At 35.5% G+C, this 72,089-nt stretch overlaps 1 long non-coding RNA gene across 1 annotated transcript; it reads right to left on the bottom strand.

Annotated features, from left to right (window-relative positions):
* Window positions 1-36,833: 36,833 nt before the first annotated feature.
* Window positions 36,834-52,484, bottom strand: LOC139045437 (uncharacterized). Its single transcript, XR_011503752.1, has 3 exons — window positions 52,165-52,484; window positions 50,304-50,453; window positions 36,834-36,969 (listed from the first exon to the last, which is right to left on the bottom strand). It is a non-coding gene; the product is annotated as an uncharacterized lncRNA (long non-coding RNA).
* Window positions 52,485-72,089: the final 19,605 nt, after the last annotated feature.

Here is a 72,089-nt window from a genome sequence, read left to right as displayed (position 1 = left end):
ATGATAATAAAATAGTCATAAAGGAAAAACATATTTGACCACATAAATATTAAATTTTATAAAATGAAAATGCCAATATTAAAGTCAAAATAAACGAAAACATGCAAAACATATGCAACGCATATAACAAATGAATAATTTTCTTAACACTGTGTATAAATTAATTCACTACTCTAGCAAAGGTAGTAGAATCTTCTCACACATATTCAGATTTTTATATAGTTTTGGACATTCATAATAATTCAGAGATTTGTCAAAAGAATTTCATCTCATGTTTTGATGAGGAAATAAGATTCAAAGATGTTTAAGGACTTTTCAGGGTTATAGAGACAGTAAGTGACAAACCTGGGTTTCAAATTCCCATCTTCAAGTTATACAGTGTCTTTCACACCAGCTTTCTTGAATTTTAATGTGAGTTGAATGATTTGGGGATCTTGTTAAAACTCAGATTCTGATTTACCAGGCCCAGAGTGGGGCCTTAGATTCTGCATTTCTTATGCGCTCTCAGCTGGTGCTGATGCTGCTGCCCCCGTGAACCAGACTTGGAGCAGCAAGATTGTTCAGCACCCACCATGTGCCATGAACTTGGCTGGGACATTTGGAAGTACAAAGATAAACGATGTGCTGTTTTTGTCCTCAAAGAGCTTAAAGTCTAGAAGGAAATTAAAAACAATAATAAAGAGCTGTAATATGATTCAACATTCTGCTGATGATATTAAATATGTGAGTCCCCCAAAAATAACAACACATTTTTTGGTAACAAGGTTAAGCCCTTAACAGCTTTGCCTTGCATACTTCCCTAGAGTAGAATCAGCATAAGCTCATTCTATATGAATAGGAAATACATGTGTAAATGTGATCATTGGGTGTACGTGTTTATGTATTGAAAACTTTTGTTGTAAACTATCTTCACTGCTCAGTGGTGCCATTCTGTAAACATTGATGTATTTAAGGCTTTTAATTCTTAATAAACAATGCAATCTGCTACATTATAAGATGTGGCTGATTTGCATAAGTTTATCATTATCTGTTGAGGACTCAACCTCATTTTCAAATGTTTGAACAAGCTCATATTATAATAAGCACACATCAAAAAATTTAATCTTCTGGTAATAGATTTTCCCAATAAACAGATTTCAGCTATAATCACAGGATATTACGGATATCCTGCCATTTCTATCTTCCAGATTTTAGTCTAATTTTGTGAAGCTCATTACTAAAAGTGGATGGTTCCCTGATCTGCACCATGAAGTTTTCTTAATTTAGTAGATATCTTATCTCACATCCTGTGTGCGTAATATCTGGTTATAAAGTGATCTAAGCAGCCTAACATTGTAATTACTAAAAAGCTTTAGTCATTCTCATAAAACCAAGCAAACTATTTTATTATATAATTTTTATTAATAATAACTAGCAGATACAGCTGGTTTTTCTCTCAGTCTGTAGATAATTTGGGAAATAACATATCAAGAAGGAGAAAATGAAAATGGGAAAAATATGAACTCTTTGATGAAACTAAATAATTTCAGCATAGGATAAAATGTGAGAAGTATTGCTCAGAAGATATTTAGAAAAATAATTTTATGGATAACATAAATTCATTTTATCAACATCACAGATGATATAGTGGTATTTTTATAAAACAATATGTACATTTTTAAAAAGTTTTAACTAACAGTTGTAAACAAATTGCTTGCATTAAACATAACTGGAAGTTCACAGTCTTTGAGAAGTGTTTGAAACACACCAGATAATTTAGATGAGGAAGTGGAAGAAGTTCAAAGTTCAACACAAACCTGTGAAATATATAATATGCCAGTTAATAAATGACATTGCCATATCTTGAAACTTAATGAACTAAATAAATGTTAACTAGAGGCAACTTTCTGAGAGAGTATTTTAATTATATTCAACGTGGAAATAACATAGGCTCCCCATGGGTTATGTTATCCTTTATCAACTAAAAGTACCACAAAATATGGGAAATTCAAAGTAGGTCTATAAATAATCAGATGACAATGATTTTGAATAAAATCAGCATAAAACAGTTAAAATGTGGTCCTGTTTGCTTTCATATTTTACTTACTCCAACCCATACTTCATATTAATTCCGTAAAATTTGTTCATAAACATAATAGCACATTGCCTTGTTTATAGTAGTTTTTAAATGAATATCTGTAGAATAAGTAAATGAAGGAATATCATAGTTAATCAAGTGTAATTACTGAGTGTCTCTGATGTGTCAGAACAATGTCAGATGGTTGAGATGTCCTGAACATGACAGATAAGGTCCCTGTCCTCTTGGAGTTTACATAGTAATCAAATAATTTCACGTGGTAAAGGTGAAAACAAATAAACAAGGTCAAGATACTAGACGAATGTATAGTATTGAGAGGTAAGGAGTTGGGAGGACAACTACTTAATCTTGGGCCTAGAAGAGTAATTTTTCAATTGAGAACTGAAAAAAAAAATAGGAAGCAGTAGGTGAGTGATCAGATGTTCTGGGCAGAGAAAACTGTGTGAAATGGTAGGTCCTCGAGTGAGAGAGTATGCTGATTTTAGGGAAACTCAGGAAATCCAGCATGAAAGTCAAGAGAGAGAGATCTACCCAAAGCAGGAGCCATGGGCGGGGACAGATCAAACACGCTCCAAGTAATGGGAAAGCTTCAAAGGATTCAGAGCAGGCAATGACATGGCCAGAGCTCTGTGTTTAAAAGACCCTCTGCCAGAGGTGAAGAGAGTGGAAGAGAGGTGGACAAAAGCAACATGAGGAGACTTAGACAATTTAAGTCATAGTTATGATGAGAAAAGAGGACAGCATGTGGAGAATGTAGCTGTAGAGATGGAGATAAATGTGCCATTTGGAGAGAAAAGGTAAAGTAGCAAAGATTACTTGTAATTTTATAGGTGGATAATGGGGCAATTCATTGAAATTAGAACCACTGCAGAAGGAATAGACTTGGAAGGAAGATCACAAGTTGGGTTTTGAGTTCTTAGGGTTTGAGATGAATGTGAAACATGCAAGTGTAGATTTCAAGAAGATGAGGCATCCACTTCAGTCTGGAGTACTAAGACCGGAAGAAAATATAACAGTGGATGTATCTGGGGCATTGAACAAACAGGCATAGAAGAGGTTATGAGGGTGCAGAGAGAAAGAATGTGGAGTGAGCACAGAAGGGGTCTAGGACAGAGTCCTGATGATCTGTCACATTCACACACTTGCTTTAAGGGCAGAGAAGGAGTAGGCAAAGATGCCATAAAATCTTACCTTAGGTACCAGGTAAACTGAGAAACCTAAGAGAACTCTCAGAATCCTGCACTGAGCAGAGTCACTGCATATGATTGTACAGTTTAAGCATTGCACCATGGCCTCCACCTCGACTCACCAAGCCCAGGCCTTTAGTTAGGGGGTCTTTCAGCCAAAGAAATGTACTTTTTGCTATGTGTCTACAGGGAGCACTTTTTGCCATTTACACCAAGATGCTGTGTGCTAGTCACCGTCATTGATCTAGTTTTGCTTTCTCAAGGCTAAGAAAAGCCTGTGCTATATGCATGAGTGAGACAGGCAGCTAATTCCCACAATTAGAGATAACTCTAAAATGTCACAAAAATTTTTAAAATGAAAATACACCAGGGAAAAATATAAGTGAACTTTGCCCGACTTTCATAATTAAATTTGGGTTAAAATATCAGGTACTTTTTAAAGCAATATTCAGTAGATACGGGAGGATTGAGGAGATCACAGGATACAGTTAGAGGAAACGGCTAATGGTACAACTGCAAAAAAAGAAAAGGTGCCTAAAAAGGAAATTTTCAACATTTCTGATGGGCTTTACTTTGAGCTCTCATGCATAGTTTACACGCTATCCAGCCAGTAAAGCAGTCCTAGGTCGTGAGTGTCAGAATGAAGCTTGTGGTCATTTCATCCAAAGTTTTCTATCCTCAATTATACCGCAGACAGGTTAAGGTTCTTCTCTCTCAACCTACAGCTGCAGAAGTGAGAGAAACTGTGGAGAAGAGAGAAAGAGGGAATCCAGCATATTTTCACCTCAGAAGTTGACACAGGAGGGCACAGGCATGCTGTTCTGCAACTGGTCATTAGGAAACGTGGACTCATCTTGAACTAAGAGCCCACGTGTGACTTCACATAAAATTATATCGCAAGCTCACGGCAGAACCAAGCACTGTCGTCCAATTTAATCATCTGAAAAATGGGATGATAATATCTCACTAACTTTTCCTTCAGAGTCAATAGATTTAAAAAATTAAAAAAATAAAAAACAGAATTTGAACAGTACTTTGGTTCAGAAAGAGGACAATAAACCTGAAGGCCTTTGTAGTCATGTTATAAATATTTAATGGTCCTCCAGATTAAAACCCTACTGATAACTTTTGCAATTACCTAAATCATTATGTTGTAATATGTAAATTTACCAATTTAAAAGGGAGCATTACTAATTATTTCCAACTACTTGTATTCTAACTTATCACAGGGAATATTGAGTCTCTCACTTACAGATACCCAAAAAGGAAATCAGTGCCATGGTGGCAAGATGTGTGAAGAAACGGAGCAGGAAGGACGTTACGTGTGTTACAACATAACCGATTTCCATATGTTCCTCCAGAATTCCGTCCCCAAACACAAGGAAAACACGCTCAGGGAATTTCTTTTGAATAATTTCTAAACTTTTTGCTTTCTTCATAAAGTACTTTCATCAGAAGATGGCAGTAAAATCTCATGATCCATAATGTTTACAAGTCTTTTCCAACAGTTCATCAAATTGTTTGGAATATTTATAAAAATCTATTTTATTCTTACTTAAACTGCTAATCTGTTGAAATGCTGTTTGGTATGAATATTGCATCAGAACACTGATTTTTGAAGGCGGTGGGATGAGAGACACTTTATAATTTGAGCAGGTCCTCAGCAAAAATAAACTTTATTTGATCCTTTAAATTAGTGGAATGGATGTATAACATTTCTAAGTTGATTTTTTATTTTCTTAGAGAAGTACTTTGAAAAATTACTGCAATGGAGATTCTTTTAAAGACAAATTCATTTGAAAATATGTAAACATATTTATACACGAAATTAGGCCCAATAACTACTCAAATTATTTTCTATGAAGAGCAAGTAAAACAATACACATTTTCTATTCTTTGCCGAGGGGAGACCCAGGGCTGGTCCCAGCGCCAGGAACAACAGATGACACACGTTCCATGCCGATCATGCAAATCAAGTCACACTGCTGCTAAAGAAGACCGACGAGTTAAGCCCAAATTTATTTATGTTTTTTTGGTGAGGAAGATTGGCCCTGAGCTAACATCCATGCCAATCTTCCTCTATTTCGTACATGGGACGCAGCCATAGCATGGCTTGGTGAGCGGTGTGTAGATCTGTGCCCAGCATCCAAACCCATGAACCCCGGGCCGCCGAAGCAGAATGCACGAACTTAACCACTATGCCACTGGGCCGGCCCCTGTATTTGATTTTCTTAGTAAAAAAAGGAAAAAAATGAAATTCTGTGGTGAATGCAAATATTGTTTGTTTTTTAAATGATGTAGTCATTACTTCAAATTGATCTATTTTAACAGCTTCTTTTCTAATGATATTTAATATGCTATCAATGTGCTACACTTGAGCATAAAAAAAAATTTGGCCTTGATAGTAATAGTGAAAGTATACAATGAAGAAATAGGTAAGAATGCATAGTAATAGTGAAAGTATACAATGAAGAAATAGGTAAGAATGCATAGTGAAAATTCCTATACCCCAAGCTATGGGATTTGAACATCATACCTCATAATCTCATATTCTGGAAAGTTAGATTATGTTTTTAATGTGTATATATCTGTTGCCTACTATCATCCATACATAGCTGTTGTATATTGGTTATTTACATATTGTCTATACATATCAATTGTATACCAGTTACTTTCATATCATCTCTCAGCCCTTCCCCTCACTCTTCTGAATCTGCTGATATGGGGCCTGGAAGTCTGAAAACCACATCTTCAGACTTCCTTTCTAGTGGGCTTCCTGTTAGAATCTGACCACAGAGGCATTGGCAAACGGCTAGACGATGGCAGAGGGGAAAGGGGACTGGTCTGGTGTTCCCAGGCTCCAGCTTCTTTCTGCTGTTCCAGCATCAACCCAGCTAACCATGCCTGCTCTGGTCATCTTTGTGGTTTGAGGAGCAGCCATGCAGTGCCACGCCCTCCATGGGTCTGCGCACCAGCCTCAAAGTGGCTCCCCCCAGGATCCAAACACCAGCTGCACATGCCTCATGCAAAGGTGCGAGAAGTTCTCACCTTCTCTTCTTCAGCTCTGGTGATTTCAGCTGTTTCCTATTATTAAAGCTGACTTTCCTCCATTTACTGCGCTGTTGTGTTCTGTTTCCAACATCTATGTAATAAATTCTCTGTGTTAAATTCCGTCTGTTCGAAATACATATCATGGTTTCTGTTTCCCTGAATGGATCCCTGTTACCTAATAGGAGACTACAATTAAAACCCAGCAAGACAGTGAGTTGTAAGAAGAAAGGATTGTCCCTAGTCTTCCTGTCTGCTTGCATTGCTGCTTGGCTCAGGTTCATTATCTTTAAAACCATCCACAAAGTTTTTTTTACCACAAGGAAAATTCCATTAGAGAGAATAATACTACAAATAATGTGCCCATATAATATTGTTTTTCACTTGTATGATAAGCTCACAGTACATACTCTAAAATTCATATTCTGTGTGAGAAATGCTTTCTGTTTGAAAAAGCTGTTTTAAGAGAAGCAGTTGTTTTCATGTTCCGTGGATGTCTGAATGCATGCAGGATCACAGTCGGGGACTGGTTTGGAGTTCAGGCATTGTAAATGATTTCTGATTCCTGGAAAAAAACCCAGCTCATTCCTTAGAATCCAGTTAGTGAAGCAAGAATCACATCTGTGGGAAGCGACAAAAACAGACTGTAGTACGAGTAAGTAGGTGACACTTATGGGCTAAAATGATTTTGTAGAGTGATTTCATAGCAAAAACATCAACAGATGAGCATATTAGGAGGTGCAAAATTTGGAAATCGTGAGGCAAACTGTCTGCATTATAGAGGCATGTCAGACACTATAAAAAACATTAAGAGAAATACTTGAGAACTGGACCCTAATCCACTTAAAGAAACTAAGAGCAAGGCCAAGTCCTAGGAATAGGGGGAGCTAAACAGTTTAGCACACAGTTTATAAAGCTGTTGACCAAGTAATTGGGGCCAAGGCTATAGGAGGCATTTGGTCCTCAGAACATAAAGAAAGCTGTTTCTCAAAAGGCTGCACAAATTTAGGTGTGATAAGACGCTGAGCCACAGAATGGGGGCTTCACACTGACTATATGATTATATTCATCCTCAGATCTGGAGGTAGGACCTGCAGAAATGGAGCAATTTGCTCCAGTTTTCAGGAGAAGTGGAGGTTAGGAAGTAAGTTGAGGAAAAAGGGATTTATATTTTAATAAGTCAAACTAAACGAAAAAAAAAAACGTCCTGGGATGTTATGGTACAAAGAAGTTCAAGGATGAGCATCACTTTTCTTTTATCCAACTCAGAACTATGAATATTGTGCATTCTTTTGTGATTTATTCTCCCAAAATTTTGTTTACATAAATTATAAACAATTAACTAGAGCAATACCACATTAGCAAAAACATTTTCTTTTTCTTTTATGGTTACATTTCAAGTGCTGTTTTTTTTTTTTTAAATGAATGGCATCTAAAAGAATAATGGGACATATAGATATGGGAGGAATTCAAACAATTGTAGGAAATAAATGATCAAATGTTAGAGTTTTATACCCCTAGTTTTATGCTTTTTAAAGGAATTTTAATACCATGGGAAATTAATTTTGCTAGAACAAATTGAATGTATTTTATGCATATTGAAGATAATTTCGTTTTTAAACAGATTGTTCTTGTTAAATTAAAAAGAAGTCATTTAAATTTCAAAGAGAAAAAGGAAAATTTTTTAAAAGAGAAAAGATTGCACTGCTTTTTCAATTAAAAAATATATTTCATTATAAATGATTTAAGTGTTATTTCAGATGTAGTCACAGTAACGTGTTATTTCAGTGGCCACATGTTGAGGTAATATACAAAAATTATAACTAGGTCTTCCTCTGACACACAAAGTAGCCTGACACAGAACAACCAATTAGTAAGATGGCAACAGAGATTACCGAAATTTTGCAACTGTGTCTGGTTTTACATAGATTTTTAAAAATTTTACACAGATTTAAAAAATTCCGGGGCTGGTCCCGTGGCCGAGTGGTTAAGTTCGCGCGCTTTGCTTCAGTGGGCCAGGGTTTTGCCAGTTCGAATCCTGGGCACGGACATGGCACCGCTCATCAGGCAATGCTGAGGCGGGGTCCCACATGTCACAACTAGAAGGACCCACAACTAAAAATATACGACTATGTACCAGGGGGCTTTGGGGAGAAAATGGAAAAATTAAATAAATAAATAAATAAATAAATAAAATTCCAATAAGCCTTGTTTCTAAAGTCACACTTCCTTCAGGAAAAAACAATAAACACATGAGTTAAAATAAGGCATTTTTGAATACACAGCCCTAACCTCCTTGCTGCGTTACATGTTCAGTGACTCCATGAATATGTCTAAAAATATCTTCAGTTCTAGCAATTGGGTCCCCTAACATCAATTTCCTGCTCATCAGGAATATCCTCTTGGTTTATAGCTTCTATCTCTGTGCACACAGAGGGAGCTGATAAATGGGAATGTTGCCTCACTTCTCAGAGTGACAGTGGACAAGGGGGCTGAGTAATCAGGTGGGGAAGCCGCAGATGTTGAGGTCACCAGGTGGAGACTGAACGCCCTGATGGTTTGCTCCATCCTGGGCCTGGGCACAGATACTAGATGGCATCTCGCAAGTTTTTACAGAACTTAAGATTTTATCTCAGTATCATTTTTTGTTTTGCTGGAATAAATCTTCTTTTCAAAAATATTTTGTCTTTCAGAAACTGCCTATGTTAAGCAAACTTGTGAATGCTAGCTCCTCTGAAAAATTTCTTAATTTATTGAATTTGGCTGTGTATAAAATTGTGTTTAGAATTAATTTTCCATGTAACTTTACAGGCATTGTTCAATTTCCTTCCAGCATTCTGTATTATTAGAGATGGATTCGCTTTGCGTCCTTTTAAGGGTGAAGCGTGTTTGTCTCTCACATCATATACTGAGATCATGATCAAGTATCTCTTTGTTTCAATTCTTTCAACAAGCATGCTCAAGTTTTCAGAGCCTCTCTGTGTCTCTGGATAGCTTTAAGATTATTAATAAGAATTTAAAACATATCCTCTTTTCTAAATTATCACCTTTTATTTCACTTTCAGTAATCCTAATTGTTTATTTTGGTTTTCTTTTTTTGTGTTGTGTATGTGTTTCAAATGTCTAGTGATTTCTGCTTCTTTTATTTTTAATAAATAAAAGAAGGTGGGTAGCTGGTATGAGTATTTTTAATAAGGTGGGTAGCTGGTATGAGTATTTTTAATAAGGTGGGCAGCTGGTATGAGTATTTTTAATAAGGTGGGCAGCTGGTATGAGTATTTTTAATAAGGTGGGCAGCTGGTATGAGTATTTTTAATAAGGTGGTAGCTGGTATGAGTATTTTTAATAAGGTGGGTAGCTGGTATGAGTATTTTCTGCTGTTCTAGAAGTAGTTCTGTTTCTAAACTAGGCCATCCTCCTGATCGAAGAAGGTCTGATACGCAGCACTGCGCTTGTTGCTGAGGTGCTCCCGCTGGCTGTGGACCAACCCCCACCCCCGCCATCACACAGGCACACACATGTTCGTATACGTTTCCTATTCCTTCTGCCCTGCTTTATTTTCTCCATACCATTTACCCATACATACATTATGCACTGTCCATGTGCGTGTTTATTGGTGTTCCCTGCCTTCCTCCTCCAGCATGTACGCTTCATGATTCCTGGGAGTTTAGTCTGTTCAATTCACTTCTGTATCCCATTATCTGGAAGACTATCTGAACAAATACTCATGGAAAGAACGAATAAATGAATGGCCAGTAGCCAGGCACCCTCATCCTCTGTGCAGGAATATGGACAGGAAATCTATGAAATGTCAATATCCAAAGGTGTCCCTGATCGTTCCAGGCAGCCTTTGCAATTGTCAAGGCCAAACAGAGCAACTGATTTTACCTGGAAGTAAATTCCATGGGCAAGTGGACAGGGATGTCAAGCAGCAGAGCTAATCCTCAGACACTCCCTAGAGAAAAATTGCTGAGGTTCCTGTCTCACATTCTTACCCCACCCTCCGTCCTTGCTGATTCCTAATCTGTAGCCACTTCAGGTCTCTGCAGAAAGATCAGCTCTCGTCTCTGCCTCAAGTCCCTTCTGAGACTGTGGCTTCTGTTCATTGTTGTTCTTGGAAATTCACCATGATCTCTATTTTCTGTTCACCTTTCTCCTATTCTGCTTGCTGTTTTTGTTTGTTTGCTTTGGTCATTCTTCTCTTTAAGGATCTTTAAGGGGTAGAGAAGACCAGTCCATATGTTCTGTCCCCGGTGTGACCTGCAGGGCCCAGTGCTTGCTGGTTGCTTGAGTGCTTAGGTCTTAGCTCTTCCAGGTAGTTTAAGGGAGAAAACTGTATACACAGGCACGAAGTATGGCTTCTTCAGTAAGCTGTTACAACACAAGGAGGGATAAAGGACCCTACCTGAATCATTGAAATAAGAATTGAATTAACGTGCTCTTTCTCATACATTAGCTGGACTCAGGATTTAACTACCAACACACATAGCTGTATGAGTAATGGACTTGTAGATCCAGGGAGTTTTATGTTAAGGTAGAATGATATACTGGGTCTGGGGATATTCAGGAGAGACACTATTTCACAAATGCTGGCCTGCTTTTGAAGATATTTGAGGTAATTTAAAAATCATATTCAATTATAAAATATTTTCCATTATCAAGCCCTCTAGGTAAAAAAGAGGTTTAGAGAAAGAAAAGGAGGTAAGATTATATTCGAAAAGAGCCCCACATTTTGTTTTCTTCATGCGTCTAATTTAACAAGAAGGAGAAATGATGTAGTCCTAATTTCCTTCGGACACCACTCAGAGCAGGGCATAAGGAAAATCATTATTCAAGTCATAAAAATTGCATTTATGCTGGCCTGTCTTTTTTAAAATAGAGGCTTCTAAAAGAATTCTGTTTCCCTCGATCACACCCCAGTTCCTTTCTTTTACCATGCCAATAAAGAAGTCCAGAGGTGATAGTATCTTTTTTGACAGACGTCTTGCTGTCTCATATTTAACATTTTTTTATTTTGAGGAGTTTGTTTTCCAATCTATCACTCAGGAGGAGGCCAGGATGATCTAGAGAGTGATTTCAAGTAAGTCTCTAAGCTTTCAGATGGATATTATAAGAAAATACTTGACTCATTCCTAATAATGAAAAAAAATAGAAGTCATTTATTGCATTTACAACATGCTAATGATGATAATTTCATTATCCTAAAGAAATATGTTAGTGGTTATTATACACATTGCCTAGATGAGGAAACTAACATTTAGAGGGGCTAAGTAATTTTTGAAATGTCACATACCTTATAAGTGGAAGATCTGGAATTTGAACACTGCTGGGTCCAAAGTAATTGCTCTACGTTATTAGTGTATCTTCAGTTTCCTAAAGGACACGTACTCACTGTCTCAATGTATGAGAAGTTATGTTATCTCTCAATATAGTCATGTGTTCCTTAATGACAGGGATACATTCTGAGAATTGTGTCCTTGGACGATTTCACTACAGAGTGTATTTACGCAAACCCAGGTGGTGTACCCACTACACATGTAGGCTTTATGGTACTAATCTTATGGGACCATCATCTTACATGCAGTCCGTGGTTGACGGAAACATTGTTAGGAGGTGCAGGACTGTATATGAGAGAACCACTGAGAGAACTACGACATATGAGAAAGTTAATCCATTCAGTTGTATGTCCTGATAGAGACCCTAGAGGTGATATTGACAAAAGTTTTCAACAGTTCTCTTTTCAAATGTTGCTATTGTAAATTTAAGTATTGTTACAAGCTATGATGTTTCCATATCTTATGAAAAAAATAAAACTTTTTTCTGTTAGTGTATTTGCTAATCAGCTATACTGATTGTTCTTTCAAAGATCTAGCAAAGATTCCTTTAATTAAAATTGAGGACCAGGTATTTCAAAGTCAGACCTTTCCATAATGATTATCGAGTGTCACTTATAACCTTTGTACACTAATCAGTTAACAATATTTTCATTATAAAAGATATTTATGACATTTTCGCTGCAGTTTCAAATTTAGTTCTAGAAAGCCTCTTGCTAATTCTAAAGCTATGCATTTTATTTTTTATGAAAAATAAAAATAACCTATGAATTTGCCTCTTTTTCTCAATGATCACAGTGACAGGCATCTGAGAATGTCGTTACAGTGATCTCTGAGCTCCCTTTTCCTCCACCTCTTCCTTCCTTGAATCTTTAATTGGTTGGCTTTCTCAATGCTCGCTGCATAAGCCATGGCATATCTCTCCAAGACGCATATAGTAGTGGGAAGAATATTAGGCCAGGAATGAGAAGATAGGCTTTAAATTCAGACACTGCCTCATATTAATGGGGTATGTAAAATGGTAATTTAAAAAAATCATGTCACAGGATTGTTCGGAGGATTAAAAGAGATAAAAATGTTGAGCCTAGCATATAGGAGACATTAAATAAGTGGAAGTTTTCTTGTTGTCTTAATTGTGTGGCCTTAATTAGCAAATAGCCATTACAAAAGCATTCCATGTTTATCAAACACAACAAACAAAGGCAACAACAAAGAGCAAAAGATTTTCCTTTAAATCTTAAACTGTGCTGCAACATGTAGAATCTTCATTTTATGTAAATAATATTCCTATCAAAACGTTTATGACAGTGACTCAAAGTCAGATTCACTGAAACCTTGAAATGATCCTAGAAAATGGTAACATTAATTGCAATTAACACCTTGAGCACATTAATACCACGAGCTCATTAGACTTAAAAATATTTTCCAAGTTTATATTCTGGCTCTGCTTTCTCAATCTCCTATTTGCATCTCATCCCTTCCAATCTGACTTCTGCCAGAAACATACCACTGAAACCTTAACTCCAGGTTTACTACTAACCTCATGGTCACTAAATCCAGGGAACACTTTTGAGTTACTACGTCATTTAACTTAAACGTTGGAAGAGCCAATCTGATACAGGCCTTGCTGTGGAATGAATTGTGTCCTCTCAAGATTCGAATGTTTAAGCCCTAACCCAAACGTGGTGAGATTTGGCTACAGGGCTCATGTGAGGTGATGAGGTTTAGATGAGGTCATGAGAGTGGGGCCCTCCTGATGGGATTAGTGTCCTTGTAAGAAGAGACACTAGAGAGCTATTCTCTTCCTCTCCCTCTCTCTGCCCCCTCAACCCCCTCCTCGCCTGCCAGCCATATGAGAACAAGAAGGCAGCTGCCTGCAGTCCAGGAAGAGAGGCCTCACCAAACCCAACTATTGCTTGCACCCTGATCCCCCACTTTTCGCCTCCAGAACTCTGAGAAGATAAGTTTCTGTTGTTTAAGCTGCCCAGTCTGTGGCATTTTCTTATGATCTGAGTGTCTCTGCTTGTTCCTGACAGCAAAGCAAGGCTCTGGCCTCTCTATTCTGGAAATTTGTGGTGTGTTGGCAGCACGCAACCTTGAGGGATGAGAAAATTTCCCCTCTGTGACAAAGAACAGGCTTGCTTATCATTTTCTGTACAACAGCCTATTCCGCAAACTTCACGTCCCTCAGCTGCAATGCAGAACCGCTGCGTGTGCAGCATCCTCTGGGCCTGCTGGGTCATCACGATGGGACTTGGGGGAAAGGAACAGATGCACACGCTGATGCTAGGAGCATATTATCTTGCCTAGCAGCATACTTGTACCATCTCTCGAGCTCTGTATCATGGACTTAACTCTCATATCGATACGTTTTCCACTCTGAAACTTGATGCTCCACTCTCCTTTGTCAAACACACGCAGGATCTAGTCCCACCCTTACTCTCCTGGCAACTGCTAAAATGTGTTCCCTAGGTCCAGCAGCTACTTCCTTGTCTAATCCCTTTCTTCCTTCAGCAGAGCCAGCATTTCCACAGGGAATCTGCAAAACAGCTATGAAGTAAGTGAATTTAGCAGAGTCACAGAATACAGGTTAATATACAAAAACTAATTGTAATCTAACATACAGAGGGTCAGTAAACTTTTTTGACAAAGGACCAGATAGTATATATTTTAGGTTTAGTAGGTCTTACATCTCTTTCACATACTCACCTCTGCAGTTGTGTCATGAAAGTGGCCATAGGCAATATGTAAATGAATGAGAGTGGCCATGCTCTATAAAACATATTTACAAGACATGCCAAGGGCCAGATATTGCCCGTGGGCTGTAGCTGGACAACAAACCTTGTTATAAACCATGAAAATCGATTAGAAGACTTGGTATTATATCTGGTCAATTATTTGGGTCTGCTTTAATTTCTCGTATCCGTGTTCCGTAGTTTTCAGCAGAGATATCGCACATCTTTTGCTAAATTTATTCCTAAAAATTTAATGGTTGCTGATAGTAGTATAAGTGGAATTATTTTCCTAAATTCACTTTCTAATTTTTTCAGCTGCTGGTTTATAGAAATATTACTGATTTCTGTATATTAACCTTGTATATGCAAACTTGCTAAGTTCTTTTATTAGTTCAAGTATTTTTTTAAATCTCTAATGATTTTCTGTGTAAATAATATGTAATTTGCAACTAGGAAGTTTTACTTTTTTAAAATCTGATTTCTATGACCTTCTTCTCCTTCCCTAGTTGTAAAGTCTAAAACCCCAAGTATAACATTGAGTGAAATGTTCAGGGTGCACATTCTTGCTTTTTTGTTTTAATATTGGGGAAAGTGATATATATTTAAACACTCAGTATGATATTAATTGTAGGATTTTTGTAGATATCTTTTATCAGATTGAAGAAAGCTCATCTATTTCTAGGTCGCTGCAAATATTTACATGAATGTTTCTTACTTTTATCAAATAGCTTTTCTGTGTCTAAAGAAGTGATCGCAAGTTTTCTCTCCGTTATTCTGTTAGTATCGTAGAAGGCATTGATTGATTTTTTTAACGTTAAATTAACTTTATATTCTTTGTATAAACCCAAAATAGTTAAAATATATTGTCTTTTGTATAAGTTGCTGGTTTTGCTTAATATTTTGTTAGGGATTTTTGTGTCTATGTTCATGAGGGATATTGGTCTGTGAATTTATGTAATTTTTTGCAATATCCTTGTATGATTTTGGTATCAAAGTAATGCCAGACTCATAAGATGATTTGGGATTGCTCCCACATGTTCTGTTTTCTTAAAGAGTTGGTTTAGATATATACCCAGAAGTGAGATTGCTGGATCATACGGTAATTCTTTTATTTTTTAAACTCTTTGAGGAATCATCATACTGTTTTCCATAGTAGCTGCACCATTTTACATTCCCATTAACAGTATACAAGGTTTCCAATTTCTTCACATCCTTGCCAACACTTATCTTTTTTTTTTAATAAGTAATAGCCATCCTAACAGGGATGAGGTGATATCTTATTGTGGTTTTGATTTGAATTTCTCTGATGTTTAGTGATGTGGAGCATTTTTTCATATACCTATTGTCCATTTGTATGTCTTCTTTGGAGAAATATCTATTCAAGGCTTTTGCTCCATGTTCACTGTGGAATTATTCCCAGTAGCCAAGACATGGAAACCATACTGTGTAATTCCGCTTATATGAGGGGCTAAAATAGTCAAACTCAGAAAGAGAATAGAATGGTGGTTCTCAGGGGCTGCGTGGAGAGGGGCAAACAAGGAGTTGCTGTTCAATGGGTATAAAATTTCAGTGATGCAAAATGAATAAGTTCTAGAGACTGGCTCTACAACATTGTGCCTATGGTTAACAATACTGTGCTGTGCACTTAAAAATTTAAGAGGGTAGATCTCACGCTAAATGTTCTTACGACAATTTAGAAAAAGTTTTTATTGATTTGGTATTATTTCTTCCTTATATGTTTGGTGTATTTGGCAATGAAGCAATATAGGACTGGAGGTTTTTTCTTTTTCTATGCAAAGACATGTAATTAAAAATTCAATTTCTGTAGTAAATAAACTATTCATGACATCTAGTTCTTTGGAGTAAAATTTGTTAGCTTTTATCTTTTAATAAGTTTGTCCATTTCATGTGTCATCAGATGTATTGCCATAAAGTTGTTCAGAATAATCTCTTATTTACCTTTTAAAGTCTGCAGGATTTGATATTATAAGTTTAATTTCTAATATTGGTGATTTGTTCTATATCTCTTTTTTCCGGATTTTTCTAGGTAGGAATTTATCAATTTCTTAATCTACTCTTATCTTTATTATTTCCTTTTTTTATTAGTGTGTCTTAAACTTTTTCTTTTTTATTCTTAGTTGCTTAAGGTGAAACCTTGCTTAGGTCACTGAGTTTTAGACCTTACTTTATTTCTAACATGTATTTAAAGGTAACGCTGTACGTTTTGATCTATATAGTCCTATAAATTTTAAAGATAGTAAAAAAGAAAATTCGTCTTTTGTATTTCCCCTTATGTGTGTATACATCCATAGATAATTCACTGCATTAATATTTGAGGATTGGAAATTTTCTATGATAGATAAGCCTCTCGAATCTTCAAATTTTAATCTTTAACCATATTTTGGAAGGTTTTTTGGCCTCAAAAAATTTTTGTCACTTCTTTTTCCTTTCCCTGTAATACATCAATTTCTTGTATTTAAGGCCTTTTGAAATTATCCCACAAGTCCCTGAGGCTCTGTTTTACCTTTTAAATCATGTTTCTCTTTGCTCCTCGGATTTGATCATTTCAATTACTCCATCTTATTTCATTGACACTTTTTCTTCCCTCTCCATTCTGCAATTAAATTAAAATTACTCAGCATATTTTTTGTTACAAATTATAATTTCATTGTAAAATTTTGTCTCGTTATTTTATTGCATTACCAATTCTTTGCTGATATTTCTCCTTTTTGAATTATGAGCTTATATTCCTTTGCTTCACTGACCAGAATTGTTATAGCTGCTTTAAAGTCATTGTCTGATCATTCCAACATCTGTGTCATCTGGAGGTTGACATGCATTGTTTTCTTTCCTTGAAAATAGGTCATATCTTCTAGCCACTCAATATAGTGAATAATTTTGGATTGTATTCTGGATGTTTTGAACGTCATATTGTATAGATTCTGCATATTATTATATTCTTCCAGAGTTTTACCAGGCAGCTAACTTACTTAGGCTCAAGTGCATACTTTGATGGTAAATGCTCAGTTCACAATTCATATATTTTTATACAAACTATAATCAGTTGGCCCCCTACCTGCTTGGTTGAATGTTTTGCCAAGGACTTGTGTTTTATATTTAAATGTATATATATTTACATATTTTTTATATTTTATATTTATATTTTATTTATATATTTTATATTTTATATAAAATATAATTTTTATATATACATATATATGTGTGTGTGTATATATATATATTTAAAGGTTCCCCTTCTCTGGCTTTCTCCTTTCCTCTCTCTTCAGTTGCCCAGATTTTTCTGGGGTCTTCTCACTCTTTTCTTTGTCCAGAAAGGTGGAAGGTTTTCCAGCAGCGTTTAAGCTCCCAGTGCCACCACGACCTACAAAAATAGACTTGTTCCAAATTTCATTTCCACTTTACAATCTGCCTACTTTTGTTCAAATCCAGAGACCTCAGGTAGTTTTTACTTAAATTTTTTTTTTCCAGAATTTATAACTATTATTTGTATAAGAATCAGTGTGTTAGAAACTCACTCCTCTATTTCAGAAGCAGAAATTCACAGATTTATAATTTATAGCATAAGAATTTAGATCTTTCATTTTATCCCAAGAAGTATTCTCTGACCTTGTGTGGAAAAATCAGATTGAATTACTAAGACTTTGAAACTTATAGACCCTTTACCATTGAAATTTATAGTTTACTCTAATGTTGTCCCAATGCTAGAAAATAAAATGGATTGGATGATTTCTTTAACTCAACTTTTCATTTTGAGATAATTGAGACTAACACATAATTGTAAGAAATAATACTGAGATACCATGTATTCTTTACCCTGTTTCTACCAATGATAATATCTTTCAAAATTATAGTATACCATCAAAACTGAGAAATTGACAGTGACACAATCCACCAATCTTCTTCATTTCCCAGTTTTAAATGTACTCATTTATGTGTATATTTAGTCTTAACTAATTTAAGTAAGTTCAAGTACTCAGCACTACAGTCAAGTAGTGAATATATGCTATAACCACCAAGTCCTATGCTATAGTATACTATAACCACAAAGATCCTTTCTGTTGCCATTTGACGACCTCACCCACCTTTCCCCTAAACCCTGATAACCACTAATCTGTTCTCGATTTCTATCATTTTTGTCATTTCAAGAATGTTATCATAGGGGTTGGCCCCGAGGCCAAGTGGTTAAGTTCACGTGCTCCGCTTTGGCAGCCCAGGGTTTCGCTGGTTCAGATCCTGGGCGCGGACATGGCACCACTCATCAGGCCACATTGAGGTGGTGTCCCACATGCCACAACTAGAAGGACCCACAACTAAAACATTCAACTATATACTGGGGAGATTTGGGGAGAAAAAGCAGAAAAACAAAAAAAGAAGATTGGCAACAGTTGTTAGCTCAGGTGCCAATCTTTAAAAAAAAAAAAAATAGAATGTTATCATATAGCATGTAATTACACAAAATCTTGTACTATGTTAATTTTTGGGATTGGCATTTTTCACTCATCATAATTCCCTTGAAATTCATCTAAGTTATTGTGTTTACCAATATTTTATTTCTTTTTATTGTATACTAGTATTCCATGTTGTGCATATATCATTGATTGTTTAACCATTCATCCCTGGAAGGACATCTGGGCTGTTTCCAATTTTGGTTGCTACAAATAAAACTTATGAGCATTCGTGTACAGGTTTGAGTAAACATAAATTTTCATTTCTCTGGGATAAATGACCAAGATTTTACTTGTTGGGTTACATGGTAATTGCATGTGAATTTAGAAGAAACTGTCAAACTATTTTTCCAAGTAGCCGTACAAATTTACATTCCCACTAGCAGTATATTATTTCCTGTTTTCTGCATTCTCATAGCATTTGATGATGTCACTACTTTTCATATTAGCAATTTTGTTACCTATGTAGTGATATCTCATGGCAGTTTTAATTTTCATTTCCCTGATATCTAATGATGTTGAATACTTATTTGTGTTTATTTGCCATCTTTGCATCCTCTTAGGTGAAATGGCTGTTCATTTCTTTAGCCCATTTTCTAATTGAATTGTTTCTTTATTTAATTTTGAGTTTTGCGAGTTCTGTATATATTCTAGATACTAGTCCTTCTCAGACATGTCATTTGAAAATATCTTTTCCCAGTCTGTACTTGTCTTTTCATCATCTTAAAAGGGTCTTCTTCAGAGCAAAAGTTTCTAATTTTGATGATATCTAATTGAACAATTTTTCCTTTTATGTGTCTAAAAACCCTGCTTCACATTAGAGCCTTAAGACTTTCTCATGTTTTTTAAAGTTTTTGTTTTAGTTTTACATTTAATATTTAAATCTATGATCCACTTTGAGTTAATTTTTGTACAAGGTGTGAGACGTAGGTCAAGGTTGCCCCGCCCATGGATGTCCAGTTGCTTTAGGATCATTTGTTGAAAAGGCTATCCTTCTTCCAATAAATTGCTTTTGCATCTTTGTAAAAAATCAATTGGACATATTTTCTGGGTCAGTTTCTGGGTTCTGGATTCTGTTCCATTGATTTGTGGTGTTCATCCCTGTGCCCAAACCATACTTTCTTTATTACTATAGCTATCCAGTAGGACTTAATCTTGGGCAGAGTGATTCTTTCCACTTTATTCTTCTATTTCAAGATCATTTTGGCTATTTGAGGCCTGTCTCTTTCCATCTAAATTTTAGAATATGCATGTTGATGTCTACAGAAAACTTTTTTAAGATTTTGATAGGAATTTCATTAAATGCATAGGTCAATTTGGGGAAAATTAAAACCTTCTTATGTTGAATCTTCCAGTCCATGAACATAGTACGTCTCTCTATTTATTTGAATATTCTTTAATTTCTTTCATAAGCGATTTTATCTTTAGTACATAGATTCTGTACATTTTTTTTAAGTTTCTACCTAGTTATTTCACTGTCTTTGGACAGGTTATAAATAGTATTGTCTTTAATTTCAGTCTTAATGTGTCTATTGTTGGATGCTTTTTAAAATTAAATAAGAAATGTATTTAAATATATGGTAGAATATAAGTTTTGCATACAAGAGGAGTGACCCCATAGTGCTGGGACTTCAAATTTCTCTTCAAATGTAGTCAATGTTATATTAGCCAAAACATTAAAATCTTTTTAAAGTTTTGAAATTACATTGAGTATATGCTTCAATGCAGAAAAAACATTTTAAATTAAACAATTTTCTTGTATCCTCAGTTTTTATTAAGACAATTTCTAATACATTGGGTGGGATTTTTTTTTGCTTTTTTATTGAAGTAAAATTAACATACAATATTATATTAGTTTCAGGTGTACCATATAGTGATTTGATATTTTCATACATTATGAAATGATCATTATGCTATCTAGTTACCACCTGTCACCATACAGCATTATTACAATATTATTGACTATGCTGTACATTACATCCCCGTGACTTATTTATTTTATAACTGGATCTGGGAGTGATTTATAGAAATAAGGGTTACAGGAAAAAGAGCTGGCAAGTGAGGCAATAAACAATGTTGTATTTTAAACATTTTTAATTTGAGTATTTTAGATCTGTGTTTGGAACGAGATTAAATCAATTGCCCTGATTACTTGGTTAATTTAATTATTTACGGGATAGATAAGGTACTTTTCAATTATTATTGGAAATTAGGGTAGAGTTGGAAACTTGTTTTTCTGCATCTTTATGAGGTAGGAATGTAATCATTAAGCATTAGTGTCATAGTGAAATGGTCCACTAGGGTTTGTGGTTCTAGTTTGCCAGAAGACGCTCATTTGTTTTAGGAGGCATCCCCTTCTAGCTGCACTCAGAAGAGAAGAGTGGATTTAAAAGGGCAATTGTGTTCTCTCTCTTTCCCCATTTTTCTATCACCCATTCTCTGAATGCACAGCTGCTCGATGAATTGAAGACGTGTGAACATGACAAATCACATGCAAGGTGAAAGATTCTGCAGTGAAATTATAGCCATATCATGCATGTTTTTGACAATTTTGCTCAAGAAAGTCACTTATTAGAAATAAAATATTTCTTTAGTCATAGCTGCAGTAATTTCTGTAATTTAATGTCATTTGTCTAATAATGTAACATTTTAAATACATAACCAGAGTCAACTCTCCAGACTCCAACCTGAACAATATTTATTTTTGAAAAGTTATTGAAATGAAAACCAACACCTCTTCTGCCTTAGTTTCTCCAGTTTTAAGTTTGATCTCTCATATAATACATAACTTGTCAGTGGAATAATTAATGACTAGAAGTCTATATAATTTTTAAAAATAGAGAAAACAATTATCTTTCACTAATTTAGTATTTTCCAACTACACACACATATATACACACACCTACATACATACATATATATAATTTTAAAGAACTTTTAATTACTCTTTTAGTTCTTATTCTACCACTTGAAACAGCTTTGCTTTTCTTTTGGAGAGACTATTGAGGCCTAAGCTGCTTCCTTCAGCAGTGAATACCTGTAAGAGACCAGTGTGCCGTAGAATCACTTCCATTAACTGAAGTGCTGCGTATCAGTGCCTCAGGCTGGAGACGCGCCGCAGGGTTCTTGCTCCTGGTAAATGAAGCATGTGTTCCGGAGCACTGTGCATATCACTGCATAGGAGTCTAGGGAAAAATAAAGGGCTGATCGTCTTAATATCTAGTCTAGAAAGAAGAAGCGAACCAGATGTAAGCTTCAGCAGATAGAAACATACCCAAGATATTTTTGAAAAGGATGCGGGGACTTTTATAAGTTGGAATGTTAAACAGTATAATTAACTGAGATAGGGTCAGATGATCTCATTTCAGTGAATAACTCTTTGGCCAAACACTATTTATTTTCTTAACAAATAGTTTTCCTGGTACACTTGCTTTTTTAGGTCATTGGAGAGGCAACCAAAGAAGATGATTAAATATTAGAGTAGATATTGGTTTTAATTTTTTCTAAAAATCCTTCTTGTATTAATGTATGCAAATGTACTTAGAGGTTTCATTTTGTCTTTAGAACATGGACTCGAAAAGTAAACTGTGCTTTTACTTAAAACACTCTAGTGCTTCTGTGCTGTTACTAATAGCTTTGTTGTTCTAATATAATTCTCTAGGTGCTCCTCTCTCCCTTCGTAATCTGCCTTTCATTAATTGAAGCAGATAGTCTTATGATTTGGATTCAGAGGTATATGAGGTGTGAAAATATATTCATATGTATCTGCTAATGAGACTGATGTTATCACGAACACAACAGGTTTTATGCATCTCAGTATGTGTTTAACTTCAGAATAGTCATTTCAGGTGAACTCTACAACTTTTATCCATTCCATTCTTGTTAGAATTTCTTTTTGAGATAATTCTTTGGAATTGGCTTGGGGCTGGTTGAATATTCTTTGAAATACCTATATACAGCATGTTTTAAAAAAATTAGGGTAGATTTATCTTTTACAAGAAGTCAAAAGGCTTTCAAAGGGAGAGCTAGTCCATAGGGTACTTGAACAATTGGGTATTTCTAGTCTGCATTCACTGGTCACTAAATCCTCTTTGTCAGCACAAGTGTGAGAGGCTGGGGGGGCAACTAATGCAGCGGCTACCTCCACCCAAGTCGACCCTGGGGATGCCACCAGCTCATGACGTCCACCAGCTCCTGAGGCCGTGTTGTTCTGTTGCTTTATTCCATGCAGTGATGCCTACAGGCAGGGGAGATGTAGTTTACTACTGGTTTTCACCATTATGATAGCAGGAAAAAATAACCGGCAGAGCGCTTGAGAGGATTTTCGGCTCTGCTACTTATGAATACGTTTTATTCACAATTCCAAACCATCTTTCTGTGTTCTCAGGCATTTTTATTCCTCTGCATAATGCTTGCTAAACTCCATTCAGTTTCCTCCTACTTTCTCGTGTTGGAAAGTGTGTCAGAAATGTGCCTTATTATTTTAATGCCTGAATTTCTATGGGTTTTGCTGACCAAAACTTTATCTGAATCATGGCCAATTAATTAAGTGAATTTTAAATTCTTTCTACACAAATTCTAAAACTTACTTGACCACAAAAAAGCTTCTATGATGCTAACAAAATTGTCTTTAAAAACGCATTTCAGGGGCTGGGCCAGTGGCATAGTGGTTAAGTTCACGAGGTACACTTGAGTGGCTGGGGGTTTGCTGGTTCAGATCCCGGGCACGGACATACACACTGCTCATCAAGCCATGCTGTGGTGGTGTCCCACATACAACATAGAGGAAGATTGACACAGATATTAGCTCAGCAACAAAATCCCTCAAGCAAAAAGAGGAAGGTTGGCAACAGATATTAGCTCAGGGCCAATCTTCCTCACAAAAAAAAAATTACACTTTAAATATTTATTAGTTACTTAAATACTCTTACTCTCTTACAATATATTCTCTTCCTAGAACAATGCACTCCATTACCTTTCAGGCTGTAGGATTAATTATAATAATAAAATAATAGGAATTGATTATCAAACATATAGTACCTATCATCTCTCAGGAATTAAAGTGAATGACAATATGCAAGTTGCACACAACTTGACAATTAAAAATGTTTCCTTCCCTTATTAGCAAAGCTTAAATAAAAACAGATGTAAATCAGAATGATGCCTTATTACCATTTGTAACCCAACTTAACTGAGGGCTTACTCATACATATGTCAGACATAGTCCAGCAAGTTCCTCTGACATGTTTTCAGGACACACATAGTCTCAAACTTGATTTTGCCCCAGGAAAGACTATCGAATCTACCAAGATCCTCTGACTTTTCCACCTCAGTTCCTTTATCCACACCACAGTAATGTAAGTTCCAATTCCTGGAGTTTTTGCAACTCCCATTCCAAACTTGTTTTTTCATTTTTTAAAATTTTTTTAAAGATTAGCACCTGAGCTAATATCCGTTGCCAATCTTCTTTTTTTTTCCTTCTTCTTCTCCCCAAAGCCCCACAGCACACAACTGTGTATTATAGTTGTAGGTCCTTCTAGTTGTGGCACGTGGGACGCCACCTCAGCATGGCCTGATGAGTGGTGCCATGGCCGCACCCAGGATCCGAACCAGTGAAACCCTGAGCCGCCCAAGCAGAGTGTGCGAACTTAACCCCTCGGCCACGGGGCAGCCCCCTAAACTTATTTTGATATGCTCTGTTTTTCACCTCTCAACTCTGCTTTATAGAGCAAAGGCAGCCTTAGACAATAAGCCACAGAATTGGACAGACAGTGCTTCAATATATCTTTACTAATGAAAATCAATGGTGGGTCAGATTTGGCCCATAGGCCATAGTTAGTGCACTCCTAGTCTAGATGGATAAAATCAAGTACATGTTTCATCTATCTAAAGTTAAAGTAACAAGTACATCTACTTAATTTTAGGTATGTTCATGGGCCCATCATTATACTTTCCTCTTGTTCAGTAAACCAATTTTTACAATATAATAGAGCTCTTATATTACACAATAGCATGAGATTAATGTGATCATTTCCCCCGAAAATTGTTTGTTCTCACTGATCAAGAATGATGACAATATGTTTTAAAGACAGCCTATTTGAAGGATGTGTCATATTATTTAGAATTTATGATTTAGTGCTCAAGGCTTTTCTTTGGAAGTTTTATTGCAACATCGTTACCATTTGATGCTTTTGAACTTTTAATTGCTATCATGTTATAAAATGTCTACTCAAACCTCAAAGACAACATTTAGATTAGAGAACAAAAATGAACAGGGATGTGCCTCATCATACTCTTTATTATAACCAAATTCCTATGCTGTACAAGTTCAGAGATGGTAATGATTTCTAAAAAGCAGCAACAATAAAAAGCGAACAAGCAAACAACATTATTTGCTGTTTTCAACAATTAGTTATTCATTCATTTGTTCATTTATTTATGTCTCTTTGCCATCTATAGACATAGAGAATCATAACTACCATTTTACTTCAGAAGGTAGTTGACTTGAAGGAATTTGGAGTGCTTAGAGAAGCCAAAAGGAAAAGGGATATCTGTTCTTATTTATGCTTTTGACACAGCAAGGGATGATTTATTAAAGAACTCCTAGGACTAGGGTTTTGTCTCAATTAAAATGCATCTACCTCTCTTCCTCTTTAGAAACGATTTATCTAGGGCATATTAGAAAGTCTGTTCCCTTCTTTCTAAGTGAGATCGCAAATGAAAGCGAGCAGGAAAAAAATACAAACAATATTTTGAACTGTATTTTTTTGCTATGTGCCTGTAGAGAATGCAATATGTACATACATATATACATATATGTTTATATATTTATTTATATTTATATACAAATTCTAAATATAATTTCTTAAGTTAGAAAGTAGACTTTTAATATTAAGCATTTTCGAGAGTTCCATAATGGAACCAAATTTTCTACATTTCTTCTATCTTTAGTAATAGGACAGTGTTGACATCCCCAGTAAAATGCTGATGACAGACACCATAAGGATGGTGTTAATGTTTATGAAGGAGCTTTGGCTTTTATTTTACAGCTAGCGGTGCTGAGTATATTTTCTTCTTGGAATGCATTTACTATACTGTAAATACCATTCAAAAAAATCGTACGGTTTCCCCACTTTCCCAAAGGAATAGAAATACATTGTAGAAAAGATACAGTAACATATCTGAAAAATCAATAAAGCAATCAGTCAACCAAGAAATATTTAGAAGAAAATACTTATTTTTCGAACAACAAAAAAAATAAAAACTCGCCCTAGGATCAATGACCTAAGAACAAATACAAGTAATATATGTTCTTAATTCATTGGGGGGGGGGGTAAAAAAGTCACATTTCTTTTAAATTCTAGATCCTATGTTTATGATCTTAATTCATTTCCTCCCTCCCCCCTTCCCTTCTTTTCCTCTGTTTTCATCCTGTCTTCTACCCGTTGGTGAGGGAGGGATTCACACCCTAGAGTTAGAGGGATGGACAAACACAGGCCACTGACACTGGACAGAAAGGAATAGGGCGATTCATTAGTCACATATTCACAGACTGGGAGAGAAGGATACTGCTCCATGCAGGGCCACACAGGGTTGCATTTGGGGAACAGAGTGAAAAATCAGAATTTGTGGGAGGCATGATTTTTTAGTATCAAGAATGTGAGGTGTCCCTTTGTTCCCATGACAGGATGTGGATGTGATTGACTTGTTTAAATAATTCCGTGGTTTAATTCTGAAACTCCTACTCTGGAATCACCAAGAACTGTCTCTATTCCTCTTTATAAGGAGGATTGTAAGGCTAAGGGACCTTACCGTGGGAGCAGAGTAGAGAGGAGAATTTTGGTCTAGGCCATTTGAGGCCCTTCCATCCCACCAGATGTCAAGATACCACCTAATATTGACCTTTAATTTTAGGCCTTCTACCACGATTGACTGCTTGATGCCTTGACTTCAGCTTAAACTGGTGGTGACCATGACTGAAACCTTTGGGGAGCTGGAGAAGTACCTCCTTAGGAAGCAAACTAGGCACTAGAGCAGAATGGTGAGTGGCACATGATGATATTGTCATCAAAATGAATTTTAGAGGGCCTGTATGGCCAGTAAGGGTAATTGAGTGCCCCTGAGGCATTGATGTAGACTGTGCGTGTGCCCAGGGGTAAGGAATTTAGACTAACCAATGCCTGTGGCAATACTGAGGCCCAGCAGGTGGTCTATATGCCACTTTGTGACTTACATAGGAGTTCTCTGAGAAGCACAGTAGGTCTCTCAATCAAGCTAGCCGCCTGGGGCCAATAGGAAAGGTGACAGTTCCCTTAAACGCCTTCTTCAGGAGCCCAGCATTGCACATTCTGAGAAGTGAAATGAGCATCTTGGTCACTGTCAGCAAGGCCAGGAACCCCAAAGAGAATTAGGAGTGTCCTGGTGAGGTTTTGTATCATGGCTTTAGTATACGTAATGTCATCCCTGTGATGCTGGAGACAGGCGGATGCAGTTAAGATCTTGACTGCAAAGATTGTGTGCAATGAGCAGGCTGCTGAGGTAGCCTGGTAAAGGGGTATTGTGTCCCTTCAGAGGTGAAGGCAAATTAAGGCTAATAGATTGCTGAAGTAGGAACTGAATAAAACATATTAGCCAAATTTATAATAGCAAAGTATTTTCTGATTGGATAGAGTCAGTAATTTTAATAATATTGGGTATTTGGTAATGGAGGTGTTGCTGAATGGGATCACACGTTAAGGTTGTGGTAATTTACTATTCAGTCTTTCCATGTTTAAGAACAGACTGAATTGGGCTATTAAATGGAAAAGCACTAAAAATAATCACCACTTCACTCATTAAGTCATATAATAAATTTCAATCCTTGAAGGTCCTGTTTTAATTTGCATCGGGCCATGTTAGTATTTTAACTGGAGGGTCCTAGGTGTACCATGGCCTGACTGCAAGGTCCCCTCCCCTCTCTGCTCACTCAGATAAGGTCTCCTTGCCAAACAACTCTCTTATTCAGGGAGACAAGGTACGGGTTCTGCTTATCCCCAAGTAGTGGGTTTCAGTTCCCTGTCAACCTGTGGAATTATTCAAACAAGTGATTCACATCATCCTGTGGGAACAAGGGGGCACTCACCCTTTGACACTCCAAAACCTGCCTCCACACTCCCTGGTTGTTCCCTCTGTTCCCACATGCAACCCTGTGTGGCCCGGCATGGCGCAGTGTCCTCCTTCCCTAGACTGTGAGCATACAAGACTAATTGAACTACTGTCAGCCTCATCTGTCCAGTATTGAGTGTCATGTATTTGATCATCTCTCCATCCCTATGGCAGGAATCCTTCCCTCACCAGCAGAATGAATAGAATGCAATTAAATTTGCGTAAAATTGGAAGGAAGAAGGTAAGCAGTAGGTATTCCAATATAGTGCCGGACACTGTTGCTGTTCATCTGCAGCTTTAGCTCTTCTGAATTCTAGGCAAGGGGCATGTGCAGTTCTGGAGCGAAGGGCACCAGCTTGTCCTGCATGTCAACACCATCATTGAGATTACATTGGTTAGTGGCAGAATAGGATTCCAATTTGTCACTCGTTGCTTCTGTTTGTTCTCATGAGTTTTTTTGTCCTCACAGCTTCTCATTTTCCTTTGCAGTTTCCATAGCTCTCCCTCAATTCACCTCCATCTTTTCTGGACTGCCAGCCCTCTGACATCAGGACCAACACTAGACAGAGAGACCAAAGCCTTCCAAACACTATTTAACCAGTTCCCACAACTGAGGAAGGTCTATTCCCAGTAATAAATCCTTAGTCCATATTGCTGATGTGGTTCCAGTTCTCTGATCAAACCTGGAATGATTCAGATGTAGTCCTAGGATTAGCATCCACATTATGTTCAATTTTAGTAGCTAATACCACGTGTTGAAGTACCAATTCAAAATTGGTGCCCATTTTTAATGAGTTAACTGTCTTATTTGTATTGACTTCTAGGTTATTTATGTATACTGAATAATAGCCCTTTGAGAGTTACATGTTGTAAACAATTCCTCCCAATCTGTGTTTTGTCTTTTACACTCACATTGAGTGTTATTGATGAACAGAGATTTTTTAACTTTAACATATTCCAACTTCTCCAAATTTTTATTTAGGTTTAATGATTTCTATATTTAAAAACTTCTTTCCCTACATCAAGTTTTAAAAAATATCATCCTATGTTATTTTCAAAAAGTCTTAGTTTTTTCCTTTATACTTAGATCTAAATTCTATTTCAAACTGCCCGTTGTGTGCAGGCATGAGGTGGGCGGGAAGTTTCATTAGTTCCATATGGATGTCCAATTTGCCAGTTCCTGAAAAGGTGGCCCTTTCCCTACCACTTTGAAATGGCACTTTTTTCAAAATCCAAGTGCCCTTATATACCTGTGCTGTTGTGAATTATCTCTCCTATTTTGTCTATTCTTGCAACACTACCTAGTATAATTACTGTAGCTATATAGTGATTATTGAAAATAGTATTTCCAATGTCGTTCTGTTAAAATATTTTCTAATTTCCTCTATGATATTTTTCTGTAACATATAAGTTTAGAAGTTTATTTCCAAACCTATGGGTATTTTCAAGTTACCTTTCTGTTACCAATTTCTAGCTTTTTTCCGTTTTTGACAGAGAGCACATCCTGTATAAATTCAGTCTACTGACATTTATTTCATCTTGATTTACACCCTGACAAACCTAAAGTTTTTTAAATGATGAGTGTGATCTTTTTTTTTTTAAAGATTTTATTTTTTTCCTTTTTCTCCCCAAAGCCCCCCGGTACATAGTTATATATTCTTCGTTGTGGGTCCTTCTAGATGTGGCATGTGGGATGCAGCCTCAGCATGGTTTGATAAGCAGTGCCATGTCCGCACCCAGGATTTGAACCAACGAAACACTGGGCCACTTGCAGTGGAGCACGCGAACCTAACCACTCGGCCACAGGGCCAGCCCCTGATGAGTGTGATCTTGACATGAATATGTATTTTGCAATTTGGCCAATGTAGTATCAATTATGCTCAGATTTTTAATCACCTTGTTCAAATCTTCAATATACCTATTATTAATTTGTTTGCTCTTCTATTAGTTTTTAAACAGGTATGTTAAAATAGCCACCTATGATTGTATATTCGTCTATTTGTCTATTTGTTTTTGTCAATTTCTGCTTCATATATTTTGAGGCCATGCCATTATTTGGACACACATTTAGAATTTTTATCTTTTTGATAAATTTAACATTTTAGTATCTAGTGGTGATTTTTTTTAGTAATGCTTGTTGCCTTAAAGCTGACTTTAATTGATGTTGATAAAGCTACTAGCTTTTCTTGATGAGTTGTTTGCATAGAAAATGTTTTTTTTTCCTGTCCTTTTAAGTTTACCACATCCTTATACTTAAGATACAGTTCTTATAAGCTGTGTTGTTGAAACTTAACCCTGCCTGAGTCTTTGCACTTGTGAATGGAACATTTAGATGAGTCATATTTATAATAGTTGCTCATTTTTTGGAGTTTGTAGCTAATTTTCTTGTATCCTTGAGACTTGATTATTTTATTGTGTCCTAGAGTTTTTTATGAATCCTTTTATGTATTAATTGATGACTAAAATAATGTCTACTTTCTCCAGAGACAATATACGCTTGCTCTTAGGTGGGCAGAGAAAGACTGGAAGCATTAGTAATTCCAGATCATCTACATCCAGTTTCAGGGTTTGTGATAATTTAAAGATGGACTTGAGTTCCTGAAATGGCAAGGATCGATTTCCAATTCACATTTTTCGTCATCTTAAACTGTCTACCTAAAACCAGTGTTTTTTACTGGAACCAATCTGCCTTCTTCTCTACATCTTGGTGTACGCCATTTGTTAACCCACTAAAGCGAAAGGCTGATAAAACTGCGCTAATTTTCTCATACTCTCAGCTGACTCTCAGCTGGAGTCATCAGACAGTTCAAGGGAAAAAGCATTCCTCAAATTCAAGGTGAAGCTTGAAGAAGCTTTTTTCATCTTGTTGTCTCCCTGACTTTGCCTATGCAATACCTGCAAGCAGAGTTTAAAAAAATATGCATAGTTTTTTCCTAATTATTCTCAATAGCAGACTTTATGTAAATTTGCTAGTCCATCATTACCTGACGATGAGATTCTGATTTTTCTTTTTTCCTCTGTGTTTAATTTGCTGTTTATCGTATCCATTAGTGCTTGATTTAATTTACCTAAATATGCTGTTTTGTTTCTGTTTTTTTTTTTTTCCTGGATCTTTTTTGAAGAGCATCTCGATTGTGGTTTCTATTCCTTCACTAATCATTTACAAAATTGCAAACATGCTTATTTCATAATTTTAGAAAACTGTTCTATTATCTCTACTTCTGTGGAGATACCGATTCTCTCATATTTGATATTATTTAACTCTCATGGTGTGTGATTTTCTTATGTTTTGTTAGTTTTTAACTTCTTCAGTCCTTCTGTTCCTTACTTTTTCCTTTTCACAATGCTTTCTGAAATTCATTTTAGGTCAGACAACGGTCATTGAGTACCTCTTAAGCATTAGGCACTGATCTAGATGCAAGAGTTACAGAGATGAGTAAAAAGTTACTCGCTCTCAAGAAACACACAATCTGTTGAAGGAAACAGAAGTGTATGCAGCTAAGTATAAAACAAATAAAAGAGGTATATGAGAAAGCCTGAAGTGCTGTTGAAGCAGAGTCGGGGAGGCAATTCACTCTGACATGGGGAGCTGGGAAATGCTTCATGGAACAGATGGCACCAGGGTTCGGTAATTACTCTACTGGAGAAATTATCTTTTCAATCCATGTACCTACTGCTATAGTTTCTTTGACCCCTTTTGCTGGCAATGTGAGCGTTTTAAGTCTCCTTTCAGCCCCAGCTAAATCTTTAAACACTTCCGAGTTTTAAAACATTCCTCTTCTGGCCCATCGATAGTAAATTTACAACCTACAGGTCAGAACCAAAAGCTTTTCAAAGTGTAATTGACAAATACCAGGAAGCATCTCACTTTATCACAGAAAACTTTAAAACTTCAAAATGAACCTGGCAAACGTGGGGAGCATTGCCTTCAATCAGGATCACTCCAGCTATTTCTCTCAAACCCAGTGGGAAGGTAAGAACAAATTTCAGAAGGCCGAAATAGTCCTAAAAGCTTCTTACAATAGCATGCAGCAAGCAATACCGAGTCCCCACAGTCTCACTATGAGACAAATTTATATCATATGTCAAAACTCGAGAACTAATTTTGCAGCACGCTAAATCCAGTGTGACTTCAGGTTGCTGCCTCAAATTCCCTTTATACAACTGTACTCTGTGGTAGCTTCAACTTTCCTTCTTATTAGGAAAATTTTGCCGTTAATGAGGAAAATATATACTGGTTTGTAATGCTTGCTAATTAGAGTTGTAGATCACATTACTGTTATTTCTGTTGTCATTTGTGTAGGGTCAGCCAAATGCATGATTTTTCTTAATAAATTTTAATTCCTAGGCATGGATGCTGATAAAATTGCAACTTGCTTTGGTATCAGACCTATACAGTTATGCCTTGATAAAGACAATTCTCATCAAGGAAGATAGTAATTCATAGGAAAGAAATGAGCTGAAAATTTTAACTAAGAAATTTAATTATAAGAAACAAGTATAAGAAACGTAATATAGTTGCTGCTCTAGCTTCACCATGCGTGGTTTAATATTTTTAATATACACTTTGGGATCTGACAAATGCCTGGCTGTTGTCGTCATTGCACCTACTAGATAGTCTGTCAGTTCTTATTTTAGTTTTCACACTCTCAGGTACTTGTGTAGATTCCTGCAGAGTCAATGCCCTGTAAATATGAAGACTCTAAAAGTATACATTCAATTTGCAAAACTTCAAGTTGAATATTAAGTATATTTTGCCTTGATTTTCCTCCCAACTGTTTTTTATATTGTATCCTGAATGTCAGTAGAATTGTCACTGCTCTTCTGGATGTTTCAAAGAATAACCCCATATGTATTCATGGGCAAACAAAGTGAATTTGGCTTGAGATGAATCTTTCTTTGGCAGGGGTGTCATATCCTGGGTTGAAATAACTCTTCTGAAGTTATCTTCTTTTCAGAATATATTTTTTCAAATTTGCGGGAAAATATTCTATTCTCTCTACTTTTGCAAATGTTTATGAAATATAATTTCCAGAGGCAAAATACATATAAAAGCATCTATCTGACTACTTTTGTAATAGTATATTAAATGTCTTATTTGATGAAATTGAATTGTTTTTACAATATTTTTATTAGTCTGTAGTAAGATATATAACAATTTTAAAATGAAAATCACAATACATCCCTATGATTACAATCAAGAATGCACTCTTTTCCTGACATTTAAAAGTAATTATTGTATTTTGCTCGATATTAGTAAGGTAATTGGTGATAGAAATTGTTTTTTTAAAGCACTTCAAGCATCGCTATGCATAGACTGTGTTTTTCTTTCCAGTAGGATAACAATAAGAATCAGACTTTAGATGGTATCTATGTACTAAATAATATTGCTTGATTGATAATATTTCTCTTTTATCCTTTACCTTAATTAGGACTGAAATGTCATTTTCTGAATTTATATTTAGTAAAGATTTATTGTAGCTAGAAATGCCAAATCCTGCATTGATAATATAAGTAATTGTCTCTCTGTTACTTGGAGCGGATAAGAATTCTGGCCCAGTGATGGCAGGGCCTCATTCCTTCACCCCAGCTCTACCCTCAAAGAACACAGAAGGCAAGAACACTTAATAATAGAGACAGTTTAGCTCACTAAATTGATTTGATCCTATCTTAGAGAAAGCAGGTCCCTGAGAGACGGTAAGGGGAGAATTGCCCTACAGATGTAGGGGTGGAAGAGGGGATATTTGGAAGACATTTAGTGGAAGGGGTCTGTTCTATGGAAAGCTAGGATAAAAAGGGGAGAGAAAGAAGAAAGAAAAGCAGGAAATGAGGCTCTGGATACCTGTGATTAGGAAAAAAGCATCTTATTCACACTCTCCCTGAAGCTGAGCTTCCCCTGAGGCTTGAGCATAATTAGAAACCAAACAAGGCGATTAGCATCTGCAGCTTTCTATTCTACCTAGGTCTCTACTTAGCTACTCTCTTGTCTTTTCTTCAGTAAATCTAAATAGACATGTTTTAAACCATGTCTTAACCTGTTTTTTGAGATAATATCTACAAAATTAGTTCTTACTCATTTCTCTTCAATGGTGCTATCAGAACAAAAAGACATCTTAATAGCAATTGTAATTTTACTAAGAAACGATTACACCAAATATAATGGTAAAACAACTAGAATTGTGTTTATTTGATAAAAAAATCATAATCCACACCATTACTATTTATTAAAAATTAATGCTTAGGGAGATTGAGGAGTTATTACAGCAGAAAACACAAATGTTGAATCTTGAAGGGAAAGTGTGACTAAGATTTTAAGAGGATTTGAATGTGCGAAGTGTGTCTGATAGTCACAGAGCCATGAAATGTCTTTGGAGGAATGTGCACCTCTAGCAGCGCTCTCTTCTAGTGGGAGTAAAGATAGTTTATCCTTTGATGTTTGAGCTGTGAATGTTAATGGCTTTTGGTATTAAGAACAAGTAAATGCTCTGGAGGATGACATTTTATAAATGATTTTGAACTTTAATAATTCAACGTGGGCTCACACCTCTCATCTACTAGTGTTAAGAATGAATATAGTATTTAAGCAGCCCACCAGCTTGTATATGATTTAGAAAAAGCATGAGCATGCCTTGGCGTGCCCTCTCAGGGATCTAAGAGATAATTTTCAGAGATGTATAGGAAGAACCTGTTGCAATGCAGAGAAAAGATCTAAATCCTCCATCCAAAATGGCCTGCCTTCCAATTCAAATAAAACCTGTTAAGGCTATTATTCTCTTTTCATTAGGAGATTATACATTTAAAAAATCCTTTAAACTTCTATTGACTTTTTCTTTTTTTTAAGGAAGATTGGCCCTGAGCTAACATTTGTGCCAATCTTCTTCTATTTTGTATTTGGGACACTGCCACAGCATGGCTTGATGAGCAGTGTGTAGGTCCGCGCCCAGGATCGAACCCTGGGCCTCCAAAGCAGAGCACGCAAACTTAATGACCATGACACAGGGCTGGCCCCCTTCTATTGACTTTTAAAAGTTAAAAACTGAAATCTCTAGTTGAGGAATATGACTTTTGAAAAGTAAAATTTTGAATTGGTACCCATCCATCAGCAGATCTCTCCCTACTGCTATTTTCCTCACTGCATGTCAAAAGAGCAGTAATTACGCCATATGTTAGATTGCTGAGGGTAAAATGAGACAGGGGATAGATGTATTTGTATATGTTTTATGGATATACTTCTATTTCTTGTCAAAATTCTATTTTTACTAAAACTCACTTTTTAAATCAAGAACACTTCTCCTCTTATAAGTTTATTGGGGGGTTACAAAATGTAACTGGCTTTCTTTTGAGTTTTGCATCACTGAAAATAGAGCCCACTTTTATTTAGATTTTATTGACATTAATGTTTCACATAACTAGAAATGCGGAGAAAAATCAAAATTTTTGGTTCAACATGATTGAAACTATAAAAGTAAATTAATTTTATATATAGGAGAGTGAAGCAAGAATGACAGTTGATAACAAAGATCAATATAAGCAGCCATTCAAAATCATCCATGGATAAAATATTAAGATTGATTGTGCTTATGTGAAGACAAGTTGTTTAACTTCAGATGAAGTAAAAATAATTACTATTATTATAATCTTGGAAAATACTATCCACTCAATGATTATTAAATATTCTATTAATATCACATTTTAAATAATGCTTCAGGTATACACTATCTAAATGAAATATGAGAAGAGGTATAAAATTATGGTTAGTCAAATCATTATCATAATGTACTTTCTTAATATTATCATTATGAAGTTTAGGTAGCAATCCAGTTGAATACTTTTGATAGATCAAAATTGTGCCTATCCTATTATTACAGTTTTGTAAAATATATTCTCATAGATAAAACAGATTTTGAAAGGGAGGTAATTAATGTCGGGAAACCATAGTGAATCAACCATTTTTATACAAGGTAGTTTATTAATTTCAAGACACATGAGTCATATAATTTTGCACAAAATCAGTAAATATTAAGTTTTTTCTGTTTAATTTGCCATATTTATACAATATTTTTCTAATATTAATACAAATCTTCTCTTAAATATCAAACAGGTTCAGTAATAAGTAAAATTGTAAGCCCTGAAGTCTGCGTCTTATTGCTCTTTTTTATTTTACTAGATGGCTGCCTCCCTTCTTGTGACAGTCATTCACGGCAAACTCCATGAAAGGCTGGCTGATGTAAATGTTGAAGTCCAGTAACCTGCACAATCTTACTTAACTGTAATATAGACATGAGAATGATTATCTTAAGGTTCATATTGAAGAATAAAGTTATTTTAAGCAAAACATTTAATTGAACTGTATCCTTAATGAGTCAAGGGATCAGTGGCTCCAGAGGACTAAAACTCATGAGTATGTAAACAGTTGCAAGTAGTTTTAGAGATAAATTAATTCAACATCACCCTTTTGATGGATAATTATTCTCATGATTTATGATTACACCTAGGCTCACAAACATCTAGTGACCTCAAGGCACCGTTACATATTTAAGCTGGCAAACATTGTTTTTCAAATAATACAATTCCTTGTTCATCACTTGTTTCTCATTCATCCATATATACTTAACCCACCTATTATTATGTAATAACATATCTTTTGCTGATAGTCAAAATTAAATAAACATTATATGGCTGTGTAAAATATATTAGTTATATTTCTAAATGAAAGGAATTAAGCAAACTAACATCATCAAGATGATGTCCTAGGAGATCCCAATACTCATACCCCCACCAAAAACAATGATTCAACAAGTACCTACTGATAAAAATAGCTCTGAGAGAGCTCTGGAGTACAAAGAAGAAAAGCTGCAGCACCCATTGAAGCATAAAAATTCAATAGAAAAGAGTGGGAACAATTTTACCTGCATCACTCCATGCCCCCATCCAGCATAGCTCAGGTCCAAGAGGGGTTTCTTCAGCCATGACGTCCCCCTACAGGAGAAAAGAAAAATGAGAGGACCCAGCAGCCTGTGCTACTGGTAGAAACTTGCCAGTTTTGACACCAAAGACCTCCACAGTTTTCACTATATAGACCACAGCTGACAGAGCTGCCTGGAATCTATGCTGCTGCACATCCCCAGAGAAGAAACTGCTGCTTTCTGCCCCTACTCAATCCCGGCACTACCATCTATACGCTCCAATGCAGATCCATGATTCTCCGCATGTGCCCAGACCTTGGTGCTGCCACCTCTCCTTGCACAAAAGCCCCTCAGACCCTGTCTCTGCAGCTGGGTCTCCAATACCATTGCTGCTCTGTATGTGCCAGCATTCCAGACTCCAGGTCTGTGGCCACTCCTTACACACCCACACCCTGGATCCTGTCTCTGTGACCACTACCCAACAGACTCAGTGACACCACTGAAACATAGGGACCTATGCCCTGGTCCTTGGCATTACCACTGCTTTGCAATTGCCATTACCCAAACTCAAGCTCTGTGGTCCCCTCCATGCATGTCCAGCTCCAGACAGTGGTGTCGCCACCATCTCATGTGCACTTATGCCCCAGACACTAGCACCACTGCCAATCTGCCTGCATCTGCACTCTGGGCACCAGCACTACCACTATGTGCATGCTCACACCCTGGATCTTCATGTCAAGATGGATCCCCTAGGCCATGACATGCCCCCTGAAGAGGAAAAGGAAAGGAGAGTAGAAGGATTCCTGCAGCCATTATCACTGAGGACCACAGCAGTCCTTACTATTGTGATAGACACTCATATAGTTGGCTGCTGAGGACAAGCACACCTTGGCTGACCCTGATCTCAGCTAATGAGCGGCTTGGAGCCTATACCGCTATGCTACCCCATAGCCAGCCAGAGCCACTACTGAAAACTTTCCAAATCCTGACTGGGAAATGGACATCTAGATTCATGAAGCTTAAACATTCCTAGATAGGGTCAACCCAAAGAAGACTACACTGAGACACATTACTATTAAATTGTGAAAACTCAAGGACAAAAGAGAATTTTGAAAACAGTAAGAGAAAAGCAATTCAACATATAAGGGAACTCCCATAAGACTATCAGTAGATTACTTAGTATCAACTTTACAGCCTGGGAAAGAGTGAGATGATAAGTTCAAGTGCTGAAAGAAAAAACAAAAAATGGCACTCAAGAATGATTACCTTTTAAAAATGAAGGAGAGGGGGCTGGTGCAGTGGCATAGTGGTTAAGTTCACACAATCCACTTCTGTGGCCCAGCCTTCATAGGTTTGGGTCCCGGGTGTGGACCTACACACTGCTCATCAAGCCATGCTGTGGTGGCATCCCATATACAAAGTAGAGGAAGATTGTTACAGATGTTAGCTCAGGGACAATCTTCCTCACCAAAAAATCCCAAAAAATTAAAAGACGAAAGAAGGAGAGATAAAGACTTTATCAGGCAAAAAACCTCAAACTGAATACAGTTGGTCACCAATAAACCTGCTATACACAAAATCCTTAGGGAATTATTCACTTTAAAGTGAAAACACACTAAACAGCAACGTGAAATCATACACTTTATGCTAAAGGTAAATATATAGACAAATACAGATCAAAGTAATACCATAATGGTGGTATATAAATTACCTTTAACCCTAATACAAAAGTAAAAAGGTAAAAATTTGTTAATGGATACACAATATAAAAGAAAAGAAACTCTGACTCCAAGAACAAAAAGCGTGTGTGAGGAGAGTGAAAGTGCAGAGCTTTTATGCAGTTGAAGTTAAGTTGTTATCAACTTAAAAGAGATGATTATAACTACAAGATATTTTATGTAAGCCTCATGCTAACCATAAAGAGAAAGCTGCTGATAGATACACAAAAGATAAAGAAAAATGAGTCAAAGCAAATCACTACAAAATATCACCAAATAACAAAGGAAGATTTCAAACTATATTATAAAGCTATAAAGTAAGCAAAACAGTATGGTACTGGCATAAAAACAGACACACAGACCAATAGAGGAGATTGAGAGCCCCAAAGTAAACCCATGCATGTACAGTCAACTAATATTTGACAAGGGAACCAAGAACACTCAATGGAGAAAGGAAAATCACTTCAGTGAATGGTGCTGGGGAAATTAGATATTCACATGTAAAAAAAAATGAAACTAGACCCCTATCTTATACCACTCACAAAAATTAACTTGAAATAGATTAAAGACTTAAATGTAAGACCAGAAACCATAAAACTCCTAGAGGAAAAATAGGGAAAAGCACTTTGATGTGGGTCTTGGCAGTGTTGTTTTGGATATGACACCTAAAGAACAAGAAACAAAATAAAAAATTAAAAAGTAGGACTACATCAAATTATAAAGCTTCTTCACAGCAAAAGAAATGACCAACAAAATGAATAGGCAATGTACAAAATGGGAGAAAATATTTTCAAATCATTTATCTATTAAGGGGTCAATATACAAAATGTATAAAGAACACATGTTACTCAATAGCAAAAAAACAAATAATTGAACTTAAAAAATAGGCAAAGGACCTTGTTAGACATTTTTCGAAAGAAGATATTCAAACGACCAACAGATAAATGAAAAGATGCTCAACATCACTAACTATCAGGGAGTTGCAAATCAAAAGCACAATGAGATATTACCTCACACTTGTTAGAATGGCTATCATCAAAAAAACAAGAGATAACAAATTCCAGCAAGGATGTGGAGAAAAGGGAACCCCGTGTACAACTAGGAACGTAAACTAGTTCAGCCACTATGGAAACAGTAAAGAGGTTCCTCAATAACTCAAAAATAGAACTACCTTATAATCCAGCAGTTCCACTTCTGGGAATATATCTGAAGGAAATGAAGTCACTATATCAAGGAAATATCTGCACTCCCATGGTTATTACAGCATTATTTTCAATAGCCAAAATATGGAAACAACCTAAATCTTCAACACATAATTGGATAAAGAAGATGTGGTCTATATATTCAATGGAATACTATTCAGCAGTAAAAAGGAGGAATTCCTGCAATTGCAGCAACATAAATGGACATTGAGGGCATTATGCTAAGTGAAATCAGCAGACAGAGAAAGAAAAATACCGTCTGATCTTACTTATATGTGGATTCTAAATCAATGAAACATAGAAAAAGAGATTAGATTTGTGGTTATCAGATGTAGGGGTTGGGGGAGAGGAATTGGATAAATGTGGTCAAAGGTACACACTTCCAGATTTAAGATAAATAAGTACTGGTGATGTAATGTACAACATGATGACTATAGTTAACACTACTGTATGGTATATTTGAAAGTTTTTAAGAGAGTAAATCCTACAAGTTCTCATGAAAAGGAAAAAAAATTTGCAATTATATAAAGTGATGGGTCTTAACTAAACTTGTGGTAATCATTTCACAATATATGTAATCAAGTAATTATTCTGTACACCTTAAACTTATTCAGTGTTTTATGTCAATTATGTCTCAATAAAACTGAAAAAAGTAACAAAGGAAGATAGCAAAAGAGGAAGAGAGGAACAAAATTGCAAAACAGATAGAAAATAATTAACAAAATGGTAATGGTAAGCCCTCTTTATTGGATAATCATTTTAAATAGAAATAGATTAAACTCATCAATCAAAAGGCATTGACTGGTTGAAAGGAGATAAATAACAAAACAAGATGAAGTGGCATATCTTATGTGCCTGTTTTTAAAAAATGTACTAAAGTTAAATGAAAGGATGCTAATTTAGATTTTTGCTTCTGTGTATATGAAAGAGGATTTGACTTTTTATAGTTTACATCTACTATTTAGAGTTTAAGTATTCTCTTGGTCTAAGTAACTAAATAGTGTTAAATTTTCTACTCAGTTTATAATTATTCCAGGAATTTCAAAACAAAATGATAAATAAGGACAAAAATTCTTTGGGGTTATTATATAAGCGAACACTGTATTTTAAATAATAGTTCATTGTATGTATTGGGTTCCATATTTTTATTTTTGTCTTAATCTCTTTGGGTTGCCATAACAAGATACCACAGATTGGGTGGCTTTTAAACAACAAAAATTGATTTCTCAAAGTCTGGATGCTGGGAAGTCCAAGATCAAGGCACTGGCAGATTTCATGTCTGGTGAGGTCTACTTCCTGGTTCATAAACAGTCGTCTTTTCGCTATGTCCTCACATGGCAGAAGGGATGAGTGAACTCAACATTTTATGAGGGCACTAGTCCCGTTCAAGAGGTCTTCACCCTCATGATTTAATCACCTCCAAAGGCCCCACCTCCTAATACCATAATATTGGGGGTGAGGATTTCAACATAAAAATTTGGAGAACATACAAACATTCAGTCCATTGTAATTACTGTGTTATATCTTATGATACATCATAATTAGCCACGGATGTCATCTTTTGGCAGTCATTTCCATTGTATAAATATTCTTTCATATTGTATAATGTCTGGAAATGTATCTGATTTTTTTAAAGACAATCTCTATGAGATATGACAGTTTGCTATAGAAATCATGATTAATAATTTAAAAACATCTACTGTTTCTTATCTCTGATAAGTTTTATCTAAAAGTCAGTATTAATAAACAATTAAAAAAGTTTTTAAAAGCCCAATTAAAATAATTTTATAAGACATGACAATTAAATGAATTGTGGAAAATAAATTCTGGTAAAAGACATTGGGATTATTAGGAAGTAGGGACTGTGCATCAAATAATAATATACTACTAATGTTAAATTCTTGTGTGTGATTATTGTATTATTATGTGGGAGAAATTTTGTGTTTTCATACTGATAAATGTTAAAGTATTTAGGAGCAAAGCACTATCATAACTACAAATAATATTAATATGATTAATTTCCAAATGATGTGCATACAGGAGAGAGAGGAGGGAGGGAGAGAGAGAAATGTTAACAGTCAGTGGATGTTTTGGGGAGTATATAGATTGGTATTTTGCTTTTGTATTACTTTTGCAACTGTCCAAAATAGAATTGGGGAAAAAAGGAAAGGCATAAATATTTTTCACAGACTCCAACACATGTATTGTTTCACAATGTATGGATGATGATGATGATGATACTAGAAATGAAGTCCCATTATATTTCTACAGCTTTTTTCTCTTTGTAAAATGCTTCTGAAAGTTAAACTCCCTTTATTTCCATAAAAAACGTCTGTTAAAGAACAGATAAAACGACCGTCACTGATTAACGATCTATCCTTTTCCAGGATTTTTACATATATTAATTTATTTATACCTCAACTTTAGTAAACTTTTGAGGTAGATATCCTTATGCTACTTCTTTTTAAAATATAAGGAAGTTAAGACTCAAGTTACTAAGTAACTAAAGTCATAGTGTTAGCAAGTGAAAGAGCCTAAAATCAATTAATTCCCAAAATTAAATCAAAAGTTCAATTAAATTCCCAAAGCCTAGAGTGTTTGTGCTGCTTCAAAAAGAAACAAATTTGCACTTGCCTGAAGCCAATGTGCTGGTAGGAGGAGAATGTCAGTCACCTGAACCCTGGTCCTTATACGCTTCCTCTCAGCAGTAATATTTCTGTGGTGAATGGTTCATAACATACCTATTTTCAAATAGTTGACATAGCTATACTTTTATAAAGTTTAGCTTATCTTTTACAAATGTTTGGAGAATAATCAAAATGATTTTATAGCCTCTTCCTTTGTATTCTCAAAAGTGCCTATATGGTCTGATAAAATATTATTCAGTTAGGAGTATTGGCATATTTATTCACATGATAGCTTTGGCCACATCTGAAGCAAGAAAAGAAATCACAAAAATAGCCCATTCATGATGGCCATCTCAGTGGTAAGTGTGCATTTTCAGATTCTTGTTGCAGCCAGGCAGGATTTTATGGGATATGAAAGCAGTTGTCTAAAGGCTGAGAGGAGATAGTCGCTGTCCAGTTCACTAGCTCCCTGTAATCAGAATCTCAGTCCCCATAGCAATCAGTTATGAAGACTGAGGACTTTCCAATGACACTTGAGAACATCAGGTTGATCAATTCTACTAAATTCTCAGGTCCTTTACCATCAAACTCATGTAAGGAAAAACAGCATACAAGATTTTAAGTAAATATGATGTAGTAGCCATTTTACTTTCTTTATCACCTGATTAGTATATGCTTATTAGTATTTTCATTTTTTTCCATTTCTATTGAGATTTAATTGACATACAGCACTGTATGAGTTTAAGGTGAACAAGTTAATTATTTGACAACATATATTGTGAGATCGTTCCCACAATAAGTTTAGTTAACATCCATCATTTTGCATGGATACAAATAAAAAGAAAAAGGTATTTTTTCACTGTGATAAGAACTCCCTGGATCTACTGTCTTAACAACTTTCAAATATACCACGTAGCCATGTTAAGTAGGGTCATCATGTTACACATTACATCCATAGTATTTATCTCATAGTTGGAAGTTTGTACCTTTTGATCACCTTCATCTAATTCCCCCACTTGCAATCTCCTGCCTCTGGTAAACATAAATCTGATCTCTTTTTCAATGACTTTGGGTTTTTTGTTGTTGTTGTTGTTTTTTCTGATATATAAGGGAGATCATATAGTGTTTCTTCTTTTCTGTCTGACTTATTTCACTTAGCATAATACCCTCATGGTCCATCCATATTGTCACAAAGGGCAGAGTTTCCTTCTTATTTGTGGCTGAATAGAATTCTGTCATGTATATATGTAACACATTTTCCTTATCCATTCATTCAATGATGGACGCTTAGGTTGTTTCCATGTTTTGGCTATTGTAACTAATGCTGCTATGAACAGGGGGGTACACATATCTCTTTGACGTAGCGTTTTCATTTCCTTTGGATATATTCCCAGACGTGGAATTGCTAGATAATAAATTAGTTCTATTTCTATTGTTTTTAGAAAAGTACCTCCTGTTTTCCATAGTGGCTATTCCAATTTACAGTCTCAACAACAGTGCACCAGAGTTCCATTTTCTCCACATCCTCACTGGCATTTGTTCTCTTGTCTTTTTGATGATATCCATTCTAACAGGTATGAAGTGATATCTCATTGTGGTTTTAAATTTCCTTTCCCTTATGATCAATGATGCTGAGCACCTTTTCATGCACCTGTTGCTGATTTGAATATCTACTTTGGAAAGCATGTCTAATCCTCTCCACTTTTTTTGCTTATTATTTTGCTATTGAGTTGTATGATTCTCATATATTTGAATAAGTCCTTATCAGCTATATGATTTGCAAATATGTTTTCCCATTCTGTAAACTACCTTTTCATTTTGTTGACAGTTTCTTTTGCTGTGCAGAACCTTTTTAGTTTATGAGTCCCACTTGTTTATGTTTTACTTTGTTTCTTGTGCTGTAGGTGTCTTATCCAGAAAAATTATTGCCAAGACTCACATCTTGGAGTTTTTTCCTTATATTTTCCTCTAGGAGTTTTATGGTTTCTGGTCTTACATTTAAGTCTTTAATTCATTTTGACTTATTTTTGTGAGTGGTATAAGATAGGGGTCTAGTTTCACTATTTTATGTGTGAACATCCTGTTTCCCCAGCACCATTTAATGAAGAGACTGTCTTTTCTCCAAATAGTATTCCTGTCTCCCTTGTCAAATATTAGTTGGTTGTATGTGTATGGGTTTATTTCTGGGTTCTCATTATGTTCCATCTGTCTGTTTTTATGCCAGTACCATATGGTTTTAATTACCATAGCTTTATAATGTAGCTTGAAATCAGAAGTGTGATCCCTCTTGTGCAATTCTTCTTTCTCAGGAATATTTTGGCTATTTAGGGTCTTCTGTGGTTCCCTATAAATTTTAGGATGTTTATTTCTACTGCTGTAAAAACTGCCATTGGAATTTTGTAGAGATTGTGTTGAATCCATAGATGACTTTGGATAGTATGGACATTTTAACAATATTAATTATTTTATTCCATGAGCCTAGTTACTTTTCCATTTGTGTATGTCCCCTTCAATTTTTTTCATAAACTTATTGTAGTTTTCAGTGTAGAGATCTTTCACTACCTTAGTTAAATCTATTCCTACATATTTTACTGTTTTTGATGCTATTGTAAGTGGGATACTTTCTCTATTTCTTTTTCAGATAATTTGTTGTTAGTGTATAGAAATGCTTCTGATTTTTGTATGTTTATTTTCTATCTGCAGCTTTACTGAATTCATTGATTACGCCTAACAGTTTTTTGGAGGAGTCTTTAAGATTTTCTATATATAAAATCATATCATCCACAAATAGAGACAATTTTACTTCTTCCTTTCCAATTCTGAAGCCGTTTATTTCTTTTCCTTCCCTAATTGCTCTGGCTGGGACTTCTAGTACAATGTTGAATAAGAGTGGTGAGAGTGGACGCTTTTGTCTTGTTTCTGATATTAGTGGAAAAGCTTTAAACTTTTCACCATTGAGTATGATGTTCGCTGTAGGCTTGTCATACATGTACTTTATAATGTTGAGGTACCTTCCATCTATACCTAATTTGTAAGAGATTTTATCGTGAACAGATGTTGAATGATGTCATGCTTTTTCTGCATCTATCAAGATGATCATTTGAGTTTTTTTCTTTCATTCTATTAATTTGATCTATTTATGCTGAACCATCCTTATATTCATGGATAAATCCCACTGATCATGGTGAATGACCCTTTTTTTTGTGTGTGTGAGGACGATTGGCCTTGAGCTAACATCTGTTGCCAATCTTCCTCTTTTTGCTTGAGGAAGATTGTTGCTGTGACAATTTTCCTATTTTATGGGGGATGCCACCACAGTGTCACTTGATGAACAGTGCTAGATCTGTGTCCAGGATCCAAAACTGCCAACCCCGGGCCACCAAATCAAAACATGTGAACTTAAAAACTTTGCCACGAGGCTGGCCCCTGAATAACCCTTTTAATGTGCTGCTGAATTCAGTTTGCTAGTATTTTATTGAGAATTTTTGTGTCTATGTTCATTAGAGATATTGACCTGTAGTTTTCTTTTCTTGTAGCATACTTTTCTTCCTTTGATATCAGGGTAATGCTGACCTACTACAATGAATTTGGAAGCGTTCCTTCCTGTTTGGTTTTTGGAAGAGTTTAAGAAGTGTTGGCTTTTATTCTTCTTGAAATCATTGGTAAAATTCACCAGTAAAGCTATCTGGCCTTGGATTGCTCTTCTTTGGAAGACTTTTTATTACTGATTCAATCTCCCTACTTCTTATTATTCTTTTCAGATTTTCTACTTCTTTCAGTTTTGGTAGGTTGTGTGTTTCTAAGAATTTCTCCAAATCTTCTAGGTTATCTAGTTGTGGCGTACAGTTGGTCATAGTAGCCTCTTATGATTCTTCCCATTTCTGTGGTATCAGTTGTAATGTCTTCTTTTTCATTTATAATTTTGTTGATTTGGGTCCTCATTTTTTCCCTTGGTTAGTCTAGCTAAATGTTTGTCAGTTTTGTTTAACTTTTCAAAGAATGGACTCTCAGTTTTGTTAATCTTTTCTATTCTTTTCCTGTTCTCTATATCATTTCTTTCTGCTCTTATCTTTATCATTTTCGTCTTTCTGCTAACTTTGGGCTCAGTTTGTTCTTATTTTTCTAAGTTCCTGGAAGTGTAGAGTTAGATTGTTTATTTGAGATCTTCCTTGTTCCTCAATGTAGGTGTTTATTCCTATGAACTTCCCTCTTAGAACTGCTTTTGCTGAATATCATAAGTTTTGGTGTGTTGTGTTCCCATTTTTGTTTGTCTTAAGATACTTTTTTATTACCCTTTTAACTGCTTCTTTGATCCACTGGTTTTCAGAAGAATGTTGTTTAATTTCCATGTACTCATGAGTTTTCCAGTTTTCCTCCCATTATTAATTTATGGTTTCATACCTTTGTGGGCAAAGAAGATATTTGGTATTATTTCAATCTTCTTGAATTTATTAAGACTTGTTTTGTGGCCTGACATATGGTCTATCCTGGAAAATGTTCAACGTGAGCTTGAGAAGAATGTGTATTCTGCTGGTGTTGGTTAGCATGTTCTGTATATGTCTATTAGGTCTATTTGGTCTACAGTGTTCAAATTTGCTGTTTCCTTATTTATTCTCTTTCTGACTGTCCACTTCATTGTCGAGAAAGGGGCATTAAAATCCCCAACAATTATTGTATTGCTGTTTATTTCTCCTTTTAGCTCTGTTAGTTTTGCTGTATATATTTAGGTGCTCTGAGGTTACATGCTTACATACTTAAAATTTTTATATCTTCTTGATGGGTTGCCCTCTTTATCATTATATAATGACTTTCTTTGTGTCTATTTACCATTTTTAGTTTAAAGTATATTTTGTCTGGTATAAGTATAGCTAACCCTGATTTTTTTTGGTTACCATTTTCTTAAAATATCTTTTCCCATCCCTTATACTCTTAATCTATGTGTATCATTAATGCTAAAGTGAGTCTCTTATAGCCAGCATTTTGTTGGAGCTTTTATTTTTTATCTATTCAGTCATCCTATGTCTTTTGATTAAAGAATTTAATCCATTTATGTTTAAATATTGATAGGTAAGGACTTAATATTGCTATTTTATTCATTTTTTTCTGACTGTTTTTTAGATACATTTTTCCTTGCTTCTTATCTTGCTGTCTGTTTTGTGTTTTGAAGTATTTTTGTATTGGTATGCTTTGACTTTTTTATTATTATTTTTTGTGTAATTAGTACAGATTTTTCCCTGGTGGTTACCATGAGGCTTACCCAAAATATCTAAAAATTATAAAATCCTATTTTAAACTAATAGCAACTGAACTTTGACAGCTTTCAAAACTTTGCACATTTACTTTTCCTCCCCCTGACATTTTAGGTTATTGATGTTGCAATATCCATATTCCTTATATAGTCTATCCAATAACAGATTATTGTAGCTATAGTTATTTTTACTAATTAGTTTTTTAACTTTTATTTACCTATTTATTTATTTAACATTAATCAGTGAGTTTTACCCTACTTTCTTAGGTTTTTATGACTTAATTAGCGTACTTCTACTTCCACTCAAATAATTCCCTTTAGCATGTTTTTTAAGGCAGGTATGGTGGTGATGAACTTCCTCACTTTTTTTTTATCTAGGCAAGTCCTTATCTCTCCTTCATTTCCAAAGGAAAGCTTTGCCTTGGTTCACAGTTTTTCTTGGTTGACATTTGTTTCTTTCAATAATTTGAATACATCATTCTAGTCTCTCCTGGCCCGAAAAGTTTCTGTTGAGAAATCTACCAAAAGTCTTATGCAGTCTCCCTTGTATGTAACTTCTCTCTTTTCTCTTGCTACTTTCCAAATTGTTTCTTTGTCTTTGCATTTTGTCTTTGAGTTTTGACAGCGTAGTTATAATGTGTCTTAATGTGGCCCTTTTTGGATTTAACCTATTCACCTCTGGAGGTCCATTTTTCTTCCCAGATTTGGGAAGTTTTCAGCCATTATTGCTTTAAATATACTTTCTGTTTATTTTTCCTTCTCTTCTTCTTTTGGAATTCCCATAAAGTGGATATTGTTTCTTTTGATTGTGTCTTATAATTCCCAAGACTTTCTTCACTATTTTTTACTCTTTTTCCTTTTTGCACTTCTGACTGGATAATTTCAAACATCCTGTCATCTAGGTCACTGATTCTTTCTTCTGCATGGTCAAGTCTACTTTTTAAGATCTCTGTTGAACTCTCCAGTTTAGTTAATGCATTTTTCAGCATTTCTTTTTTTATGATTTTCTATTTCTTTGTTGAATTTTGCATTTTTATGCATCATTTTCCTAATTTCATTTAGTTATCCATTTCTGTGTTCTTTTAATTCACTAAACTTCATTGAGAGGATTATTATGAATTTTTTTTGCAGTTCACAGATTTCTACTTCTTCAGGGTCAGTTATTGAATCTTTATTAGTTTCCTTTGGTGGTGCTATGTTTACCTTATTTTTTGTGATCTTGTTTATTACATTGATATCTTCACATTTGAGTAAGTGGTCTCCTTTTCCAGACTTTACAAATTTGCTTTGGCAGAGACAGTTCTTCATCAATCAACTTAGTTTGAGTTTCTGGACATGTCTACCATAACATCCTTGGGCAGGTGGACTTGTTATTAGGGTCTATTTTTGGGTAAGGCCACAGCCTGAGCTCTGAGGTCAGGGGTCGTGGGTTCCACTGGCTGAGAACAGTTAGATAGGACTACTGGCTTGGTTCCCTGCCCAAGTGAGTCTGTAGGATGGGCTCCATAGTTGCCTGGGTTCTGTGGTCAGGCTTTCTAGATGGTTAGGACTGGGTACTATACTCAGCAGTAGGCAGGGATATGAATTAACTCACCTATCCTAGTAAGGTAGAAGAATCGGCCTCTGGGCCTGCATGGCTCATTGTTTGGGGACGAAAATCAGGCAAGACTGTGCACTGAATTTTCTGGCTAGACAAAGCCACCTGTTTTGCTCTGCAGATGGGTTAAGCCATGGACTGTGCTCTCTGTTCAAGTACCCAAATGTGCAGGGCTGTTGGATGGGTTACACAGCTTACCATGTGCTCTGGTTTGGTTCCCTGATTGGGCAAGCTGAAGGCTGTATCCAGCAATGGACAGGGCTACAAATTAGTTTCCCTGCCTGGGCCAAGCTGGAAACCTGGCTCCAAGACAGGCAACTCTGAGTTTGTTGTCTTGACACTCCCCAGTTTCAATGACTGAACAGGGCCACTGGCTTTGCTCTGGAGGACCATCTCTATCTGTCAGACTCTCTGTTTGAGTGTTGCTGGGCTATGCAGCTTCCAGGTATTCTGACCAGGTTTTCTGATCAGGCCTGGCCAGGAGCTACACTCCGTAGTGAGTGGCACTATGAATTAGCTCATCTGCTTGGGTAGGGGCAGACCAGGCTCTGGGGCTAGTAATGCTCTTTGAGGACTCAAATAAGGCAGGCCTAAACCTTACCAGTTTCCTTGGTCAGACTGTTCCACTGTCTTAGCTCTGCAGATGGCTGGGAATACTACTAGGGTACTTCAGGTGGGAACTCAGTCTGCCAAAATCTAAGTGCTGGTTGTCGTAAGCCCCTGCCTCCTTCTTTGCAATGTAATTCCCAGGATCAGTCTTGCAGATTCTCTCACAATCCCTGTGGGGTGAGAGTGGATTGGGTATTCTCAAGAAATGACCCACAATGCTTGGGGAGCTGCATGGCCTCTGGGCTCTCTTTTCCCACTGGAGTAACTATAGGCTCAGGGGAGACCAGTAGTGTGGTACTATGCCAACTGGGGAAGGGGCAATTTTGTCAGCCTGTAGCTGCTCCTCTTATCCTTCTAATGTGGTCTATCTTCGTCTCTGTGGTGCTAAGGGGTCCTTCAGCCTCACCTCTGTGTCCTGGAATTTTCTCAGTGGTTTGTTGTCCATGAGTGGTTGTTAGTTCTTCTTCTTGCTGTGGGGGTGCAACGTCAGTAATGACGTATGTCTCCATCTTGGTGATATCACTCCTTTAGTATTTTCATTGGTTGGTGGCTCTTTCTATGATTGAACAATAAACATTAGGTTAAACTATTATTTGCATCAATTAGGTATGATGCATTTAAGTTAGAAAAATATTTTCATGGTGTTTTTGGGCTCAAAGTTTCCTATACATCGCTTTTCATAAATAGGTATTTTATTTATCCTTAATATGATATACCACCTGGTTGCTACCTGAAAAACATATAAAATAATATATCACATAACGGAAAGAGCAAATTTTCCAAAACCGTGTCTGAATTCTTCATTCATTCAGTTCTGATTTTCAGTTATCGTATTATGTTTTCACACAGACACACACAGAAACTCAAAGATCTCTTTCAGAATTTCCTGGAAATAAGAAATTGCAAAGGTAGATCCTTGAAAATATTAAGGCACTTATTTTAAGATACAAGTATACATAAGAGCCTCAAAGGGACACTTATTCAAGTGTATTATTTAAATTGCACAATCAACTAGCTCTATGAGCATCCATGAGTTTCCTAAATCAAGCAAAGACAAGTATGGAGAAAAAGGTGATTTAATGGTTCTCTACATTCTAATCCTTCCCTTTCCGCTCCTGGAGGAAATAGTAGCTCCTTTCTGTGTTTAAAAACAAAAAAATAACAATAGCAAAACCAAAAAAAAAAAACACTATATTTGATTTCTAACTTGTGAACCAATTCATCATAGATAATTCTGAGAGCACATACAAAACCAAAAAGAAAAGCATGGTGAGCTTGCTTTAACTTTTTTTTTTCACTCTCCCATTTAAAGTCATGACCCTTCTATAAAGATCAGAAACTGGTTTTCAATGGATAGCTAACTAGCATTGGAAACTAGGGGTACAAGACAGGATAGTGTAGTATTAGTTGGCATTACAACACCATCTTTGTCCTGTAGGTCCATTTCAGAATGCCCTCCATCACCTGAGGTACTTCTGATTAATTTCATAACATAAATTCTTTTTTACAAACTAAATTAAATATATTTTACAATTGAAAACTGAGTTACTAAAAAGAATGAGATCAAAATGATTTCCAAAGTAAAATTCCAAACATGCACTAAATCAACAACATCAATAAAAATTAAACAGATGACAAAATGGCCAAAGATGCCAGATAAGGTCCTTTTTTATTTCTAAATTAAAATTACTAGAAACAATAGAACATGTTCTGAGAAGCAAATCTTAGGTTTACTACTGGAAGCATTCTAAGTATAAAGGACTCTATTATTATCTCTTTTCAAAGAGTCTGAATTTAGAGTCACGTAACATTTTTGCTTCCTCACTGATCACTTACAATGTCATCTCTTACTGTGTTATCATCCCACCCTCCCTCCACCCTCCAGTGGTTCAACTAACTTAGCTTCATACAGGCAGAGTTACACACAGCATCCACAGATTGCACAAAATGAACCTGGATGTTCTGAACAGATGCTACCAGCAAGGATGGAGCTAAATTCTCATGATTCATCAATGTGCAGCTCTTTTGGAAAACAACACTTTGCTCCCCAGGAACAAAGTGATTTTCATGAACTCTTACTAAACACATTTTTATTTCATGATAGTTCCTTTCAGCCTGTCTTCAATGTGTAAATTATATGTGTATTTATTTTTATATTCAATTTTATGGTGGCATACAGACACATATATTATTTTTACTCTCCTCTTTTTACGTTTTATTAAATATTACTTGAAACCTGATTTTAATGGCACATTAGTCAGTCCCACCTGCCATTAAAAAATACCACAGATTGAGCGCTTCAAACAACAGACATCTATCTTCTCGCAGTTCTGGAGACTGGAATTCCTAGATTGAGGTAACAGCAGGATTGGTTTCTGGTGATGTCTCTCTCCTTGGTTTTCAGATGGCTGCCTTCTTGCTATCCTCAGATGACCTTTCCCTATGTGCAGGCATGGAAAGAGGGAGAGCAAAGTCTGGTGTCTCTTCTTCTTCTATCAGAGTAAAGCCCCACTCTTAAGACCGCATTTAAACTTAATTACCTTCTTAAAGGCTCTGTCTCTAAATGCAACCACATTAGTGATTAGGGCTTCACATGGGAATTTTGGGGCAACACAATTTAATTCATAACAAATTGGTACATCAAGCAGATACTCTATAATATTACTAACCATTACCCTACTAGTGAACATAATTTTTAAATTTTAATTGTTATAATTAGTCCTGAATTAAATACATTGTATAATACTTTTTACACAGGTCTCAATATTTATAAATACTGTATTTCCAAGGTTCTTGATTCATGTTGTTAAATTCATTTCCAGAATTAATTAACTGATTTATATTCCTATCAGCAGGACTTAAGGCTGTCTGAGAAAACTAAAATAGTAAATGCAAGAATAAGATGATGAAGTGGTATACATTTCTACCTCTCTCTCCCAAATCCATGTCTGAAGATTCCAGGAAAGCAAGTGGGAGGTAATTAGATCTAAGAATACTTCAAAAAAATTACGTCAAGTTTACACAATATCAGGTAGTTAAAGAAAAGTAAATTTTTAAAAAACTATAACAACACGATTAAATAATGTTATTTTTATTAGTTCAAGTACATGCTAAGCTGTTATAATTAAGACATGCAACATAGTGTTAAAATAAGGTAGACATTTATGTCTTTCTTACACAAGATTACAAAATTAGGTGGGCGATTATGGCAGTTACAAGCTCTTCCCCACCTTCTTATGTGGAGACCCAGCTGGTCAGCTTATTGCTGGACTGCCTGCTCTCAAAGCTCCTTTAGTGTATAGTCAATGAGAGACACTCATGTGAGACTCACAAAGTACAAGAGAGACAGACAGATCATTGCTCCCCAGAGGCTACTGCAGACAGATGTGTGAATGTAATGTCCTAAGAAGATTCCAGGTGTGCCTCTTGAAAATCTACAAACTGATTTGTGCTGCACGTCAGATGCCAAAGACTGTGACAATTTGTGGGAACTTCCCAGAGTTTCTTAAGATTTGTGGTGCCTCCAGCGAGAGTTCTTGAAAATCAACTGCAATCTTCACTGACCTTTACTAACTCAATGGTTGTAAGCTTCTAAATCTCTATGCTAAAATTCTTCAAATTTGTTTTCCTAACCAAACTCTAAGCAAGACAGCATTTTGTACCAGAATTGTCTCCAGGAAATAGAGGCTCGAATTTTAGAATCTGTAATGGGTTCTCACTCTGATTAGATTTGAAGGCAGTAATAAATTCATGGCTAATGAAAAATGAGACCCCGGTATTTCACGACGTTCACTGAAAAATATTTTCTTGAATTTGCGCATGAAAATGCCCATAAAATTGAAGTACCCATAGAACGCAGGGGTATGGAAGACCTTTCAGCTCTTACATTAGAACATTAGGGAAAATAAAGACTATAGGAATACAAGAACTATGAGTTTGGGGTTGGTACCACTTAAACCCCTGAAGAATTTGAGAGAAGAAAATAACAAGCTTAGGGTTTAAATTCCAAACTTAAAGCATGGACAGAAAAATTGAATAGTTTTTCTGATTATTCTGAGAGAATCCCTAATTTCTTGAAGCCACAAGGCCAAAGTTTCTGATAACCAAACAAGTTTGATCCTAAATTAGACTAAATTTTAATACGTAAGTTTAATTCACAGCCTCAGTAGCCCTTTTAGGTTTAAGTTATGATGTTGATCAAGAAAGACTGGGGCTTTGAATGACCATGTGGACATCTGGGTGGATTCAGATGAATATGAAGACCTTGAACCTGCCTCTGAGCTTCTCTTGCCAGCAGAAGCAGCAGAATCCTTCCCACTCAAGGGATTAGCTAAGTCTTGTCTGACATCCCCATAAAGATCTCACCTAAGACAGTGGCTTTTTTTTAGGGTCCAATTCTCAGTTCCTACTTTTTCCATTACTTTCTCCTACTTTCAGACTCATAACTAAAGCAAATCCCAGCAGATCACAAAGGATGACTGCAAAGTCTAACCTGGCAGGATGCATCAAACACAACAAAGAATTGCAAAATTTTGTAAGCTACGTTGGCACAAACCTGATGAATATGGGTGAAAATAATTTTTAAGTTATGTGAGGGGTGAAAAGAATATTTTGTTGGATCTGGCGAAATTTATTGATATGGGTATACTGATCAAAAAGATCCTGAACAATAAGTTCTGGGCATTAATAATATTGAATTTTGAATTTTGTTATATTAAGCACATGAAAGTGAGTCCAACACTTTGCTCATTTGCTTGAAGGAAACCTGGGCTTAAACGTTTCCTACATTAAATGAAGCTGAATTTTCAGCTGTCCTTGTTATACTCCAAAGGAAGAAATCTAAAGGTTTAAGGAGATAAGAATGTAAACATGGATTTATTATGCACAATATTCTCCCCATCCCTTAACTATGTCCCCTGGGACTATGCAGACAACATTTCCTCCACCAATGCCTTGAACAATATATTTGTGTGGGAATCATCGACATCATTGGAAAAGCTTTTTATTGTCTATCTGCAAGCCAAAGATTACAGTTGAAGATCCTGTCTTTGCAGTGAGTTCTCAGACTTTAGTGACATGAAAGGATCTCAGGGCTGCAGATATCACTTAACCCTCAGAAACTAGGTGAGCATGGTCATAATAATGGGCAGGAGGGCTGACAGTAATCAGTATATTTTGGCACAGAGAGACCTTTGATAGTGGCTAATTGATTATAGGGACCCTAGACTTCAGATGGATAAGTATTTTGCTAAAGTCAAGTGAGAAAACTTCTCGGCTTACCCAGTTCCTAGACGGGAGCCAATACCCAGACCTAGACTATGAACTTTGAATTAAATAGGTTGTTTGTTCCATCCTGAATATATGACTTCTACCTATGCAACAAAGGTACCCACTCTAATTGACACCTTTCCAGATAACAGAATTGATGGAGAGGAAAAGTAGGGCAAGCAACTTATCTTTAAGATGTTTCACATTTCACATCTTCTCATACCCCATTGGACTGAATTACTATCATGACAATATGCTGCTGCTGAGGAAGTTGAAAATGTAATCTGTAGCTGAGAAGCTATGTGCCTGTTAAAACTCCAACAATTCTATTAGTAAAAACAGAAGAAAAAGATACGTAATGAAAGACAAATACGGGATCTGTTATATCCTTAATAGTGCTTTCCCTCTCTCCCCATTTTACTTCTTTAATTTTTTTAACTTAAATGAATGTAGCTTAACTTTCTTTCTACTAGTACTACTGATCTCTGCCTACTTGATATAACAAATATATTTAGAATCCTGAATTTCGAGTAATATAGATTCCTTGCAAGCATATATAGATTATTTCCAAAAATTAGTCATAGTCTTTGCCATAGGCAAGTCTCAATAAATATTAGAGAGTTGACCATATAGAATCCAGTCTCTCTGATCAGAATGAGAGATACTAAGAATCAATAACAAGAGATAAAAACCATGTTTTCAGGTTAAATAGCATCACATTTTAAATAACTCAAGATTCTAAATAAATAAAAAATGAAAATTAGGAAATACTTATAATGATCCCAAAACATGCAGGGGATGAAACTAATGCTACACTTTATATCAATGTTTATATCAGAACAGATGAAATTATAAAAACTAAGAGTTAAGTGTTCATGATAAGAACTTAGGAAAAAACAGCATAATAAAAGAGATCAGTGTAAACTTTGATGTTCTATACTGAAGCCTTTTCTTCAGCATGCTGTTATTTCTCTCAACTTCAAAGAACCAAACAAAGCCTGCCATTCAATTTGTTCTTCTAACATATATTTCAAACTTCGCATACACAAATCTGAGCTCTCACCTACTGACCTTGTCATCTTCATTTCAGTGAAGATTAACTCTTTTCTTCCAGTCACTCATGACAAATGTTTTGGCAGCCAACTTGATTTCTCTCTTCCATCTCTTCTATCACTGATTTCATAGACAATATTTTTTTCTTCTGACTCAGAATAGGTCTAAAATTTGATCACTTCTCAATACTTGCACAGTATTAAAATGGTACAAATTACTGATAAGAATAATACCGTGAATAATTCAAACAGATATTATGCTGAATGTGAGAACATGAAAGCACAATGGTACATGCTGCATGATTCCATTTATATGATGTTCTAGAACTAGTCTGTGGTAAAAAAAAAAAAACAGTAATTCTCTCTGGTTAGGATATTGACTGAGAAGGGACATGACCGAACTTTTTAGGGATGAAAATTTTCTATTGATACTGGTGTGGTTGAGCCAGGCATATGCATTATTAAAAACTCATTGAATTTTACCATTAAAATGTATCCATTTCACCATATACAAATTTAACCTAAGAAAATGGAAACAAGTATTTAACTCTAATTGCTAGGTTAGCTTTTCACATTGGTATGGGTAAAAAATTTTAAAACAACTATTTGCTATACTAGGCTTGAGCAAATGGGTAAATATATTGAGGATAATAAAAGTTATATTTCTGAATGTAGCGAAAGACATTAAACATGGGGAAAGTGGAAAGGTTAGAATGAAACCTGTATTGTTGCATTGCCATTGGAGTTATCAGTGTAGACTCATGATGTATATATACATGATATGTGTGTGTGTGTACATTTACTTCTCTATATAGCTCTGTTTACACAAAAGGCCTAAAAGCAATGCTACAACAGTGACAATAAGCACACTTGGCATCTAGTTCTTAGTTTCTAAATAAAATTCTCCACTAAAATAAACCAAGAGAAGTAGCCACTTTCAGGGTTGTGGCTGGTAAGTAGATGAACTTGATACTTAGTTTTGCACTGAAAAGTAAGGAAGTGATTAAAGAATTATAGGGACATTTCAAAATGGCACAAGAGTTTTAGTTTGAAAAGGCTTCCACTGGCTAAATTTGGAACAATTCAAGCATCAAAATAGATAACCAAATAACAATAATAATCCGTTGAATGAAATAAGAATTCATGAAATCATATTGATATAATAAATGGCATAAAAAGAAAAGCTGTTTCTTACAGTAGAATGGAAACTAACGAATGTAGTAGGAATGTTGAAGTTAGAAAACCATCAATGACGCCAAACTTATCAGAGGAACTTTGATAAGAAAGGGAATATTGAAATATTTTTATAGTTTTTCCTTGGAGATTACTTATTAATTACAAAGAGAAAAATGGTAACTTTACAGAGAAACATGGCAGACACAACTTTAAGAAATTAATATTAATGTTGCCAATATTGGGAAATTATGTGCTTTCTGAAATGATGTACTGAGTAGGACATAATATTATTTAAATAGTAATTCTACCCAAAATGCATAACCTAAATATGGTCAGAAAGAAACATCAGAAGTACAAATTAAGGGGCATTATACCACGTATTTAGTATTCTTACATTCTACATTCTTAAAAATTATCAAGACAAGAATGGCAAAGGCTGAGGAACAGACCCAAAATGAAAGGAAATTAAAGAGCCATGACCGCTAAATGCAATGTGTGATCTTGGATTAGGTCCTGGGCAGAGAAATACATACACAAAGTACATTACTGGGAAATTTTTATGATCTTAGTACTATTGTGCCATTAAATTTAGTTATTTTTGTAATTTTACTGTGGCTGAGACCCCTTTTCTGATGAAATACATACTGATTTACTTAGTGCAAACAAGCATAATATTTGCAATTATCAAATTGTTCATAAAATAATGTGCTATAGAGATTGATAAAATGCATATAGCAAAATATTAAAAATTGACAAATCTGGGTAAAAGGACCTATGGAAATTCTTTGTATTATTCTGGGAAAATTTCTGTAAGTTTGAAGTTATATCAAAATTTTTAAAAATCCAATTTGCATTATCCCAACAAATACAGAAATTATTACAAAACGTGGGGTGGTGCCATAAAAATAACCTGATATGTGTGTATAGCATCAGGTTAATGGGAGGATGGCAGGTGTGCAAAAATAAATATATGTTTAAATTAAAAATTTGAATGAATCTCATAATGTTTAGGTAAAAACACATCAAAAGACTAATATGTATATAAGTTAATACTACTTAAGAATTTAAATACACAAAGACAAGCTATTCAAATATACACATGTATCAAAGCAACTATTGTGAAGGTTTAAAAACAGATTACACAAACCAGAGTGAGCATCTATGTAGAAAGAGGTATGGAAGTGGAGAAAGGGGAAGGGAAATAGCATTAAAACTAATTTTGCATTAAAACTAATGAGAAAATAAGGAAATAGCACTGCACACTTATCACTAATCTCTGTCATGAATCTACAGGTGCGATTAATTAAATTCTCTTCACATTCCAAACAAGCTTATGTTTAATGAAATTGAGGTTGATTTAAATTTACATTTACACATTAAAATTTACATTTACTACAGTTCTTCAGTGTAGTTTTGTGCCGCTCCAGTCCTCACTAATACCCCCTACTCTGGACTATAAAAGGAGGGATCAGCAACTTCAATTTATAAACAATATGGCATACCCACTGTGCCACAAATATTTATATGTAAGTGCCACTTAATGGAAATTATTACCCAGTCTAGCTGACAAAGAAACGAACGTCTAACAAGTTCCTTGAAAACATTTTGCGTGAATAATATGAAATCTTTACCAGGTAGTACTTAAAGCAACAAAGACGTGCAATCATGTGCCACATAACGACATTTCAGTCCCATAAGATTAGTACCATAGAGCTTAGATACGTAGTAGGCTATACCATCTAGGTCTGTGTAAGTACACTCTATGATGTTCGCACAACAACAAAATCACTAAGGATGCATTTCTCAAAATGTATTCTTCTCTTTAAGCAACGCATGACTATATGAAAGTATTTAATCTCTATGCATCTCCCCTAACTTCTTTCCTCAGCTTCATTTTTTTAATAAGAACTAAGCAGATATGCTACCTTAATCTTGGAAATCTTGCAGGTATATTCAGGAGCAATTTTTTTGTTAGTTTAAAATTTATTTTATTGTTAAATGTATTTTCATAGTTACTTGCAATGCCACATAGTAGTGTTGAATACAACATGGCGACCACAGCAAAACAACAATGGAAACATGCTGTTCTTCAGGGAATATGATGTGGTTTTACCATGCCTCGGTGACAAGTGACAAATAACAAACAAATCAGAAACAAATCAGTCACCAGTAACGTTTTTCTCCCTTGAGTGAGCTTTTGTCAATCTCACAAAATTTGTAGAACGTTGGTGACAAGGACCACATGAAGCTGTGAGCAATCAGTTGCTCTTTTGTGATTTTTTTCCACCTTATTTTCTTGTATTTAAATGGACTTTATTTCAGTTTCCAGCTGCTGGATATCCTACAGGAGTGAAATTTTGATACAATGTTTTCAAAACACTTAAACAATTTCAACAATTCTTTAGGCTTAGTAGTTTGTGGGATAGTAAGTTGGACTTAATCACTGCCGGCATTTCAAATGAGTGAACTTCCTGTAGGAGTGATGGGTCAGTAATTCAGAATGTTCCATTTCAGTTGGAGAAGAAAAGTAGATAGCAAAGAGTCCCTGTAGACTCTGTCATCAGGCACAAAGCAGAGGATGGAAATCAGGAAGGCTGCAAACTAAGAAGCAATGGCATGTCCAAGAAGAGAGAAATAAAATGGAAGTAAAAGGTTGGCAGAAAGGATACCGGTTAAAGGTACCCAGGAGAATTCATCCTGGAGTTTTGAGTGATGATCTTTTCATGGAGGTTGAGTGATACGCTTTCATTTGCCATTGTAACCATAATTACTAGTCTACCTGCATTTCAAATTCCAATGATACAAAAAAAAGTTTAAATTATTTTTGGTTGTTTTATTCTAAATTTTCCAAGAAAGCAAAGGATTCTATACCAGTGGTTCTTTCTATAATAGTTCAGAATAAGTATCAATTTTGAGTGCATAAATTGTTTTGCTAATTTTATTAATTTTGTTTTTAGCAAGAAAAGTTGAGAAAGTCCTTTCTCAGGAATGGCAATTCATCAAGACCAACTAGTAGTATTTCTTACCTATCTTATCTCTCATCATAGAGGTCAACTGAAGATAAAATAAGAGTTTATCACTTACTTGGAAGTTAATAAAAGCAATGTCTCAAAGATGCTGTTAATCACCTTCAACCAAAAACAAAGGGCAGCAGGGGGAGACAGAGAGAAATACAGAATTATAATTGGAAAAACATCAGCCAATGCACTATATTTTACATTTTAAATTATCTTACTTAGGTGGTTTTCATTTTTCTGTTCAAATTACATAGAGTCCTACCAAAACTTATATCCATAACTTCTATCAAATAAGAATAGGTAACTTTTAGCATTAATTTAGCATTCTATCATATGTATGCACTTAAGAAGAACATTAATTGGACTCATCATGAAAATTAAAATTAAATTATGTATGTATTATTTCCACTGCATTATTTATTTTTAAAGATTGTTCTTAGATTTATAATCATACTTTGTATGGGTAAACTCCACACAGCTCTTGTTTGTTCCTCTGAAATCATTGCTAATTCCATAATACACTTTCTGTAAAACAAAGACACATTTAAGTTAATCCAAGTCATTCTGGGTTTCAGAAATGGATTTGGGAAAATTCCTTCATGATCTCCTTATTATCTATGTGATTTCTATGGACAAAAGATCAGCAACAGTAAATAATTTAATTGAAGATTCATGGGGAAGAGTACAGCAATAGTCATTAGAAGTATCTATAATGGAAGATAAAGTAAGATAGCACTATGATTTAAACTGTAATATACATTTGCTGCCAATTGGCTGGAATCTGGGGGATTTGAAAATCAGTGACTTTTATTTATTAAAAGCATTAGAAGATCTATTATTCTGAAAACAGATCATAATAGCTGTGGTATAAATATGATGTAGTAATTGGTTTGTATTTTCATAAATTAACCCACTCTTTTGAAAAATAATCTTACGGGGGCCAGCCCGGTGATGCAGCAGTGAAGTTTGCACGTTTGCACATTCTGCTTCAGCAGCCCAAGATTCACCAGTTCAGATCCCGGGTGCGGACATGGCACTGCTTGGCAATCCATGCTGTGGTAGGTGTCCCACATAAAGTAGAGGAAGATGGGCACAGATGTTAGCTCAGGGACAGTCTTCCCCAGCAAAAAGAGGAGGATTGGCAGTGGATGTTAGCTCAGGGCTTATCTTCCTCAAAAAAAAAAAAAAAAAAAAAACCTTACAGTGTTTGTCTTTATCTGACTTATCTCACTTAGCATAGTGCCTGCAAGTTCCATCTATATTGTTGCAAATGATAGGATTTCCTTCTTTCTTATGATTGAAAAATATTCCATTGTGTGTTTGTATACATATATATATACATATGTATATATGTCTGTGTATATATAGATATATACACACACACACAAATATATATACTACAACTTCTTTATCCATTCAACTGTTGACAGACACTTAGGTCATTTCCATATCTCAGCTACTGTGAATAATGCTGCAATGGACACAGGAATGCATATACCTCTTTGAACTCCTGTTTTCATTTCCTTTGAATATATACTCAGAAGTGGAATTGCTGGATCATATGGGTCAATAAAAAATAAATAAGTAAATAAAATTTTTAAAGTCTTACAAACTACAGAGTATTTTAAAAAGTAGAAATATATAAAGAAATATACATGTAAAAGCTTCAACACTTCCTATTATTGTGTTCAGAGGAAAAGTTCTGCTTGTGTTAAGAAAAATATGATTTTCCTCTAAACACAAGAACATATATACACACAGACACACACACATGTCTGTGTATAATTGTGTGTATGTGTGTGTTGATTTATCTCTCAACCTGAGAATACACTCATGGGCACATTATATACATGCATATGTTTACATACATGCATGTATTATACATGTACCTATATATATTATACATGCAAATGCATCTATGTTATTTTTAATTTAAATGCTTGATTTGTTATGTCCTTTACAGACTTTAGTGTAATTCCAAAACAGTAGTGTGCTCTTTACAAATGTGGTATTTTAGAATCAGGGATCACAGCTAAACTAATAGACAAATCATTTAATGAAGTGTTCAATTAATCAGTCATAATTACTTCTAATTAACACTAATGAAATTGGGTTATGTAAAGAAGAAATATTATCTAGTAATAAATGTTACTTAATTAATGTGAATGGAGATGTACTTAATGTTTCACATTTTTATATAAATATTTTGCTAAACTGAGTCCAGCAAAACATGAGAAACCAAACCATCTTTTTCTTTACCACCATCATTGTGGAAAAAGAGAAGAAATATATTTTAAAAATTTAGTCTCTTAGAAAAGTTTGATTGTGTCTTTGTGTATCAACACAGAGATAGCTAGGTAAATAGTACTTCCTGTACCCAACATCTTTGTGCCATCTTGAGCCATCTCTTGAGGCAGAGCATTGCTGTAGGAACTAGCAGTTTGTGTAGCCCACTGGTCACTTTTCTTAGTCCAGATTGTATCACTTGCTTACTTTCCCCCAGTATTTGTCTGCCATCTCTAAACTGTCCACTGCTAAGACTTGCTCAACCATTCTATTTCGTGCACAAACTTGGAAACGTAAAGTAGCTAATAGCTCCTGGAAGAATCCTTGATCAATTTGAAATGGAAGTCTGTGGATGAATACTTTTGTGTTTCTGTTAAAAATCCTGAAGTGCATTTGGTAAGCTACCTGAAGTGTTTCTGGGAGTTCATGTCAGTCAAGGTTCAACCAGAGAAGTAGAACCAGTAGGAGATAGATTAGATAGATAGATAGATAGATAGATAAAGATATTTCTTGCAAGGAACTGGCTTATGCAGTTGAGGGGGCTGGCTTGGCAATTTCAAAATCCATAGGGCAGGCCATCAGGAAGGGCAGGCTGGAACTGTCTGTCAGGAGCTGAATTGCAGCCCATAGGTGGAATTTCTTCTTCAAGGAAGGCTCAGTTCTGCTCTTAAGACCTTTCAAGTGATGGAATCCAGCCTACCCAGATCACCTAGAATAATCTCCCTTACTTAAAGTCAACAGATTATGGACTTTTGTCACATCTACAAACTACCCTCACAGCAAAACCTACATAAATGTACAATTAAATAACTTAGGACTATAGCCTGGCCAAGTTGACACATTGAAAAGCCCATTGCGGGTTTTGAGACCTACTTGTCCAGAAAAGAAACCAGCTTAATAACATATCCTTGGTTTGACTTTACCGTTTTACTCTTCCCTGACACCCTGGTCCTTGGCCCTAGGAGAGCATCCTCACGTAAACCTGCATGCCAACCCTTGTCATAAGTTCTCCTTTGGGAGATGGGGAGACAATTGGTATCATGAAATAATTGACATCATAGTGGCCTTAGAAAGTTGATCCTCATTATGAGATTCTGGAAAGAGATCATCCACAGGTCAGATAGCAATAAGAACTACATTGATGTTGATGGTAATGGTAATGATAACCCCTGGCATGCAGAAGCATTACCATTACTAAGAATTTCACTAGCGGGACATTTTGATGAGGTGTGCATTAGTTTCCTCTGGCTGTTATAACAAATTACCAAAAACTGTGTGGCTTGCAGAAACAGAAATTTATTTTCTCACAGTTTAGCGACCAGGAGTCCAAAACCAAGAAGCTGGCAAGGCAGTGTTTCCTCAGCTCTAAGGGAGAATCTGTTGCATGCTTCTCTCCTAGCTTCTAGGGGCTGCCACCATTCCTTGGTGTTGCTTGACTTGTGACCACACTACTGCAATTTCTACTTTCTCCTTCACTTGGCCTTCTCCTTTCTGCATGGCTTCTCTTCTGTGAATCTGTCTTAAAACCGCATCTTCTTATAAGGATACATGTGATTGTATTTAGGGCTCACCCAGATAATCCATGAAAAATTCCTCCTCTCAAGAGTTTTAACTTAATCACATCTTTTTTGTGCCACATATGACATATCAGATGCCATATGCGACAATATTCGTAGGTTCAGGGGATTGCAACATAGACATGGATTTTTTAGGGCAAACTTTCAGCATGCTACAAGGTAGAGTGTGAAACTTTGGCTTATAATGTAGGGATTACACTTAAACACTTTGGGGACAATGGATATTATAAGGACTGAAATTGTTACTGGTTTGCAATTGATTTTAGAAACCCTGAAAGAAGAAAATGATTGGCTCAAATTAGCAAACTGTCAATGCAAGGCACACCATGAATGCTGAAACATCTTCATGGGAGCATTTCTAGAGACTTTTGTCACCTGTAGCTGTAAGGTAGACTTCTGAAAAACCAGGCTGATATTTAATTGTGGTGGTGGCAGAGCTTCAAAGGACACCAAATGAGCATCTTCTGAGATCTATGCTAAAGTCAGGACCCTGATACAGAAAGAGTAGGATGCTGGTATATAAGACGGAGAAATGTGTCAACACAACTGAGAATCTTGAACTACAAAATACCTCTAATATTCCCAGTCAAGGAAAACAACTCCCTCCTTTTTGCTATAAACAAGTCTTCTCTCAGCTGGGAACCATGCAGAGACCTCACTTGAGGCGATTGTGACAAAGATGCTGTATGTCTACCACAACACCTCAATTTTCAGGCTTATCTTCATTTTATCTTAAAAGCAATAAATAGGCTTAGGTTGCTGCAAAGACCAATTTGGGAATAATAATAACTTTATTGCATTGCCAGGAAAGCCTCAAAAGAAACTTTTTCGTCAAAGTAATAAGAAATGCACTGGTGAGAAAGAATGAGGATATTTAAGAAGCTCAGTGGGACAGAGTTGACAATAGAAACAGGTTTACCTTGATATTCCAGCTACCAGGGTTTTGCCACGAAATTAGTTTACTTTGTATTGCTGCCATTGTTAATATTCTCAAAAACCAGAGACTAAGAGGTGGTGCTCAATGGTAAAAGGCAAGATAGAAGTAATTACCAAATAGATTTCAGGTTGGAGTGGTAACCACAGTGTATTGATTTGTAATGTTTCTAGAAGTGAGATAACCAGTCAACTAGGGCATCAGCCTACTACCTTATAGAGAATTCTGATAAGTATATTCTTTCACTCAATGGTAGCTGGGTTAATAAATAAAATAATCCATAAAAATTGGCCATAAATTGATATTAAATTTGAAATTGGTTTATTGCCTTAATATATTTTTTATGCTGAAGGTTGTAAGGATGAGGCCAGATATGGAGAGGTATTCCTGAAAATGAATATGTATTACAATTCTGAAGACTTTGTACATTTAGCACTTTGTATGATTCTGAAGACTAGAGTGACTTATTCTATCTGTCTTCTCCCGATACCCTAAGGAGCTAGCTGACATTTATAACTATGAACCCATAAATATTCTGTGGATGTAGCTGCTGGCTTTTTAAGAAAAGAAAATTGCTGATAAAGGAATTTATTTGCTCAAAATTTACAAGTAAAGAAATGAAACACTTCAATTCTTTAACTTTGTAAACTTAGAGGAAGATTAATGCTGGTAAAAGACTTTTTTCCTAAATTTATAATGTGCCTTAATCAAGTTTTCAATTCTTCTTCAAAAAAATCTATGAGGCACATTCAAAGAACGAAAAAGAAGTCTAACCATAATTTCCCCCCCAAAATTTTCCCACAAATGGATGCAATTATGCATATTTTAGTTGAAAATTACTTGAGCTTTCAGTAAACACTGATAATTTTCACATTTGAAAACAATCTATATTACATGGCATGTTAATTTTCATCATTAATGAGAAGAGTATTATACTCTGATTAACTTTGCAATTAAAAGAATGGTATTTAAAATGTCAAATGATCTGAAAACATGAAATGCAGATTTCACACAGTATTATCATAATGCAAATCATCTATCATTAACATAAGCTAATGTGGATTTGTTGATGTTTATTTAAAGTCGGTGCTTCAATTGTTGAAAAGAGTATTCTCTATATGGGGAGATAAAATTTTATGAAATGATGAAAGAAAATCAAAGGTAATTGCATTAATGTTTTCTCCTGAGAGAGATGCCTCTCATGATTATACTAGTAGTTTATTCTGAATAGGTTTATAGTTTGCTGCTGGGATTCTGGGCTCTTCTGGTCTACAGGTCTTAGTAACAAGGATGGAATGATTCCACCAAGACAGTTAGATTTTCCCTAGATTAAAATCTGATACTGCCTCAATGCAGTCAGTGCTCCTCACTGGATTCTTGGAAACAGGATAAAATATATATATATAGCAATTGACTATGACTATGGAGAAGAAAGAAGGCTGGTTTATCTAATAAAGATCTAAATGAAATTTATACCTATGACACATTTGAAGTACTTCATATCATTCCTATGCCTAGAGGCAAAGATTATTAGACGGCAACTGCTGCCTAACACAGGCAGGGCCACCAAAGTTCTTGTTAAGTTGCTTTTACGTAAGAAGAACCATATTATCTTCCTTTCCACTGTGGTATTACGTAGGTTGTTAGCAGTGAGAACCAAAACGAAAATGAGCAGCGCCGTCACCTAGTGGTTCTGGACTTGGAGAGAAAAGCCTTCATGATATTATTTGTCGAGACTCAGTAACAAGGTGCGACCTTGCATTTTCTCTCACTGGGAAGAGAATGAATCCGTATTTTTGTCTGAAGAAAAGTTGCATCCTAAATGGGAAGATTTTCTGGATTTCTTTGTATAAAAACAAAGTTTGAATGCACACTGGCCATGGGGTGAAATATAGAAATCACTTCTTTTTCTTGTTTCCTTTTTTTTTTTTAATTCTCTTCCATTAGGGAGCTTCCTTTCCTCCAATTTGTGTGAGTTTTGAGCAAAGTACAGGACCCTAAACTAAAAAAATCTATGTTTAGGCTAGATTGGGCTACTTTCAGTCTCTCACCTGGGATGTAAATGGTGATCAGCCACACAGAATATTTACTGAAGAAGCACCGACTGATGTTAGAGCCATAAATAGAAGACCCACGGTTTCCTGCTGCTGAAAGCCCTGGGACTGCTCTGGTTCCTCCTCCTACTTCCGGTTAATCACACACTCCTTCAATCCTGGACCAAATACTCTATATCCATCAAGGTGTTTGTTTTTGTTTGTGGAGCTGAATATTTCCCTAATTTTGGTTCTTAGTTTAAAACTATCAGCTCTAATTTTCACCAGCAGAAAAAAAGGAAAACGATTAGAGGCATAAAAACTGGAAAGGCCTTTAAAAGATTTAATGTTTTATATTTATTTTAGTGTTGTGTGAAATAGAAAAGTTGTAATCAACAGATCATAATATCCAGTTTTTTCAAGGATGTTATTGTTTAAACTAAGGCTAGGGAACAACAAAAACAAAATGAGTCATATTCAAGAAAACTGAAAGAAAATTATTAAATAGTATACCAGTATGTTAAAAAATATACTTGTTAAGAATGGTTAAATTTGGAACACTCATAAGATGCTAAGTAAATGAGCCAAATGTGATAGTAATATGGAAAGTGATCATATGTATATATGTGTGTGTGTATATAGAGACATGCCCATAGAGAAAAAATATTCACTGTGGCTGTTTGGGTTTATGAATAATTTCTGTTTTCTTGTTTATAATTTCTATAGGAAAAACATTTCTTAGTATAAAATCAAAATCATATTCTCATGTGTTGAAATTGTTAAATCAGAAACTGTAAAGGAACTTAGATTTTCTCATTGTGTACAGGTATATAGATAGACAGTGATAGAGAAAGAGATAAAGATACAAACAAACATACATACATACACATATATATATATACTAGCAGAAACACCGGGCCTCTGGGTCAGAGAGCAAAGCTTTATTTACTCACAGCAAAATTGGAGAAGAACAATCTTCTAGCACTGGTCCCTCACATCAAACACATCACAGGCAGCAGAATGAGAGCCAGGTAGACAAGTCTATACATACAGTGGGATTGTACTCCAGGAGAGTGTTGTATGGGTCTCAGCCTATTAATAGTGATATTCTAGGCCAGGAATGCTTCAGACACTTACCTGGACCTATATTTACTCTTAGGGAGCCCCACAGAGATTCCTAATCTCCCAGTAGAACAAATGTTGTGGCTGGACCAGCCCTTGTGGTTCTTGTGATGATTGTAGGATGCACCTCAGCAAAACCATCAGAGAAGGTTAAAGAATAAGATTACCCATAGGTCCTAGAGAGTGCGTGGCATGCCCAGGGCTACAAGCAAGGTCATGAGTGAGAGGGAGGGAGCTAGGATCTGGGGCTCCGCCTTTACTAGGGTTCCAGAACGGGTACCTAGGGGTTCCTAGGTTCACTCCTCATTGGCAAATTTAAAGCATAAGAGAGAAAATTAGGGCACAGGAAGGAACAAGCAGGGACGCTCAAGTGGTGAGTTATCCAGGTTACCTAGAGCTTTCTAAAAGGGAATTTCATGTGTGGGGCAGCCTGATTCCTCATCTAGTTGTATTACTGGTTGCTGTGTCATACAGCTGGCGATGTGTTTATTCAAGATGGGTGTCTTTGCAAAGCAGGTTTCAGCAATCAAAAGCTTAATGCCAGACACTTACATTATAATAAAAAAGCCTAATATCAGGCATTTACACAACAGAGAGGCTTCCCAAAATTCGAGTCTGCAAGTTTATATAGGAATAGGACAGCTATCCCCACTTCCTTCTAAGACAGAGAAAGCTTTGCTCCCTAGTGTAAAGTGATTCTCCTTGGAAAGAGAAAGGGAAGGATCCAGTGTTCTTACATATTGGAATATAAATAAATATCCCCAGGAGAAGGATCAAAAGCATAAACATCCTATACTGGTATGGTACATTTGGCATAATTAATGAACCAATATTGATGTATTATTCACTAAAGTCCATAGTTAATTCAGATTTCCTCAGTTTTCTCCTAATATGCCTTTTCTCTTTCAGTATCCAAATCAGGATACCACATTGCATTTAGTTGTTATGATTCCTTAGGCTCCTCTTGGCTTTCACAGCTTCTCAGACTTCTCTTGTTTTTGATGACCTTGATAGTTTTGAGAAGTATTGGCCAGATATTTTGTAGAACGTCCCTCAATTGGTGTTTGTCTGATGTTTTTCTCATGGTTAGATTGGGATAATGTGTTTTGAGGAGGAAGACTCGAGAGGTAAAGACTCACATCATATCAAGGGTACCTACTAATCCATATGACTTATCACTGTTGACGTTGACCTTGATCATCTGGGTTGAGATAGTGTTTGTCAATTTTATTCACTAAAACTTTACTCTTTTTTTCTTCCTTTCCATAGTGTACTCATACAAAGCCCATACATAAGAAGTGGAAAAACGTGTTCTACTTCTTAAAAGGGAGAAATGTCTACATAAGTTACTTGGAATTCTTCTGCATAAGAGATTTATCTAGTCTCCCGTTTATCTATGTAGTGAATCATTAATCTTTTTATATCATTTATATTCATTTTATTCTTTGAGTTATTATCCACTACTACTTGATTTTGTTGCTCATATTCTTTGAGCTTCAGACATTGGGAGCTCTTTCATTTGGCTCCTATATTCCTCTTGACATATGCCTTTAATTTTGTATTTTTCTTTTTAGCACTTCCTTACTGTCTAGCACTACGAGATGCTCCAAGATCATCTTATATACTACTTGTCCCAACCCTAGAACCAACCATTTCACCAGAAGCCCTGGTTTCTTTTACAGGAGAACAGTATTAGAAACCAAGATTTTAGTACTATGCATGCTTATTGCTGCTGGGGTGTTGTTGCTTCTAGGCCCTCTCAATGACAATCAAGGAAGTGTATGTGTGTATACGAACTGTATATATACACTTGTCTATAAATGTTTCTGTATATATCTGAGTCTATATTAAGCTAAACATGAGTTCCTGTTGATGTCTCCAACTCTGATCCATTCCAACATGGATCATTCTAGTCTTTTCTTGCTTGTCTCTACACTTCTACTACAATGGTAAGAAACCTGGCTCCCACCATCTCCCATCAATTGACTTTATTGTTCAATTATTGTATACTTGTATAGTGTTTTCGTGGCTGTTGACCTGTGCACTATGGGAAACAACCTTATCAACTCAAGTATAATGCTTATTTACAAGTCTCTTTGCATTCTGTTGATGTGATCATGATTTTTCTTATTCAGTCTGCTAACATGATGATACATATTGATTAATATATGAGAGTTGAACCAGTCTTGCATTCCTGGAATGAACCTCACTTAGTCATGAAGTACTATCCTTTTATATATTGTTGGATTCCTTTTGGTAATATTTTATTAAGGATTATTGCTTTTATGTTCATATAATATTTTGGTCTGTACTTTTTTTTTCTTGTAATGTCTTTATTTGTTTTGATACTAGGATAATGCTGGCCTCATAAAGGGAATGAGGAAATGTTCCTTCTGCTTCTATTTTTGGGATGTGATTGTAGAGATTTATCCTTAAATATTTGGTATAATTTACCAGGGAGACCATCTGGCCCTGAAGCTTTTCTTTTTGGGAAGTTTTTAGTTATTGATTCAATTTAATTAGTAGATATAGGTAAATTTAGGTTATCCATTTCTCCTTTTGTGAGTTTTGACAGTTTGTGTCTTTCAAGGAATTGGTTCATTTCATTTAAGTTATCAAATATGTCGGCACAGAATTGTTCTTAGAATACTCTTACTGTCCTTTCAATTTCCATAGCATCAGTAACAATGTCCCCACTTTCATTTGTGATATTAGTAATTCATGTCTACTCTCTTTTCTTTTGGTTAGCCTGCTTAGAAGTTTTATTGAGATAGAGGTTTTCTTTTCAATGAACCAGCTTTTGATTGTTTTATTTTTCTCTATTGCTTTTCTATTTTTAATTTCATTGATTTGTGTTTTAATATTTATTTTTCTTTTTTTGCTTACTTTAGGCTTAATTTTCTCTTGTTCCTCTAGATTCCTAGGATGGAAGCTTAGGCTATTTATTTTAGGTCATTCTTCTTTTCTAATATATGCATTTAATGCTATAAATTTCCTTCTCAATGCTTCTTTTGATGCACTCCACAAATTTTGATAAGTTGTATTTTCATTTACTTTATCTTGAGAAATTGTCTTTGACTCATGGGTTATTGAGAAGTGTGTTGCATAATTTTTAAATAGTTTGGAGATTTTCCAGCTATCTTTCTGCTATTTATTTCTTGTTTGATTCCTTTGTAGTTTGAAAGCGTACTCTGTAGGACTTCTATTATTTTAAATTTCTTAAGGTGTGTTTTATGACTCAGCATGTAGGCTGTCTTGGTGAATGTTTTATGTGAGCTTGAGAAGAATGTTTATTCTTCTTTTGTTGGATGGAGATTTCTATATGTGTAAATTAGATCAAGTTGAATGACAGTGCTATTTGGTTGATCTATATCTTCATTAATTTCCTGTCTGCTTATCCATCAATTACACACAGAGGGGTGTTTATGTCTTCAACTAAAACAGTGGATTTGTCTATTTCTCCTTGCAGTTCTGTCAGTTTTTGTCTCATGTATTTTCATCTCTTTTGTTTTGGATTTTCATGTCTTTTGTTAAATGAACAGATATGTAGAATTATTTTGTCTTCTTGAAGAATTGTCACATTTTGCATTGTATAATAGTCCCACTTTATCCGTGGTAATCTTCCTTGTTTTCATGTCTGATTTGTCTGAAATCAGTATAGCTTCTTCAGCTTTCTTTTGGTTAGTATTATCATTGCATATATTCTCCATCCTTTTACCTCCACCCT

The sequence above is a fragment of the Equus asinus genome, chromosome 5, assembly GCF_041296235.1.
Source record: "Equus asinus isolate D_3611 breed Donkey chromosome 5, EquAss-T2T_v2, whole genome shotgun sequence".
Lineage (NCBI taxonomy): Eukaryota > Metazoa > Chordata > Mammalia > Perissodactyla > Equidae > Equus > Equus asinus.
This window is presented reverse-complemented; position numbering and strand designations above follow the sequence as displayed.